This window comes from Antechinus flavipes, chromosome 4, assembly GCF_016432865.1.
Source record: "Antechinus flavipes isolate AdamAnt ecotype Samford, QLD, Australia chromosome 4, AdamAnt_v2, whole genome shotgun sequence".
NCBI lineage: Eukaryota > Metazoa > Chordata > Mammalia > Dasyuromorphia > Dasyuridae > Antechinus > Antechinus flavipes.
Genome location: NC_067401.1, coordinates 104,247,937 through 104,309,739, shown reverse-complemented (window position 1 = coordinate 104,309,739; position 61,803 = coordinate 104,247,937). Strand labels below are relative to the sequence as shown.

The 61,803-nt window shown below is 38.4% G+C and overlaps 2 protein-coding genes and 1 pseudogene across 6 annotated transcripts; 1 reads left to right on the top strand and 2 right to left on the bottom strand.

Moving 5' to 3' along the window:
- Positions 1 to 8,945: 8,945 nt before the first annotated feature.
- LOC127561289 (natural killer cell receptor 2B4-like) lies at positions 8,946 to 24,156 on the bottom strand. The gene is made up of 6 exons (XM_051996574.1): positions 23,865 to 24,156; positions 17,673 to 18,008; positions 17,249 to 17,580; positions 13,510 to 13,618; positions 12,425 to 12,513; positions 8,946 to 9,761 (listed from the first exon to the last, which is right to left on the bottom strand). The coding sequence occupies exons 1-6, from the start codon at positions 23,917 to 23,919 to the stop codon at positions 9,702 to 9,704; spliced, it is 981 nt and encodes a 326-aa protein (XP_051852534.1). The 5' UTR covers positions 23,920 to 24,156; the 3' UTR covers positions 8,946 to 9,701.
- Positions 24,157 to 25,566: 1,410 nt separating this feature from the next.
- Positions 25,567 to 37,348, bottom strand: LOC127559687 (intelectin-2-like). Of its 5 annotated transcripts, none has more exons than XM_051993644.1 (8): positions 37,252 to 37,348; positions 36,623 to 36,687; positions 36,113 to 36,214; positions 34,860 to 35,107; positions 33,518 to 33,676; positions 33,290 to 33,410; positions 32,799 to 32,902; positions 25,567 to 25,850 (listed from the first exon to the last, which is right to left on the bottom strand). In XM_051993644.1, exons 2-8 carry the CDS (start codon positions 36,675 to 36,677, stop codon positions 25,698 to 25,700), a joined length of 942 nt encoding a protein of 313 aa, XP_051849604.1. In that variant the 5' UTR covers positions 36,678 to 36,687; positions 37,252 to 37,348; the 3' UTR covers positions 25,567 to 25,697. The 5 variants fall into 5 exon arrangements, with proteins under 5 accessions (XP_051849604.1, XP_051849607.1, XP_051849605.1 ...); XM_051993647.1 differs by having other exon boundaries at positions 36,113 to 36,208; XM_051993645.1 differs by having other exon boundaries at positions 36,623 to 36,707; positions 37,252 to 37,332.
- Positions 37,349 to 61,564: 24,216 nt separating this feature from the next.
- Positions 61,565 to 61,803, top strand: part of LOC127561288 (intelectin-2-like) — a 4,494-nt pseudogene continuing 4,255 nt past the window's right edge.

The window sequence follows — 61,803 nt, the reverse complement described above, 5'->3', positions numbered from 1 at the left end:
AATTATGGGTTTGTCAGAGCTGTAAAACACGTTGAAATTCATCTAATCCAACTCTTTCATTTTGGATTTGAAAAGGGCAGTGACTTGTCCAATTACAGTGTAAGCCAATAAAGGAGACTGGGGTTGAATCAATTTAAATCTTTTTTTTTTTTCCGTGCTTTAGTGCTCTTTCCTCATTACCAAGAGACCAGAGAATGCTTCACAGAAGAGAAATGACTTGTCTGGAGACTTGAAACAGAAAAAGAATTTGTAAAGGGGAAGAAACTTAGGAAACAGAGAAGCAAAGTAGGAACCAAAACAGGACAAACAGAACTGGATCTTGATGTTGACCTGCCAGGGGTCATGATTCCTCTTTAAGAGAAGAAGAGGAACATTGTTTCCTATCTTCCACCCCCTTCTAGTCCAAGGAACATGACTTGCCTCTTCCCTTATCTAGCTCACGTGTTCAACCCAGGCTCCCATAGCCATCATATCATGTCTTTCTCCAAGGTAGAATGGTCTTTTCTCCCTGCTGCACGCTCAGCCCCAGTATCTGTTGACAAAATCAGCCAAATGCCCCACCCATGAGCTTCTACAGCAGACCTAGCCCTTTCCTAGTCACGATACCTATTTCTTTCCATTTCACCCTCTAAGAAGCCCTTTCTCTGTGTGATGAAAAGTTTGCTGGATTGAGTGCAATTTCCTGACTTCAAATCCAGTCTCTCAATGCATGAGTGCCTGAACAAAACACTTAACCTCTATGAATTTGTTGAGGTTCAGAAGGGACTCCAAAAGGTTGGGTGTTGCAAATTGGTGCCTCAAAAGGATTTGCCGGCTTGAAACCATCTCCAGGTCAAGGGAAAAAGTTTATTATAATTGTAACACCAGTTGAAGCAAGCTAAATTCCAAAAAATAAGCTTATTTTATAGCTTAGAAGTGGAACTGAGGAATAGTCTTAGAGGAGGAATTGAAGAGTGGTTTGGTATGCACCTCATTATTATCTCAGAGACTTTGTTATTACTGACCAACAGATTGTTATCTAACAGCCAGCACTGTTTGTAAAACTGGGCACTGCCATGGCCTGGTGGCCTCAGGGTCATTACCCCATCCTTCCCACCTCAAGCAGTACAAATCCAAATTCATCTGGAACGAAGGGACAGAGGTCTCATCCTCTGGAGCTGCTTCAGGGGGACAAGGAGCATAGAGCTGGTCCGGCCCAGTGGGGTCCAGACTGAGAGAAGAGACAAGTGACTTGTAGGGGCATCAGCAGAGTCTGCTGAGTGTCAGAATCAGTTCTCAGGTGATCTCAGGTAGACCAAGTAGTTGGAATTTCATGACTTGGAGCCTGGAAGAAACAATCACAAGTAGATTAGAAATGCAGTGGCCAAATATGAGCAAAAAAAAAAAAAAAAAAAGATTAAAGGTGAAATTAGTATGGGGATTACTAAGGACAGGAACCAAGAACTCCACCCAGAGGAAGACTTGGGGAGGGGTCAGACAAGGCTATCATGAATGTCTTTCATCCAGACAGTTTTTCCTAGGATAAATACCAAAGAACTTTTCCCCCAAACCCCTGCTTTTGTCTCCTCAAAGGAATAAGGATAATGGGTAGAACAGTGACATTATACACAATGAAAGGCATACTCAGGTGGCCTAGGCATTAAGGTAGAGAGAATGACATGAAGAATGAAAATTTTTTATTTATTTATTTACTTTTTGCTGAGGCAATTAGGATTAGGTCCCCTTCCAAAGGGACTGCAAAAGTTTTGGGGTCACAGACTAGTGTTGTAAGATATCTCAAAAGAATGGCAGGCTTAATTCTTTTGACACACCTCATGATACTGGTCTGGGACTTTTGAGGTCCCCCTCTCAACCTCAACATTTGGTGGCCCATATAGGGCCTCCCCTAGCTTGATTTCCTCTTTGTCAAGATAAGCCTCTCATTTTTTTCTCCCACAATCCTATAGTGAGACACCTCAAGCCACTGGGAGAAGGCTTGTCTGGATCATCATGAACTCCATACTCAACAAATTTTCCTGGACTTGGGATGCCCAGACTGGGAAATTCTTGCAGTCTTCAGCAAAGTTCCTCTGGGATGTCAGAGGAGAGGGAAATGCTATAGGATAGTTTTGGGCAACATTTTATGGCTTTTTGGCAAAGATGGGACAGTATTCTTTCATGTTATTCTGTGTGTGTCTTCATCTCTTGTAGAATCCCTGTGTCATGTTTGTTCTATAAGCCTAGATTTTGTTATTCTCAAAGGTTGTGAGAGCCAAACATCTTTAGCAAATTCTCAAAATTCTGAAAGCAATGATCACGAACTTTGGCAACTAGTCATTTTAAAATTGCAAAAAAAAAATCCTAAAACATCTCAGTTGTGGGGATTGCTAACAAGATCAATCTGCTTGCTCACTCTTCTCATCTCAGAACTATATGGAAATTCAAATTCTGCCACACCTGCAAAGAATGCAAAACCATGGGGACTTGACACAGCCTTGCCCAAAATAACCCCAATTTAGCTTAGAGGAATAGGGATGAAGTTGAGGGTCAGGCTCCATGGTCAACATTCCCTGAGCCCTGGCACCAATCATGCCAGCTTTCAGCAGATTCTGTCTAGCAACTGCCTGAGAAGACTTCAGGTACCCTCTGGCAGCACCCAGAAAGCCAGTCAGCCTCTGCATTTGGTAAGACTATCATTCTGTAGCTCAATTATGGATATATATTAGCTATGAAATTTATGGCAAACTATTTTATCTCTGCCTAATTTTCTAATTTGTCAAGAGAAATAATAAATTTTGTTGTGAAGTGCTTAACATAAAACATGGTATATGAATATTAACTGCTTTGTTGGATATAATTGCTTTAAAACATGCTATATGAATGTTAACTGCTTTATTGGATATAATTGTTCCATATTTAATAACTTTATGGGGTTTTTTTAATGTGACTGTGAAAAATGATGAAAAGTTGGGGTTCCACAGTTACTTTGAGGTAGTGTGGGATAGTGATCATCACTGACCACTCTACCTCTAAATATAAGGTGTGAACTCCTTTCCCCCTTCACAGAGTGGGGGAAGTATCAAACAGCACAGCCCACAAAAGCACTAAAAATAATCGGGCTAGGCACCTTATCAAGCTTAACCTCTTCCCTGGGGTCTCTGTTAACACTCCTTAATTTGTAAGCTTGCCAGCTTTTTTTGAAATCATCAGGGTAGGTATCATCAGCCCTGAGAAATAAGCTTGTTTAGGATTTATAGCTTCTAAACAAGGAATATGTTTACTAAGAACCTATAAGCCAACATGATCCTCTACACTAGGATATATTTAAGACATATTAAATAAACTGTCTTATGGGCTTAAATCCTGCTAAACTTTTAAAATCTATCTAGCCCTAAGCTTTGATTGGTAGAATTTGCTATTAGAGATAAAATCACTCAGGGCTATAACTGATTCTTTTGGATTTTGAATTTAATTAATCTGATCATTAAGTCAGTAGCCCACCCTTAGAGGGAAAAGGGAGCACCTTTTAACTTGCTCTAATTATGAAAGACTTAGGGAAGTTACCCAAGAAAGTGAGAAGAACCTACCCTCTTTCAGGGGCACCTTGTAGAGGCTCTAAAAAAATAACACTAATCTGGACCCCATTTCTCCAGAGGGGATCACTGTCCTCAGCATGCATTTTTATTAATCAATCTGCCCCAGATATTCAGATGAAGATGCAGAAGTTAGCCTTGGGACCTCAAACTTCCCAAACTCAGCTGTTAGAAACAGACTTTAAAGTTTAAAAATAGGGACCAAAACAACTGCAGAGTAGAAGACCACACACACAGAGTAAAAGCCAGAGCAAGAAACAAGGAACAGGTTCAATTTTTAGCTGCTGCCATAGCCGGAAACCATGAGGGTTTATGCTTTAGATTTCACAGCCAGGGCCACTAAGCTTGCAACTGGCCTTGTAGGAGACTCCCAGGCCTTTGCCCCAAGTGCAATCATGAGGGCACTGGAAGAGAGACTGCCCTCTGGCAGGGGTTTGAGGCTTGATCAGACTTCCCCTTACTCCATCATGGTAGTTGAACCCAGGATAACTTTGATATGACTTTTTTGATATGGGTCCTCTGGTCTCACCTGCCCCTCTCCCCAAAGAGTAACAGGGATTGAAGAGAAATTTAAGAACTGTTTTGAGACCTTCCCTCTGCCCAGATAGTTTGGTGGGCTGTTATTTAAACACTCCTTTCCTATTATTCCCTCCTGTCCTGCTCCCTTGTTGGGGTATGATTAAATAATGATGTTGAGGACCCAATTTTCCATCTCAGACCTATGGATGAACTTTTTGTGCTTCTCTCAGAGCCCTCCCATATTCCCTCTGAAATCTAGGAGGAAGGAAATCCCTCTGATTGGGACCCAGGAATCCCTGGGAGAGCCATTTAAGCCATCCCTTAGTATGACTATGGGATCCCAGTGTATTTATGCTATTGAGGATCACCACAGAATAACCTGCCTTTCTTTCCCCATTTTTAAGAAAACTCGACCCATTTATAAACCATTCACTATCTGGGTTGTTAAGAGGAATGCCCCTCAAGTCAGGTCAGCTGGAATAGACAGAATCTAAAGTTTCCTTGCAATTATGACTGGTGTCTCTGATTGAATGTTGTTAGGGAACAGAGTGACAGGGGTGTTCAGTAGGAAAGCCTGATATCTAGTAAGTGTCCCACTAGCAAGCCACCGATGCGCTTTGGTTTCTAAAATGCTCTAGTGCCCTAGAGTGAGTTGTGAGGCTTCTTCAGTTAGAAGGGCTGTAGCAGCCAGTGCTCTAGGGCTTGAGAGCCATTCTAAAGAAACAAAGTCCATTTTCTTTGAGAAACAGGCAACTGTGGGGCAGCTAGGTACCCCAGTGGATAGAGTACAAGCCCTGAAGTCAGGAGGACCTGAGTTCAAATTTGGTCTCAGACACTTAACACTTGCTGGCTGTGTGACCCTGGGCAAGTCACTTAACTCCAATTGCCTCAACAAAAAAGAGAGAGAGAAGTAGGCAACAGATCTGGGGTCAGGTCCCAGAGACTGAGTTATGCCCCGTAGGACCTGGCCCTGCCTTTCATCTATAAGCAGAGTGAAAGATTTGGGATATAGGGTTCAATTTTATTTAGCTTTGTAAGGCCAAGTTTCCAGGTCAATAACGGGAGGGGATTACTGCCTAGATCGAAATCTCCAAATGAATTGAAATTGGGGATTATTTTGGGAGTTTCCCGAGACCAAGTGAAAAGGTAGGAGGGATTGTTAGGAAACTCAGGGTTTTCTAATCCAGGCCCAACCCCGACAAAGATCAGGGAGCCACCGAGTCCTATTACATCATTATCTCCTTCCTCTTAGTCTTGCAATGACAATACTGCAGATGTAGAATTTTTGCTGTTCTAAATCCTGCCTCTTAACACTGGCTTCTTTCAAATGTTCAACTCAAATGCGGTCTTCTGCAGTTAACCTTTCCTATAATGCCCCACCCCAATGGCTCCAGGGTTCCCAACCTGGGGTCTGTGAATTTAGTTTTGTTTTTTTTTTAATTAAAAAATGTTGATAACATGAAACATAAGGAAATATATTGAAAAGAATTGCATATGTTTAACCTATATCATATTGCTTGCTGTCTTGGAGAGGGTGATAAGGTCTAGATATGGGGTACCTAAATGAAATTAGAGTTTAATTGAGGTCTATTGGCAGGTTTGGGGTACAGGGAGTCAAATAGAGCTCCCCTGCAACCCCTTTAGATTTGGCGCAAAGATACAGAGTTAAATGAGATCTAGTAGCAGCAGGAGAGTCCTCTATAAAGGAATTTATAGGCCTGAAAAGCTAGATAAGAGTTTTATTATGGGGTTTAGAAGTAAGGTTTAAGTATAGTTAAGGAAATAGGTGAAGGTAGAGATAAGAGGGCGCCAGAAACAGGATTCCAATGGACAGAGGGTCCTTAGGGTGTAGCGTGTTTTGACCCTCTGCAAAGAGAGGGCTCCAGTTTGATTCTTTTATAAGGAGAGATTTAGCTAAAGGGGCCTGTGGGTGGAATCCCAAGTTGGCTCCTCCCTGGGTTCCAGTGAGGGCTAGAGTTTGCTTGGGAAACCTGAGCAGATCAGAATGGGGGCTGGGAGAGCCCAAGTTGGCTCCTCCCTGGGTTCCAGTGAGGGCTAGAGTTTGCTTGGGAAACCTGAGCAGATCAGAATGGGGGCTGGGAGAGCCCAAGTTGGCTCCTCCCTGGGTTCCAGTGAGGGCTAGAGTTTGCTTGGGAAACCTGAGCAGATCAGAATGGGGGCTGGGAGAGCCATTTAAGCCATCCCTTAGTATGACTATGGGATCCCAGTGTATTTATGCTATTGAGGATCACCACAGAATAACCTGCCTTTCTTTCCCCATTTTTAAGAAAACTCGACCCATTTATAAACCATTCACTATCTGGGTTGTTAAGAGGAATGCCCCTCAAGTCAGGTCAGCTGGAATAGACAGAATCTAAAGTTTCCTTGCAATTATGACTGGTGTCTCTGATTGAATGTTGTTAGGGAACAGAGTGACAGGGGTGTTCAGTAGGAAAGCCTGATATCTAGTAAGTGTCCCACTAGCAAGCCACCGATGCGCTTTGGTTTCTAAAATGCTCTAGTGCCCTAGAGTGAGTTGTGAGGCTTCTTCAGTTAGAAGGGCTGTAGCAGCCAGTGCTCTAGGGCTTGAGAGCCATTCTAAAGAAACAAAGTCCATTTTCTTTGAGAAACAGGCAACTGTGGGGCAGCTAGGTACCCCAGTGGATAGAGTACAAGCCCTGAAGTCAGGAGGACCTGAGTTCAAATTTGGTCTCAGACACTTAACACTTGCTGGCTGTGTGACCCTGGGCAAGTCACTTAACTCCAATTGCCTCAACAAAAAAGAGAGAGAGAAGTAGGCAACAGATCTGGGGTCAGGTCCCAGAGACTGAGTTATGCCCCGTAGGACCTGGCCCTGCCTTTCATCTATAAGCAGAGTGAAAGATTTGGGATATAGGGTTCAATTTTATTTAGCTTTGTAAGGCCAAGTTTCCAGGTCAATAACGGGAGGGGATTACTGCCTAGATCGAAATCTCCAAATGAATTGAAATTGGGGATTATTTTGGGAGTTTCCCGAGACCAAGTGAAAAGGTAGGAGGGATTGTTAGGAAACTCAGGGTTTTCTAATCCAGGCCCAACCCCGACAAAGATCAGGGAGCCACCGAGTCCTATTACATCATTATCTCCTTCCTCTTAGTCTTGCAATGACAATACTGCAGATGTAGAATTTTTGCTGTTCTAAATCCTGCCTCTTAACACTGGCTTCTTTCAAATGTTCAACTCAAATGCGGTCTTCTGCAGTTAACCTTTCCTATAATGCCCCACCCCAATGGCTCCAGGGTTCCCAACCTGGGGTCTGTGAATTTAGTTTTGTTTTTTTTTTAATTAAAAAATGTTGATAACATGAAACATAAGGAAATATATTGAAAAGAATTGCATATGTTTAACCTATATCATATTGCTTGCTGTCTTGGAGAGGGTGATAAGGTCTAGATATGGGGTACCTAAATGAAATTAGAGTTTAATTGAGGTCTATTGGCAGGTTTGGGGTACAGGGAGTCAAATAGAGCTCCCCTGCAACCCCTTTAGATTTGGCGCAAAGATACAGAGTTAAATGAGATCTAGTAGCAGCAGGAGAGTCCTCTATAAAGGAATTTATAGGCCTGAAAAGCTAGATAAGAGTTTTATTATGGGGTTTAGAAGTAAGGTTTAAGTATAGTTAAGGAAATAGGTGAAGGTAGAGATAAGAGGGCGCCAGAAACAGGATTCCAATGGACAGAGGGTCCTTAGGGTGTAGCGTGTTTTGACCCTCTGCAAAGAGAGGGCTCCAGTTTGATTCTTTTATAAGGAGAGATTTAGCTAAAGGGGCCTGTGGGTGGAATCCCAAGTTGGCTCCTCCCTGGGTTCCAGTGAGGGCTAGAGTTTGCTTGGGAAACCTGAGCAGATCAGAATGGGGGCTGGGAGAGCCCAAGTTGGCTCAGATCCAAGTGGGGGCTGGGACAGGCCCAGATCTTCTATTGGAATTCAAAGGGGTACTATTGACCAGGATTGGTGAATGAAAAGGTCCTAGCTTCCTGGATTGATATTGGAAATCAGAAATAAATCAATTCTTAAAGGGACCACAACCTGCATCAAGAGGGGCAGGAGGAGAGGGAAGGAGAAAAAAATTGGACACGAAATTTTACAAAAATGAATCTTGGAAACTATCTTTACATGTATTTGAAAAAATAAAATATTATTGAGAAAATATATTGGTAACTGTATCTGAACACAATTGGTTTCCTTTGTAATATATTTTATATATTTAAAAACATGACAAAGCATTCATGGCTTCACCAGCCTGCCAAAGGAGTCCATGACATAAAAATGTTAAGAACTCTATTTTTCTGGAAAAAGACACATAATTCCATGTCTATCTTATCTAACTTTTTAAAAGAATTAAAGTTAAAAAATGTCAATGGGAAAAATGTACATCCCTATTTATTTATGTGGTTTTTCCCCACACATTAATAGGTAAGTTCCTTGAAGTCAGAAACTGCTTTTGTGTTTGTACCCAACATTTAGCACAATGCTTACTATGTACTAAATGCTTAATAAAGACTTATAAATTGATTAGAATCTCAGAAAATGAACATCTTTATATTTAGTGACTGGTTATGTGACTTTCAGTAAAATTGCTTCTCTATGCCTTGATATCTCTACCTGTGAGGCAGAAAACAGTGCCAGCCATCTTTGTCTCTTATGATGAATATTAGCAATAACCTTCTAGAACAATTATAAAATTTAAGTAACATAAGCCTTAAATATACTCCAGATATCCTCTCCAGAGCTATGCACTGGTAGGGGAACTATATCAAGGTCTTTGGTGAATTATCCAGCATTGTCAACTTTTTCAGCCTCCAAAGTAGACACAGGTGATTAAATTGTATTTTTATTCCAGACAATCGTAGCTAAAAACAAATATAGAACCGGAAGATTTAACGCTGACAGTAACTTGCTGTTTGACCATGAGCAAGTCACTTAGGGCTTCAAGAGTTCATTTCCTCATGTGTAAAGATTCACAAAAACAAAGTTTCATCTTTTTAAAAGCAACACTCTCACCAATGTTATTGCATGGCTAATAAGTCATAGAATGTTATAGCCCTTAAAGAATTAATACAGATGATTGACCAGAGAGCAGTGGATAAGTGCACAGTAGATTTGATCATCCTGCAGCATAGAATAAGAAACTTTATAAAAGAATTAGAGCAAAAAATGTCAACAACAAAGTTTATGTTTGAAAAGGAACATGAGTTGGGCCTGTGGACAAGGGGATAATAGGATGATAGCTTTGTATTCCATTTGTATTCCACATTTCTTGTGATGTGAGATCCAGGAAGTTTTCCAGCATGTGAGATGGACCCCCTGATATTAGATTAAAGTGTCACACAAAATAGGCAGGCAAAAATGAATGGTGATCCACATCACTAGAGAGACTGTCCACATTGATAAGGTTGTAAACTATTGGAATATTTGTGTAGTCTTCGCACTCTTTTCATCATGTGATTGATGTGAATAGAGAGCTTTGTAAACCTGCAAGACCTATAAAAATATGAGCTGTTTTTATTACCAAATCTCTTCGCTCTCAAAATGCTTCAACAATATGTTCATTTCAGATAGTAGCTGTCATTATTAAGAATAGAGCTGGAAAATCTCCAACTCCTTGCTAGACAGTCGATTGAATTTCTGGACCTGAGGAAGAAGCAATGACATTAATTCAGTACCTATCATTAGGCTTACAATCTGACCATATCCAAGCCACCACACTCCTGCACTCCTGACTGGTAATACAAAACACCATACAGGATATAAGACTTGAATTTCCATACCAAGTCTTCCAGTATCCAGACTCCAGTCCGTGGGAAAGTAAATCAATTCATCTTTGGACCTCTTAATCTCCCTCTTTCCCAGATACACTTTCTATCTCCCCAGAATACTCCCCCATCCCTCCCAGTCACCATTCCCTTTATGTGTTGTTTTTCCCATTAGAATTTAAGGTCTTTGAGGGCAGGGCTGACATACTCTCCATCTCTAGTCTCTTTTGTCTCTCTCTGTCTCTTTCATTCTTTCCTTTTCTTTATCTAAATACACACACAAAAAAAATACAAATATGCACATATATATTTTTGTGTATATATAGTCTATATATTTATATGTGTATATAATCTGTATATATACATTTTATATTTATATTTTATGGTATCATTTATATTATATGGTATCATAAATAGATATATTTATATTTATCTCTATACAGAGATATAGAGGCATTTTGCATATGTAGAAATATAGACTTCTACATATATAAACATATAGATATATAGATAAAAGTATATGCATATTTAGATACATTTATGCTTATATTTGCAAATCTTGTGTTGAACACAATGTCTGGCATTTCCTAAGTGCTACATGTTGGGATGGGGGTAGTAGTACGATGCATGAAGTGCTGGGCTTGAAGTCAAAAGGTCCAGAATTCAAATCCAGCCTCAGACACTTACTAGCTGTGTGACCTCAGGCAAGTCACTTAGCCCTGTTTGTCTCAGTTTCCTCAACTGTAAAATGATCTGGAGAAAGAAATGGCAAACCACTGCAGTATCTTTGCCAAGAAAATCCCAAATGGGGTCACAAAGAGTCAAAGACTAATAGGAAGCTTTGGGTGTCTCATACCCAGGAAGCTGCTGTTTGCTGCTTCTGTACTTTGGAGAGATAAGGGCTTCTTCATAATCACACTCTGGTATCAACTCCATTCTTGGGCAGAATTTCCCAATTCAACTAACAAACAATCTGAGTCAGTTTAGAGGTATAGACAAGGCAGAATTCCAAAAGTTACTTCTATATAAGAGAAGGGAAAGGAGAACCAGTGGAAATGTTGTTTCATAATTAAAAAGTGAATTAGGGGTGAGGGAGCAAGAAAACCAAAAACCAAAAGCATTTATTTGCCAAATACTGCTCTAGAGCAGGATTTTTTGGTTTGTTTTTTTTGATGGGGAGGAGATTATTTTGTTGTTTTTTGTGAGGCAATTGAGGTGAAGTGACTTGCCCAGAGTCACATGGCTAGTAAGTGTCTGAGGCTAGATTTGAACTCAGGTTCTCCTGACTCCAGGGCTGGTGCTCCCCATGTATCATGGGGGTACCATCTAGTTATCCCATAACACAGTTTTTGATTTGCAGTCCTGGTAGTACTAATGAACCCTAGAATATCCTACATGAGCCAGACAGTCTTGCCCAGCCTACCTTCAATGTATGGTATGATTTTATAAGAAAATAGCCTATGGTTAGGATTTGCAATCTTTAGCCATCAACAGGGTTTATCAACAAATCAGTGATCCAGACCTTGTTAGCATCATATTCTAATCCGCTGGCAAACCATTTGCTCTATTACACAAATACCTATGAAATCTGTTGGATGATTAACCAGAAAGGCAAAATTAGTTTATTAGGCACATTTGAACAGGGTCTTGCCCATCTGTGGCCCAGGAAGTTCTACTCTTTTGGAACTAAGCCATTAGGCTGCTATGGATTCAGGTGCTTTAGTCCAAAACGGGTAACTGACTGACCCTAAGGAAGCATTTATTTATGAACCACACATTTAGTGTGGTTCAATTTTGTTCTCTTTGAAATGGTGGGCAGGTTCCTAGGTTCTACAGACAGTTAATCAGTGATACATGAGAACTATGCACTCTCTCAAGATAAATGATACTGGTAGGTAGAATTTCTAGCAGTAATCCTGGGGTCCCCTGACCCTAGAGTATTATTATTCTAACAATCTGTCTGTCAATGATAACAAAGTCTTGTGGCCTTAGAAATATAATAATATAGTTATATATTTTTTTCTCTAGATTTTAGGGATGATATAGCAATGATCCTGAGGTCCTCTGACCTTAAGAGTGTTATTGTTCTAACCATCTGTCTATCAGTGATTCTAAAATCTTCTGGCTTTAGGATAGTCCTACCAATACTGCTGACTGATAGATAATCTGCTGGTTAGTGATAACCAAGTTCCTGAGACAACAGTGAATAGACCATCTCTCAATCCTACCTTTAAGACATAAAATTAGCAAATAAGTAACATGCAGCTTTTGTCTTTCTAACTTTGTCCTATAATTTTATTTTTTTTCTAGTTCTTTGCTAAATCATTTTGGAACTTAGCCCACTTTAAATTGGTATTACAATTACAATAAACTTTGCCCTTTGACTTGGAGATGGATTCAAGTCTGCAAATTCTTTTGCGATACCCTGTGACATCAGTCTGTGTCCCTTGGGGTCTCCTTCTGAACCTCAACATTATCCCTGAGAAGAGGTTTGATGGATGTGAGAAGCCAGTATATTCAGAAGGCAATTTTGTAACTTACCTCTTGATAGATAGTAACTGGATGGGATGAGTTGGAGTTTACTTGATTGGGAAAAGGTTGCTGAAAATTCAGAGAAAGAGAGAAGTCGGCTCAAAGTTGAGAGATGCAATTGTCATGGTCACATTAAATTTGGACCCAATCAGAGGGTGCAGATGGAGATTTTGAGAAGCATCAAGGGTCTCCTAGTCAGTCCCCCCTAGCATCTATTTCCCAAAATATAAACAATGCTGCTTTGTGACCTCTAGTGAAAGAGCAAAGAACACCTTATATGGCATTTTGTCTCTGGACATAGATCTGACTATAGATAATGGTGAGAAAGGAAGTGGGTATCTTTCTGTCACTGACTTAACCCCAGATTCTGGGGCTCCTAGTTGTGGCTGGCTGCAGTCTTAGTAACATAGATGGATTCCCATCCCTTATCTCCTTCTGACAGCAACACACATTTAGACTAGTCTTTTTTAATATATCCAGGACAATTGAATCACTGATGTCTGGAAGCTGATAATTAGCAGCATAGAGACCACCCAGCTTTGTCCAGCATTGACCAAAGCTATCCATGTCCAAGGTCTTTCCATTTGATTTTCTGAGGATTTGGGTTTGGGTCATTTATACTGATCTTGGTATCACCTTTGCCTACTCTGTTTTTCAAGTTGTCCCTAGATTCTACTCCCTATCTAGACAGACTGAATTACATTAAGTCCCCCTGGCTACTCACAGAGATCTCTTCTGGTTTCTTGCTTATGCCAGACTAAATACTCCCTCTCTCTCTCTTTGTATTTTCTTTCCCAATTGGATCTCAGTATTCTGAGATTCCTCACTCTCCTAGAAAAGAAAACCCATCTCTTGTTTACCCATCAATTCTAAGCTATAGGTATTTCATACTAGAGTTCCAATTATTTAACAGATATGCTTAAGACAGCAGAGGCCAGAGGCTACATCCTTAACCCTAAACCTGTGAAAGGCAGTTCTCCACATCACCCATACATTCAGGCCCTTAAACACACAAGCTTTTCACATCACAAAAAGGCAAGCATAGACATATATTCTGAATGTCCACTAATGGATATAGATATGCATGTTCATACAAATATAAACATATAAATACTCATCCTGAAGGAGGAGATTTACATGCTTGGAGAATTGTACTGATGAATGCACTGATTTATCTTGACCAGCAAGATTGGAAGCAGAAAGCTAGTGAAAGGAAAAAATTAAACTATTATAAAAGAAAGGGTGATGACAATGATGTGGAGAGATTATCTCTGCCATACTCCAACTTATCTTAAAAGATAAGAACCTTTTACCTTACATTGAATTATTATGTACCTGTCCTGTGCAAGGAAGTGCAAGGAATCGTTGGGAAGAGGGAAGGGAACAAGTATTCACTAACCATTTACTATGTCTCAGGCATTGTGCTAAGTGCTTTTGCAAATATTATCTCATTTGATTTTTAAATCAGGATAGTTTTAAAAGAAAAAGAAAGGAAAAACTATTGAAAGATATTAAGCAAAATGTCTAATGTAGGTAAGGCCTGATAAATTTTGTAATTTTGATGAGGCTAATTTAATTGGTTGCATAAAAGTCACTTTAAAGCTTTCATAATTGAACACATTTTATAATTTTTCATCTATTTGTTATGATCCTACATCCCATCTTGGATAATTGGTTATTGAGCATCTTAAACCAAAGTCATTTGTGTAATATTGTTTAAAATTAAGTTAAGTGTGAATTTTCTGTTATCAATCTCTTACTGTTACCAATATAACACTTATTATTTAAGATATGTGATCCTTGAGAGCTGAAGTCTCTGATGAAGGATAAGCCTCTAATGTTGGACTTCGCTATTTGAGAGAAAATGTCTTGGGATATTATATACTATTATTTTTTTTTGAGTCTGATTTCTGGTGTGAATGATGGACCATTTAATCAGTAAACCCACCATTCCACCCTGAAAGTAGGCTCCTACTAACTCTATTTCCCAATTGCATTGCTTTATACAATAATGTTCTCCACATATTCTTGAATCTGGCTATAGAGTAAAATTGTAACTGCATATTTGGTTATCACTTAACCAATGGTAATTATCATTTGTGATTCATACCTGGTCAAACAGAGTTAAGGATGATTTCTGTAATGATCATGTCCCTGCTTTTTTCTCTTACAGAAAATTTCTATATTCAGAGTAATTGGTCAATAGAAGCCACGAGCACATTGTAAGTATGTAAGATAAAAATGTATATTCATTAAATAAATGATTATTTTCTATCTGAAAATATGTAGTCATTCGACAAATGACTATTTGACCTAGTCATTTATTTGTTACTAGATGTATATATATATATGAAATAAGGTGCTTAAAGGTTTCAAAATGATGTAAAAACAATTAATACAACTATTTGTGGGAGTCAACAGTTCTTGTTTGTTGAAACATCTTCAGTGTAGTTTGGAGAAGAGAATTTCAGTACAATCAGTTTTCTTAGAGGCATGTAAAGCTATGAAATATTTTGTGTTATATCAATGGGAAATTCAATTTTATTTAAGTTTATTCCTAATATGGAAAAATATCTGTTGTACTATGTGTCCTGTGGTACAAACATGTAACTAATTTGATATGCACAGACTAAGCCATAGGAAATTGGCTTGTTGATGCAGCCACAAAAGAGTCTGCTGACCAACCTATACACTGGCTAAAATCTTACTCCCCCAAGTTCTCCAATTCTTATCTTCTATCCTATAATAGGTCCTTGCAAAAGAGAAGGGATATGCTCTTTCATCCTCTGGATGCTTTTAAATACTCTCAAAGTAGCTTCTAATCTCACAGACAAGCCAGTAGAAATTTCTCTTAGGTCTACACCAAGCTACAGAGATTGCCCTCCAGTCCCGTGAAATCTATTTTCACTGGTCAGAGCCTAGAAAACACTATTAGGCAGGATTAACAGACCTGTCCAAGATCTAATATTTTGTGCCCAAGTGAACCCTGAAAATGCTGTTAACCCCCTTCTTCTAAAACCTGTTCAGAAAAGGTATACTTGTCTGTTTAGGGAAAGAATATCAGATTGCCTGCTTGAAAAAGATGGGCAGACAGACTTTTCACATATGCCTCATATAGGGGTTTGGGCTAAACTCAACATCCTGCTTTTTGACAGAGGACTATTCTAAGATCCCTGTTAAGGAAAGGTTGAATGCTTCAGCTGACCTAGTAGTATCCCCCCTTTCTGAAGATTACTTTTAAGTTAAATATAATCTCAGCTCCCCGAAGCAATCTTCTTCCTGGGGATCGTGGCTTCTCTTTGCTGGGCTCTACGTTCATCCCAATGCTACATAGGCTATTTGTTCAATGGAATTTTGATTACAGTCCCATTCCATCCTTACTGTATGTCAGAAAGACAAGTTATGATGTCATTCCCCTGAGGTTATATTGCTCCAACTGGTGTCACACTTCCTGAATTAAGTCTATTTTTACTTTCATTGCAGAGAAAATTACTCAGGAGGAAGAGCCAGGGTAGCATAAGAACAGCAAAGTCTCTACTAAAAGAGATCATACCTCTTTTTGGCTACCAAGCTTTTTACAGAGTAACTATGGCCCAACCTTCACATCACAAATAAAACAAATTGTGACTGGGGCACTTAAAATATTATCTCCCCTTCACCTGCATCCTCAGTTCTTAGGAAAGATGAAAAAAAAAAAAAAACTAATCATAATTTGTCCACATCGATTGTTTTCTTCCACACTTCTTAAACCATGTTTTGTGTGCTTTCAATCATAATATCCCAAGAATGAAGGCCCATCTCTTAGTGCACTCTCCTGCCTTCTCTATCCCACCCTGTATGCTCTCTCTGCCACATCCTGCGGGCTCCTGTTAGTTGGGGGAGGAGGGAGAGGAAGAGGGGAGAACTAATTCTTTCATCAGACTAGGACAAGCCTGATTTCAGGCACCATCTATGCCCCTGAGGGAAACACTTTATATTTCTGAAGGCCCTATCAAAAGAAAAGCCTCCCACTGGAGACCCTTAACCAGTCCTCCTCTCTAACCAATGCCTAACTACTATTAAACACTTTGGCACATGTATTCTTTGCCAACCAACTTTTTTTTTACTGTTTAGAATGCCATATTCCATAATCCCCTACTTGCTAGATTTATTTCCTTTAGGCTCTGGTCATTTAACCTTTGAATGGTGGCCAACACTACAAGACCCACTGGATGCTGCTTCAACCAGCTTCTAACCCTGCTTCTGAGCTAATCACTCCTTTGAGTGAGACCTTCCCTGTAAGGAAGATTCAGCTCTACACTGCCTTCCAACTTGAAGCAGCCACAGCTCCTGTAGAAGAACAAGACCTTCAACTTTTCTTCCCAGAATTTCCTTTCCCCCAAAGACAAAAATGGGAGAGATTATAGAACAGACTCCAAGGTCTACTCAAAACTACTTATCGAGCTAAGGAATGTGGAATACTAAAACATCTTATCTGTTGCTCCTTATTTGTCCCCTGCAGAAACCCCATCCTGTCAAGTTTATAGTACCTTGATAAAAGACATCCTATATCCTTACTTGAATGAAAATCTCCTTCCTAGATGCTTTCTTATCTTTCTTTTTAATTTGTAACCTTATAGGCTGTTGACCTACTAGCTAAGCCCCAAATTTCCAACATATAAAGCTCTCCCCAAACTCTTTTTTAATCACTAGACTCACTTAGAGCTTAGTCCATCAGATATAGCAAAAATCAATGCTTTTGTGACTACAAGATAATCTCTTTGAATTCTTTCAAACTAACTAAGAACCATGGCTCTCACATACTTCAAAAAAATATTAGAAGGATTTTGTCACTATCAAAAAAGATGTGATATTTAGTAAAGATATATTCTTCTTACCTGGGCTTGTTCTATAATCTGGGCTAGCACATGCCTGGGCAAGGTTGGTGGTATGGCTTGCTGAGCTAACTGGGTTGCTGGCATTACAAGAATAAAAATTCTCTGTGTTGGCTTGGATATAGAGCTGTACATGGGCATGCTTTCCTGAGGTTTTAATTCGTTCTCTCCCTCTGTACCAAGTGTATACCAAATTACTGTTCCCAGGAACAAAGCAGGACAGGTTCACATGGCATAAGGTGTTATTCCATGATTTTCCAGTCACCTGGATCTGTGGAGCTTGGACAGGATCTAGATGCAAAAATTCTGTTAGAATTGGCCCAGGTGAAACAGGTACTGCAATGCTGATAAAGGGACTGGAAAATATCATCATAGATACTCACCAAACACGGAAACCTGGAATGAGGTAGACTTAAAAGTTTGTCCTGATTGACTGGTGATTTGCATGTAGTAGCAACCACTGTCATTCTTCTGAGCTGAGTTAATGAATAAAGTCAAGTTGTCAGGCTGGATATGAGCTCTGTCTTTAAATTGCTTAGCTTCACATTTCATCTTTTTATCTGTTTCCCAACTCAGTATTTTAATTGTCTGCTTACTTGAAGATAGTGTCACAAACCAAGTGAATTTTGAACTGGATGAATACTCCTGACTCCAAATTGGCTGTAACTGGATACGACCTCCCATGATGACATTTATGCTCATATCAGAACCTGGTGTTCCTAAGAGAGAAAAGTTCAGGAAATGAGAGGTCACTAGCTTTGAGAGTACAATATCTATAACCCTCCAAAATGAAGGTTAATATATATGTTCACAGAGCAGTCTCAGTGTAGCACTAAAGTAGAATTCTTTTCCTTGCGTTCCCTTTTGTCCTCTCCCAAATAAATCTTCTATGCTAAATATTACCTGTATGCAGAGCCATAATGAATGGCTCTGCCCCAGAATTTATGATCTAGGATAAAAGAACATAGAGTCAAAGGATAAACATGAGACAATTTCCCACTTTTCTTGTGGACAGGATAGCCAGTATTTCTAAGCCTATGTCAAATGATGATCTAGTCTGCCTAAATTTGTTCTTAGAGAAACTGCATAAAACTCTTCTTTATCTAGAACCAGAACATATGTCAATACAAACTAAAGAAAAGCCATCACTTTTTCAAACTTCTTTGTATAGCTAACGTGCCATTATGAGAAGAAAAATATCTAAGTATTTTTTTTTTTTTGTTCTCACATAAAATGAATGATTCTTCTCTCAAGTCTCTTGTCCCATTATCCTGTCATGGACTGTGTCCAGTAAAGCCTCAGTTTTGGATCACTACCAATATCCCCTGCTTTTGTTCACTCACATAGGCTGTTGAACCAAAGTGGAGAAAATAAGGCAACCATTCTGACTGATCTCAAGATCAAGATTAGAATCCTCACCAAGCCACATTCTCAGCAGGAGGAACTGAAGGCTTTCAGCTCACAACCTCATTTAAAAGTCCACTTTTCCATTTATTGTTCCCTAATCAGGGTTGATCTCTGCCTTCCAGGGACACCCAGATTTCCAAAGACATTTGAGTATTTGATGATCACCATTGTGGGGTCTTTGGTTGTTGAGAGACACCAAAAATCTCATGCTTTTCACACACACACACACACACACACACACACACACACACACAATCTTTTTTTTTATTTTTTTTTTTTGGTTGAAGCATTTGGGGTTAAGTAACTTGCCCAGGTCCCACAGCTAGGAGGTATTAAGTATCTGTTGCTAGATTTGAACTCTGGTGTTCTATCCACTCTGCCACTTAGCTACCCTCACACTCTCTCTTCTTCTACTTCCATCTAGTTATTTAAAATGGCTTTACAAAAACATGTTTCAGAACATATCACTCTCCTGCCCAATAAATTTGAGTATTTCGATATTAACCCAAAGATCAAATAAAAATTTATCACTTATCCAAGCTAATTTTCTAGCCTTACTATGCATTCAATCCATTAAATGCTATCCTGTTGCTTGCCATCTGGGGGAGGGGGTGGAGAGAGGGAGGGGAAAAATTGGAACAGAAGTGAATGCAAGGACATATTTAACATATATAGGACTGCTTGCCATCTGGGGGAGGGGGTGGAGGGAGGGAGGGGAAAAATTGGAACAGAAGTGAATGCAAGGATATATTTAACATATATAGGACTGCTTGCCATCTTGGGGGGGGGTGGAGAGAGGGAGGGGAAAAAACGAAACATAAGCGAGTGCAAGGGATAATGTTGTAAAAAATTACCCTGGCATGGATTCTGTCAATACAAAGTTATTATTAACTAAAATAAAATTTAAATTAAAAAAAAAAAAGAAGTGAATGCAAGGGATAATGCTGTAAAAAATTACCCTGGCATGAGTTCTATCAATAAAAAGTTATTTTAAAAAATGCTATCCTGAAAACATAAAAGAAAATTTAAACTGTTCTCCTTCCAGTTTCTCATGCTTCATACTTCCAACTCTTTGCTTGACTCATATGCCTGGAATGAGCTCCATCTTTACCTCTTTTTCAAAATCTCTAGTTAGCTTAGAAGGTCAGCTTTAATACCACCTTCTATAAGAAGTCTTTTCTAATTCCCTCACATTCTAGTATATTCACCCCATAAAACTACTTTTCATTTATTTTGCATAGGTAATAAACATTACAACAGATTCTTTTACAGGAAACATACTTAAAAAACAAAGCATTTATTGCTGTTATTGTTGCTGATCAGTTGTTTCAGTCACATCCACCTCAACAAGACCTCATTTAGGATTTTCTTGGCAAAACTACTGGAGTGGTTTGCCTTTTTCTTTTCCAGCTCATTTTACAAATGAGGAAACTGGCCGCCAACCATGCATGCATTTCTTAAGTGATTTCTATGGGTTAAACAGTGTGCAAAAGTTGGGAATCCAAAAAAAGGCAAAAATTTTAAGGACTTTATATTCTAATGGGAAAAGCAACATGCAAATGAATGTACAAGACACTTGCTGCTATTGTTTGTCCTTGGTTCAGGAAGACAACCATGATGTCAGGGAGGTGATGCCATGACATGCAAAAGACTTGGATTTATGTGAGGGAAGGCTATTCAAAGTCACCAGCCCCATTTTTTTCTTCCAGAGATGTGGATCCAGTGGCAATATATGAATCATGAATACTGGAACTGGTCCTGGATACAGTAGGAGACCTTGGCCTTTTAAAGATAATTTCTTTAACAGTTTTCAGTTTGACTTATTAAAGCTAGGTAAAATATGAGGCAAGTAATGGCCTCTTTTACCTGTCCCCCCCGCCATGTAAAATAGTCCAATCTGAGAGATAAAGACACTCAAGGATTCTTTCCAAAACAGAAACAATTGCTATTTATATTCATTGTGAACCAATCAGGACCCAAATATGGTCAACTGGGACTTGCTCTGGGACCTCTTGTCGGTCAAGCAATGAAAGCCAGAGTGACTTGGATTTAAATCGTGGTCCATAGAAAAGTATCTAGCCAGTAAACCCCAATATATCTTGGGAGGTTTCATTAATGAAAAAAAATACATTTCTTTGGGCAAAACACCCATAGGAAGGGTATAATTCATTATGAGGAAATAAAGAAAAAGAGAGAGAGAGAGAGAGAGAGAGAGAGAGAAGGAAGGAGTGAAGAAGGAAGGGAAGGGAAAGGGGGAGGGAAGGAGGAAAAAAGAGAAAAACAAAGAGTGAGAAAAGAAAGGAAGAGAGGAATGGAAAGAAGGGAGGCAGAAAGGAAGGAAGGGGCAAAGAAAGGAAGAATGAATGGATGGAAGAAAGGAGGGAGGAAAGAGGGAAGGAGTGAAGGATAGAAGAAGAGAAGGAAGGAGAGAGGAAAGGAGGAAGGGAAGTAATGAACAAAGGAAAAAAAGGAAAAGATATATTTCTAAATTGAACAGTTCAGCTAAGTCCCCAATGGACCAGCTCTACTCACAAAGGTTGTTGTTTGTTTGTCCTTCATTCTTAAAGAGGACCCTGATCCTAGGGACGTGATGCCATGACAGTTGGATTTAAATGATGATGGATTGTGCAAAGTCACCAGCCTCACTTTCTCGGTCAGTCATTTGGGTTCATTGGTAAGACATAGATCAGGATAATTGGAGAGGGTCACAAGACACTTATAAAGTATATTTAAAGTAATATTAGAAGAAAAAAACTGTTGGCTGGAGAAACCATGAAAGGTCTCATAACAAAGGTAGCATTTCACCTGTCTTGAAAGTAGTCAGGGTTTCTTGGATGCAGAGATGAGGAGAGAGAGCATTCTAGACCCTGGTCACAAAGTCAGGAAATGGAGTCTTGTATATGAGAAATGAGAAATAGGTCAATGTAGCTGAATTGTAAAATGTATAAAATGGAGCCAAGTGTAAGAAGATTTTAAAAGTGTGAAAGGTTAGACTGTCAGCTTTAAATATCAAGCAACAGTATTTCTATATCATCCTGAAGGGAAGAGGGAGCCACTGGAATTTATTTAGTATGGGGATGGGGATGACATGGGCAGACTGCACTTTAGAAAACTCACATTGACATATTAGGTGAGGATGTTTGAGACTAGAAGAAGATTACAGGCAGAGAGAATAATAAGGATATAGTTTTAATAGTTCAGAGGAGGTTAAATAAACACAATGGACTAGGGTGGTAGCTGTGTTATTTTGAGAATGGGACATGAATGACATGTTAAGGGAGAAATAATAAATTTGCAATATGCATGTTTAAGTACATATATACATACATATATTTGGAGAGAGAAAGAATGGAGAGGGAGAGAGATGGAGAGACAGAGACAGAGAGACAGAGAGGGAGGGAGAGACACAGAGAGAGTAACAGACAGAGACAGACAAAGAGAGAGATCAAAAATAAGGACAATGTTTCCAATTAACAACTGGAGTTGGTATAATGTGAATGATAATCCATAGTGTTACATTGTTATGTTCATATGTCAATCAATTAGTCCTTGGACAATGGTCATTTCTGAGTCCCCATATTCCTTAACCTCTCTGCTACTTTTGACAGTGTTCCATTCTCTTGGATCCTTACTCTCTTCTCCCTTGGCTTCTGTGACAGAGCTCTCTCCTAATTCTCTACAGCTAATCATTCCTTCTCAGTTTCCCTTGCTGAGTTTCATACACAGTTATACACAGCCTGTCCCTTTCATACAAGTGTAACCCTGGGCTCTGTCCTAGATACACTCCTCTTCTTTAAGTGTACTCATTCCTTTGATCTTATCAATTCCCATGTGTTCTAATTATTATCTCCATATAGGTGATTCCTACCCCTAAACTCTCTTTTGAACTTCCACCCCATACCCAACCGTGTCCCACTGACATCTCACAATCAACATGTCCAAAACAAAGCTTATTATCTTTCCCCTATCTGAACTTTCCTGTTCTTCAAATTTCCTCCTTCCCATTAAAGGTACCCCCATTCTTTCAGTGAAACAGGTTCACAATCTGGAGCTCTCATTATCTTTCAGCTCATATATACCATCACTTGCTAAATCTTACACTGTCTATCCCCACAGATACCTCCGATTCCATGTCCTTCTCTCTATTTATATAGCTTCTACTTTGCACATGGACTATTGAAAAAGCTTCCGAATTAGTCAGCTTGGCTCAAGTTTGCATTCCCTTTAATAGAACTCTCAACGAGTTTAGAAAATAATACATAGCACAGATATAGCCATGTTAACATCTTGCTCAAATATCTTCGTTGGCTCCCTGGAACTTCTAAGACAATAATAATGGCTAACATTATATATAACATTTATATATACTTAGGTGGCACAGGGGATAGAGCACTGAGTTTGAAGACTCATCTTCCTGATGAGTCTCAAATCCTGCCTCAAACACTTAGTAGCTGTGTGACTGAGCAAATCATGTAAGCCTGTTTGCCTCAGTTTCTAAACTGTTGTTTAAGAAATTAAGTATTATTATTATTTAAAAAAAGAAATAGCAAACCATTCTAGTATTTTTGCCAAGAAAACCCCAAATGGGGTCATGAAAAGTAGGACATGATTGAAACCACTCAAGAACAACAAACCATATGCCTGGCACTGGATTGAGTGCATTTCAATTCTTATTTTACTTAATCTTCACAACAATCCTGAGAGGTAGGTGCTATTATTATGTTCATTTTAGAGTTGAGGAAAATGAGGCAGACAGAAATTAAATAACTACTTCAGGATCACACAAGTAGTATGTGTCTAAAGCCAGATTTGAACTCAGGTTTTCAGACCTATCCAGTGCACACAGTCAGGAATGGTTCTTTTTATTTCACAGCCTGGAAAGATGAAGTTCAGGAACAAAAGCAGGAAGCAAGAAGACCTGCTTAGAGATTCTGTTTGGGACCATTAAGGGAGTTGGTAACAATCACTGAGTTCTCACCCACAATCTCATTCCCAAATTGGTGCCCCATCTATTTCATTAGATTTTAATTGCATCAGTGATATCTCAGAAGCTAAGACAGTTCAATTATTTTAGTAATGGAGGGGTGTTCCATTTGTTGTAGCTCTCTATTCCTCACAACACCTCTCTGGTCCTAATCATACTTAATCCCCCCTCTGGTACCCCTTACCTTGGTTCTGAAGCAAGACAAGGAAGAGAAGTGGAGTGAAAGTTTTCCAAAGCATCTCTACAGGATTCCTCAACCCCCCAGCTGACACTTGCTTCCCTCACCTAGCCCCCCTCAGTGTGGTTTACACTGCCTTGAAAATAATAAGAAGCAAAGGCATGCTGGTGGGGGAAAGCACAGGCCTTCGCTGAAGCACAGAACCCTCATAATTAGTCCGGCCACAGTTTCCTCCACGCTGTGGCTGATCTTGTGTGAGTTAATAAATTGTCAGAACTGAGTTGAGAAAACCTCAGCCTCTGAGCTCTCATCATATATGTTTACAGGCTTGAGCCCAGCAAGAGCACAGAGCTAGCTAGTGAGGTCAGCTTCTCTGTTCTGAGGGCTCCTCCCTCTGTTAGTTTTCAGCAGTGACAGTTTGACCAACAAGCATTTGTTAGACATTTATTTCCTCCGGACTCTGCTAAGACTTGGGGAGACAGAGAAAGGCAAAAACAGATGCTACCTTCAAGGAGTTTACATTCTAAAAGAAGATATAGCAAATAAAACAAAAATAGAAACATATAAGGTGATCTTAAAGGAGAAAGCTCTGATACATGCAGGGATGGTGTGGAGGGCACATCTGCAAGGCCTTCCACAGGAGAGGTTCTTTGCCCCTCATCTTAAAGGATAGTGACCAAAATCTCAAGGTCTAAAACAGGGATGTTAATCCTGAGTATGGTTGTTCAATGGTGTCTTATTCTCTGCTACCTTATTTTGGGGTTTTTCTTGACAAAGATATTGGAACAGTTTGCCATTTTATTCTCCAGCTTATTTTTACATGAGGAACTGAGCGAGGGAAGCAGTGTTCAGTGACATGCCCAACATCCCATAGCCAGTGTCTGAGGCTGGATTTAAACTCAAGTCTTCCTAACTGTACTCCAGTTCTCTATCCACTGTACTCCTTAGCTATTGAGTCATGATTGTAAGGAAAGAATTTAAGTCAATTGCTAGAGCCATAGAAGACGGTAGGAGGATGATTTCAAGATGAATAATGAATTCAGGACAGTATAATGAAATTAAACAAATCTGAAGGAATATTATTAAGGTGACAGATAAGGAAAAATACAATTAAATTCAATAAATGCTGTTTAATCATCAACTATGTGCAAAGCTTTGGGTTAAACTCTGGAGAAAACCAATCCCTTACCTCAAAGAATGAATTGTGAACAGCTCCATGAATGTAAGGAACTCAGAGATTTAGAGCTAGGAGGGACCTAAGGTTGCTATTTCTAAGTCAGGTTTACAATCTAAGCACCATCCTCATCCTCCCCACCCCCCCAACAAGGATCTTGAACTCTTCCTCTAAAGCCACTGTGAGCTCTCTTAAGTACATTTTCACCTTATCTTGCCTGGCATCAGTCCTCCATGTCATTTCCCAGAAAAATGATAGCCTCCTGCCTGGGTTGTTTTCCAGGACACTGCTCCGCCACTACCATAACAATCGATGGCAAGGATGTAGATGTTTTTAATCCTCGCCCTTCAACACGGTGCCTGGCATATAGTAAGTGCTTCAAAAATGCTTTAACTATCCAGCCATAGGCATAGGATCATGGTACCATAGTCCTGAGCTAGAGCATGTCTAATGTAATACTCTCATTGCACAGATAAAGAAAAGAAGGTACAGAGAATTTGAGAGCCTTGCCCAAGTTCACACAGAAAGCAAAAGTCATGCTTCAATAGAATTTATTATGCTACATATTATATGCCCAGATAAATCATCTCATGTTGGTTCTTGAAGAGAAGGGAGGTTACCCATCCATGAAAGTGACAATTTCTAGTTTCAGAATGACACAATGGTCATCTGTAGAAGAGGAGCACAGCAGCCTCTGTGATCTCCCGACTGCTGCTATAACCAGTATGAGTTCCATAACCATTCCAATCAAAGGCAGAGAAATCCCCACATTGCCTGGGAGATCCTTCTGGGAAGAATCCTCCTCCACCAATGCAGTGCTACAAAGGAAAAAGATGGCAATTAAAGAACCATGGCATCACTAGATTTTGTGAAAGAAGTTGTCCAGGCAACTCTGAGATACCACTACACACCTGTCAGATTGGCTAGAATGATGGGGAAAGATAATGCGGAATGTTGGAGGGGATGTGGGAAAACAGGGACACTGATACATTGGTGGTGGAATTGTGAACACATCCAGCCATTCTGGAGAGCAATTTGGAACTATGCTCAAAGTTATCAAACTGTGCATACCCTTTGATCTAGCAGTGTTACTACTGGGCTTATACCCCAAAGAGATACTGAAGAAGGGAAAGGGTCCTGTATGTGCCAAAATGTTTGTGGCAGCCCTGTTTGTAGTGGCTAGAAACTGGAAAATGAATGGATGCCCATCAATTGGAGAATGGTTGAGTAAATTGTGGTATATGAATGTTATGGAATATTATTGTTCTGTAAGGAATGACCAGCAGGATAAATACAGAGAGGACTGGAGAGACTTACATGAACTGATGCTAAGTGAAATGAGCAGAACCAGGAGATCATTATATACCTCAACAATGATACTGTTTGAGGATGTATTCTGATGGAAGTGGATCTCTTCGATAAAGAGAGCTAATTCAGTTTCAGTGGATCAAGGATGGACAGAAGCAGCTACACCCAAAGAAAAAACACTGTGAAATGAATATAAATTGCTTGCATTTTTGTTTTTCTTCCTGGGTTATTTATACCTTCTGAATCCAATTCTCCCTGTGCAACAAGAAAACTGTTCGGTTCTGCAATCATATATTGTATCTAGGATATACTGTAACCTATTCAACATGTAAAGGACTGCTTGCCATCTGGGGGAGGGGGTGGAGCGAGGGAGGGGAAAAATCGAAACAGAAGTGAGTGCAAGAGATAATGCTGTAAAAAATTACCCTGGCATGGGTTCTATCAATAAAAAGTTATTTTAAAAAAATTGTCCAGGGAAGGAAATGCATGGAATCCCTTGGTCTCCTCAATATGTGTGGAACTTATAAAATGATAATCAAATTCCCCAGAATGCTAGCTGTCCATGCCAGTAATGCTCACTCCTCTCCTCCTTCATTATATATAATGATTCCCCTCAAGACCTAGTTCAAATTCTATTCCTTATAGGAAGCCTTTCCCAATACCCCAAATCTTGGTGATCCTTTCAACTACTATGAGTTATATATCACTTAGTCCATGTCATGACTCTGGATTAATATTTCTTCTTGTCTGTGTGACCTTAGTTAAGACAATTTCCTATTGTATAGTATGATGTGCATTATTCATCCTATATTTAAGTTCAGAATAAAATGAAAATTTCATTAAATAAGCATATTGCACTAGGTGATGTCAAATCTGTAATTTAATCTGTAAATTAAAAATTACCACATTGCATTGTTACTATTTCCCCCTTTTTTCTTTCTATAGCCTAATATCTTGCACGAAGGCAACAACAACAGAGTGGACAAAAAGCTGGCCTTGGTAACCCCAAGGCTTCAAGTTCTGCTTCTGGCACATAATAGATGTGTTACAATGGTCAGATGGCTTATCCTTTCAGTATTCCTAGGCAATGATCTCAGATTATAAATTACAGACAAGTATCTGAATCAGGGGAAGGTAGTTTTATACCAGGAATTCGAACATAAATGAAATCATGATTTTGGACAACAAATTTAAAAGATTGATATTAAGTGGATTCCAGAAGCAAATGATTTTGAGATGTAATGTATAGAAAAAATTTTCCATGAATGTGTACTTCTACCATTTGTCAAACTATGAGGAAAACTTGTTCATAGAAGTATACAAACTTCATGTCTGATTTGAAAGGAAAATAATTCCTAAAAGCACTAGTTTCTTTAGTAGTTCTTATACTATTCCTGGCTACTTCAAATTCCACACACATATAGTTTTCTTCTGGGTTGCTTCCAAACCCAGAACTACAGATGCCCAGAAAATTACATTGTCAAAAAGGTCCATAGCAACAAAATCAGAAATTATGTTCTCATATGTGATTCAAGGTGATCAAAGTTTGTGCCCCAATGTTAGGCCCTCTCTGAGATATAGAATGGGATCTGGAATCACCAAGAAGTTCTTTCCTCCTTCCAAACTGAGGTGTGGGCAGCAATAAGCTGTCTCAGACTGAATCTTGAGATTTTGACATACTATTATCACTCAATAGAGTAAAGGAAAGTCAAAGAACTTATGTGAAGAGAAAGTTAAAAGATGTAACACTAGTTGGGTGAGTAGATCTGCCAGGAGATAAAGTTTACTTTCTTGGCATGAAAAGGTTAGGGGGAAGCCATGAGAAAATATAAAATATTGGTGTTGGAAGATAGCTTAAAATTTGCTTAATCCTAATTACCACTTCATGCAGAAAACACATTCATAATTCTCTTGAAAAGTAGTAGACCATCTGATATACCTGGAATGATGAGTATTCCTTAGTAAATGAGGCAGCCCACTGTAGTGTAAGGTACTGCTCCTTTCTTATATGGATATTTTATTTGTCTAAAAGTCCAGAAAATGAACATTCATGTGAAAAAAGCAAAACACAAGATGAAGTTAAGTCTTTATATAAATGAAGTGAAAGGAACTATTTGAACACAATTAAAAGTCAAAAACACTGATGAATAAAAATGGCTGCATTATTTCTCAGCAATTAATCTGATTATGGCTTATTTTAGAACTTTGCTTTCGATTGGTGGAAAATGACTACAAAGAACAATTTGAAGTGACTGAAATATAATTTTTTGTTTCATGCCAAATAGAAATGTGGATTTTGATTTATTTATTCATTAGGGAAAAAAAGAAAAGGAAAGGAAAAAAGGAAGAAAGGAAGGAAGAAAGAAGGAAGGATGGACAGAAGCAGCTACACCCAAAGAAAAAACACTGTGAAATGAATATAAATTGCTTGCATTTTTGTTTTTCTTCCTGGGTTATTTATACCTTCTGAATCCAATTCTCCCTGTGCAACAAGAAAACTGTTCGGTTCTGCAATCATATATTGTATCTAGGATATACTGTAACCTATTCAACATGTAAAGGACTGCTTGCCATCTGGGGGAGGGGGTGGAGCGAGGGAGGGGAAAAATCGAAACAGAAGTGAGTGCAAGAGATAATGCTGTAAAAAATTACCCTGGCATGGGTTCTATCAATAAAAAGTTATTTAAAAAAAAAGTTGTCCAGGGAAGAAAATGCATGGAATCCCTTGGTCTCCTCAATATGTGTGGAACTTATAAAATGATAATCAGATTCCCCAGAATGCTAGCTGTCCATGCCAGTAATGCTCACTCCTCTCCTCCTTCATTATATATAATGATTCCCCTCAAGACCTAGTTCAAATGCTATTCCTTATAGGAAACTTTTCCCAACACCCCAAATCTTGGTGATCCTTTCCACTATTATGAGTTATATATCACTTAGTCCATGTCATGACTCTGGATTCTGGAATTATAAAATCTTGTTTTGAACCCTGGCTCTATTTCTTCTTGTCTGTGTGACCTTAGTTAAGACAATTTCCTATTGTATAGTATGATGTGCATTATTCATCCTATATTTAAGTTCAGAATAAAATGAAAATTTCATTAAATAAGCATATTGCACTAGGTGATGTCAAATCTGTATATAAATGAAGTGAAAGGAACTATTTGAACACAATTAAAAGTCAAAAACACTGATGAATAAAAATGGCTGCATTATTTCTCAGCAATTAATCTGATTATGGCTTATTTTAGAACTTTGCTTTCGATTGGTGGAAAATGACTACAAAGAACAGTTTGAAGTGACTGAAATATAATTTTTTGTTTCATGCCAAATAGAAATGTGGATTTTGATTTATTTATTCATTAGGGAAAAAAAGAAAAGGAAAGGAAAAAGGGAAGAAAGGAAGGAAAGAAGGAAGGTGCTTTGCCTGGTCCTCAGTAGGATAACTCCCACTCAAAGAGGTTCTTCCCAAAGATGTCCATGCAGGTGAAATGGATTTAAGTGAGGGAGATTGTGTAAAGTCATCAGCCTCACTTTTCCCTTTAGAATCATTGGGATACATTGGCCGGATATGAATTAGGATGACTGGAGATGGCCCTCAATGGAAGTACAAGCACTATAATGGAGAGGAGAATGCATTTCCCCTGTACTACTTTACCCACAGAACTTCGATTGTGACTTGTCAACATGTTGGGCCTAAGTAACCCTTTCTCTGGGGAACCCCTTGAGACTTACATCCATGAAAGCAAGTTTTCCTGAATGATCTAGTTGAGATCTCTTCAGAGAGAGGAAGAAAAAGAGAGAAGATAGCAAACAGGAAACAGCAAACAGACAGAAAATGAGGAAGGAGGGAGGGAAGGAGGAAGAGAGGGAGGTAGGCAGGGAGGAATGCAGGTAGGGAGGGAGGAAGGAAGACAAAGGAAGGGAAGAAGGGAGAAGACAGAGAGAATGAGGGAGGGAGATATAGGGAGTAAGGCAGGGAGGGGGAGAGAGTGAAAGGATGGAAGGAAGGCAAAAAGGAAAGAAGGAAGGAAGGAAGGAAGGAAGGAAGGAAGGAAGGAAGGAAGGAAGAAAAGAAGGAAGGAAAGGAAAAAGGAAAGAAGGAAGGAAGGAAGGAAGGACCTACTGGTCCTCAGTAGGATAACTCCTACTCAGAGAGGTTCTTCTCAAAGATGTACATGCAAGTGAAATGGATTTAAGTGAGGGAGGACTGTGTAAAGTCATCAGCCTCACTTTTCCCATTGGGATCCACTGGCCACATATGAATTAGGATGACTGGAGATGGCCCTCAATGGAAGCACAAGTACCATAATGGAGAGTAGAATGCATTTCCCCTGTACTACTTTACCCACAGAACTTCGATTGTGACTTGTCAACATGTTGGGCCTAAGTAACCCTTTCTCTGGGGAACCCCTTGAGACTTACATCCATGAAAGCAAGTTTTCCTGAATGATCTAGTTGAGATCTCTTCAGAGAGAGGAAGAAAAAGAGAGAAGATAGCAAACAGGAAACAGCAAACAGACAGAAAATGAGGAAGGAGGGAGAAGGCAGGGATATGGGTGCCATGCCAGCATTACAGTTGGGCTATTTAAGCTAAAATACTTCCATATGATTTTTATCTACTGGAACTAGCTCAGCCTCCTGGGGCAACACAAAGTAACCCAGGCCCTCTTCCATAAGACAGTCAGGTATTTCAAAATGACTATCAGTTACTTCTGAGTCTATTTTCTGCCATTTCCTCAGTTGTTCTTTTTCTCAGTCTCTGTATCTATACAAAGAAGGTACCCAAATAGATGTCTCTAAGGGCCCTTCAACCTAGGAGTTTAGGCTTTCCTGATCCCAGAGCATCCTAATTTGCCCGTCCAGGACAGGTTTCCATTTGCCAATATCCTTCATAAAATGTAAATAGAACAGAATGCTCCAAATGTGGTCAGACGAGGGCATGTCTGCTCTGTATATTGCACTGAAATGATCTTGTAATCAATGATGTATGTACCATAACTCATACAGGACATTTTCACTCCACTGGATGCTCTCTAAGCAGTCTAAAAAGAGCAATAAGGAAGAAACACAAAGGGGGGGGGGGGAGGCATTTCTATATCATCTGCTGTGTAACAGGCACTGTCCTAAGTGTTTTACAGATTGTCTCATTAGAGATAACAGGATGGCCCACTAGAAGGAATCATGATGTAGAGAGGACCCGAGGTCAAATCCTGCCTTTGTCACTTGTGACTTGTAAAACTTGGTTTCTCAGACCCTCACTCTCAGACCATGCAAAACAAGAGGGTTGTATGAGATGACCTTTAAGTCCTATAATTCCAAAACCCTTCATAGTTTGCTGCCTCACTGAAGTGGGATAAAAAACAACTGGACTCCAGGAGAGGTCAGTTCCATCCTCCATATTTACTGAACCATGGGGATTACTACAAATGCCACATTTAAATCAATTGATTCAAACAAAAGATTAAAAAATGACTACCAAACCATCCCAAATTGCTATTACTAATAATAATTGTATTAGTTAAAGCACTTACAATGTGCCAGGCACTGGGTGAAGCATCTTATATTTGTTACCTCATTTGATTCTCATAGCAACCCTTAGAAGTTGGTGTTATCATTATGACCATTTAAGAGGTGAGAAAACTGAGGCAAACAGAAGTTAAGTGACCTGCCCAGAGTTACATAGCCCACGTCTGAGGCTACATTTGAACTTGGGTTTTCCATGGCTCTAAGTCAGGCACTCTATTCACTGAGACACTTAGGAGCCTGACTTCATGAGTGAAGTAGTTTGTCTGCCTCATGTTTCAAATATATCTTATAGTTCTTCCTCTGTCACTTCCAAGTGCTCCCTGCCCAGAACTAGGAGATTTATTTCCTCAGTGTTCTAAGTATCTATATACAGAAGGGGAAGACATGTATCTAAAGCAAGCTAGTGAGATTGATGTATATTGAAAGAAAAGAGCCAGCACTAATCCAGGGGAGGCTGCGAGGTACCATAGTACTTAGAGCTCGGGATATGGACTTAGGAAGTCCTGAGTGTGAGTTCTGCTTTGTTCACTTTTTAGATCCATGATTCTACACAAGTCACTGCAACTGCCTCAGTTTTAGCTTCCTCATCAGTAAAGTTGGACCGCCACCTACTATTTAGGATTGTCAAAAAGTACAAATGAGAAAATATTATAAAGCGCTTTGTATAAAGCACTACATAAATTATAGTGTTTATTACTGCTGCTGTCATTGTTACCATTAGCTCAGGCTTTTTTCTCTTTCTCTGACTCTCTATCCATCTCTCTGTGTGTCTGTTTCTATCTGATACTCTGTTGATCTCTTTGTAGCTCTCTCTATCTCTCTTCAATGGATTAGAAAGAATCAGAGTCGAGGCGAGGCTATATTTGACACCCCCAAGGCTCAGAGCTGCCTGATTTACCACTCTCCAAACCCTGGGTCCCAGGACTCACATGTTCAGTGTTACATCCAGTGACTCGAATTCCAGCACACAGGGCGTTGGCTGCTCTTTCATTATTATATACCCGGAACTGGACAAAGCCTCCAGCCAATTCATCTGGTGAAACACAAAAGCACTGGGGTGATTAGTGTGAAAGACAGAAATTCAGAAATCAGTCTCCTAAGGGCAGCCATGGAGTTCCTTAGTGTATCATCTTAGAATTCAGACTATGGCTTAACACTAATGGTTCAGAACAAGCCAAACAGGCAGCAGGGTCTCATGGTTGACAGATAAAGATAAAGCCAGAAAGGACTAACATCAGTCAAGGACATCACCAGAAATTTCAACTAAACAGTGGGCCTCAGTGGAGTCCCTTTTCTCGTCTGAGGATTGTAAGGAAATCATGGTACTCCTTTTATGGCAGGCACCATTATAGTATAAAGCTTAGTGTGATGAGGATAATAGGTAATATTATTGTTTGGGGATCAGATAATAATCACTCACTCTGGCCAAGTGGAGAATAATACTGGGCAGTTGTTTTTGCATCACCAAAGTCATAAATGACAGGTATAGCAGGGCCATTGTCAGTCCAACATTTGCCAGCCCCATATTTCACTGGATACATCTGCAAGAGACAAAAAGAGACACCACAAGGACAGGAGTTTGGGAGTCTGGTTGAACCCACTTCCCAGGGATGTTCCCCACCCACTTGAACCAAGGAACCCAATTCACCTTGTAGAGACCAAACAGGTTCCCTCCCATGAACTTGAGGAAACTGCTATAGGTGTGATATCTCAGCAGGGAGCTACTCTTCCATTGCTGCAGTGGAGACTTGTTGGGAACATGCCAGATGGCGAGGTCCTTGGCCTGAATGTCATAGTAACCTGGGTTCTAGAGGACAACAAGAGCCTTAGCCCAAGGGTATCATGAGTCAAATTCAATAAAGATACATTCTTTCTATCTTCTTTCTCACTGAACAAGATAACATTTTATTACAAAAAAAAGGATGCTACTTGCCAATAGAATAAGTAAGTGATTTTTCCTCATTTGGCCAAAGATGAAGACTTAACTCATTTTTAATATGGCTAGAGGAGAGAACAGGAAAAAGTAGGTAGCATGATGAGATTGAAGGAAACATGATTGGTCCCATAGCTGAGGAATGGGAGCAATGATTGATTAAGAAGTAGGGAGTATGAGGCTAGCAAAAACTCCTCCTCTCCTGGAGCTAAGAAATGTCTCTTTTTTGAGTTCAAAAGTTTAAGTGGACCAAAATTCTTTGAAAAGCAAGCCAGACATCCATGAAGAATAATTTGGTATAGAGATGCTAGACCAGACTTCTTGGTATCTACCCTCATCTACCCAAGCTAGAAGATTCCTTGAGGCAAGAAAAGAACAATGATTAGCAGGATAACTGTAAGTCTAAACATAATTCATGATAGACCAGATGAATTTCTGTACTAATGTCAAAGACATAACTTTAAGGAGTTACAGGACTATATCAATTAACTCTAAATAGTAGAATTTAAAATGATGAAAGAATCAATTTTATCTTCTCAATGGATTTCCAGAAGGTCACATTAAGACTTGGACTGAAACTAATGACCTTTAATTATCTGACTATGGACTTTAGAGTTCTACTGTTCATATGTATGGAAAAACTGACAAAACACAGAATCACAGAATTTAAAAGATAGAAGAGAACTCAACAACCATCTTGTCTTAGTCATACCAGAAGATTCTCTATGGTGACAAAGTATTCTAGCTTTATAGCCTTCAAATAAGGGACGTCTCAAAAAGCAGCCCATTCCACTGTTGAACAATTCTGTTAGGAAGTATGTCATGACAATCAAGCTTAAATTGACTGCTTTACATGTATCATTTACTCTTCTGTTTCCAGCTGCTGGGGTAAAATCAAACATATCTAAACTCTCCTTAATAAAAAATAACTAATTTGGTCCTAGCAGATGAAACTCATCCCACGAATAAAGGACTACAAACTCCAGGGAGTAATAATTCAGGACCCATCTGAAGGCAACTCATTCAACCAAGAATTTGGCATTCAAATAGAGCATACCTTGTAGTCATCACTGGTAGCAGCTTCTGCAGATCCAAAGGTGGCATAATTGGCCCAGTTCCCATCACCCTCGGGATAGTCTTGTCTGTTCCCCTGCTGGCTGGACCAGCGATCCCCCTCAGTGCACTTCCCTGCCAAGAAGTTCTCATGCACACTGGCCACCAGGGTCCAGCCACCTTTCCCAGACGTCATGTCACAAAAAGTCTCGTAAATCTTCCCATTCCCAGTCTGGAGGAAGTACAAGCCATCTGTAGAGAACAAAACCATACAGGCTCACTCACTGACAGCTCATGAGCAATTTTAGGGACATGAGAAACCTAAAAACCAGAATAATCACCTTCCAGGATTCACCCACATGACCTTTACTAGAGAAATTCTACTTTCCCTGCATATGGGAGATGCTAATTCTGAAGCAGAGCATGGAAACAAGAATTCCAACTGGAAATCCCTTCTCTGAGACTATTTTCTGCATCATCATCACTCCCATTTGTACAGCTTCTATCCCACTGACACTGAATTCTCTCCTCTCTAAGCTTCTTCATAGGACTCTAATGTAATAGGCTCTATCCTAGAATGATACTACTGAGTGGAATCCAGGACAAAGAAGCAGTGCTCCTGAATGGAATCCAGGACAAAGAAGCAGTGCTCCTGAATGGAGTCCAGGACAAAGAAGCAGTGCTCCTGAGTGGAGTCCAGGATAAAGAAACAGTGTTCCTGAGTGGAGTCCAGGACAAAGAAGCAGTGCTCCTCAGCTCTCTCCATTTTTATTGCTCTAGAACAGCCAAGGGGCAGCTAGGTAGCACTAAAGTACACAGAGCTGAGCTTGGAGTCAGCAAGCTTCATCTTTCTGAGTTCAGATTTCATATCAAACACTTCCTGGATGTGTGACTCTGGGCAAGTCATTTAATCTTGTTTGCTTCAGTTCCCTCAAGTATAAAATGAACTGGAGAAGGAAATGGCCAACTAGTCCAGTATCTTTGCCAAGAATAGCCCAAATGAGATCACAGAGCTGCATATGACTGAAACAACTCAACAATAACAATCACAACAGAGAGGACAAAAGGTAAGAGACGGTGAATGGAAATAAAGTGGAAGAAGCATGAGCATGAAGCAAGTTTATTATTGCCTTCTGGACTCTCTGGCTTCTGTCCAATGAAGCCCCACCAGGCTTCAGGCTCCAAGACAAACATTTAGTTGCCTCAGTTGGACAGAGATGGTTCAGATTGCACCATCCTGTCCCTATTTTCACTCACCATTTGCCTCTGGACATTTCTTTTTGATTTCCTTGCAGCTTCGAGGTATGGATTCAAAGGAAAAAGCACAGGTGTTTTGTTGGGTCAGAGGGAGATCTAAGTCTCAAAAAGATGCAAAGGATGCTTTTAGTTATTGGTTTGTGCAAGTTTCCACCACAGAGCAGAAGATACATACTGGTTTCATCCATCTTTATTGAGATCAGGGATCACATTCATTTCTTACTTGCTTATTAGGGCATCCAGTCCCAGGAAGCTTTAATAAATATAGGGTGGTGAGAAAACCCATAATTCCCCATTTTCATACTTTGGGGTTGGTACTTCAACATCCTCCCACTCCCTCTTCTTCCAGGACACTCAGAAATCAGCTGCCTAAAGTCTGAGTTACGCAATGGAGATTATACTGACAAGAAACCCCCACCATCACCTATAGGACAGTTCTAGTTCTTTGCCTCTCTAATGGTGTCCCTATAGGGTGAAGAGGACAATTTGGTAGCAGAAAATTTGACTTACCAGCTCTACCCTCTTTGGTCAGCAGCATCAGGAACAGCAATGTACAGTGCCACATCGTTATCTTTCTAAAGGCAAATATTTGTCACTGCTAAGAGAAGCCACAGGCCATTATTTCCCATTGCCCAAACTACTTCCTCAGACACTGAGCACAGGCTAGTTAAGTCCTTAGCAAGTAAGGACTTTAGCCTCCTATCCTGGTCTATACTGTTGTTGCTAAATATGTAACAACCACCTTTTGCAGAATATGTGGATGTTGTCTGTGTGTCCGTGTCTGTGTGGATATACATAGTTAAAATAATATCTAGCATATATAATATGATATTCATATTATATATGCTGGACATACTTTTAAGTTTAATATGCATTTACATTTTCTCTAATACTTTCTTAAGTCTAGAATACCAATAAAGTAATAAATCTACTTCTGCTTTATGGTATTTGTAGATTTCAAAGATGTAAATGGTGCGACTGAAGATTTGCCAACTAAAAGTTACTGTAAATGACCCCAGCATATATATCTATCTGAACCCTTCACTTTGGACTCTCTTTTACCCTGTCATTGAGTCAAACCTGTAACGTAGGACTTTACCATTCTTGTCTTTCCAATGCCTGAGCCCAGATACTTTTACCTTTCTTAGTTCCTTCTTCACAGCTTCAGAGAGAGAATTTTAGGTTTTCCTCTTTTCCCTCTTCCGAGTGAGGCTTATTCTTTGCTGGGGCTGGAAAAACTGAAACTTTTATGTAGCTCTGCCCCAAGGTGTGCTGTGGCTCCTCCCCTTGGAAACTTGTCAATGAAGAATTTTAACTCTGGTCTTCCCAAAAATGACTTCCCAATACATTCAGTGCCCGCTGACAGCCATCTGTCCCCAAAGTTGCACTCTATCAGAGAGTCTGTTATTGTGGGGAGGCCAAAAGCTATCTGCCCTCAGGTCTTCTTTGATGTTAAGTAGCATATGGTAGATAGAGAAGACAGTAGGTGAAGAGAGAAACTTCAAAGGATTTGCATAGAAACAAACCTATTAGAACTCAGGATGAAGCAGAATCTCTCTAGTGTTATCTTATAATCTATGATAATAGTGTGGATTAAGCCAGCACTTTCCCTATAACAATGCCAATGTATATAAATATTTCAATGAAAGAAAAATAACCTTTGTGGCTTACTCTTTTCTCTGGCATGAATTTGTAAATTTTTCACCCCATCTTCCACCCCATAACTTGTAAAGAATCTCTTAAAAACCAAGGTAGGACTACTTTGAATTGCTTCTGAGACTTTTGTGGGATGTCATCTCCCATCGGGCCATGGGAGCTCTAAGCAAATACTCACCCTAATCATTTGTTGTTTATTCTTTACTGATGTTCAATGAACAGGATTTCTGTGATAGAAGGACCCAGGAGATTCAGAGACTCCAACATAGTTTATACTGGGAACCAGAATCTATAGCCGAGCCCACAGAAGCCAGTAGTTGTAGACACAGGACTTGGGAAGCGACTGAGCAATTTCCTGCAGATGAACATACTTAACCAGCAATCTTGCAAGCAAATTCAGAAGAGATTTGAGGCAAGCAGTCAAGCAGTCAAGTACAATATTTAATTTCGTCTGCTGAAGAGTCAGTGAAGTGGCAAAACAAGTAGCACAGCAGCAGACTGTTAATTCTAATATACTGTGCTCTATAAAGTCCAATCTTAGTTGAAATGTTCTTTGAGGAGCCAGCTCAGTTAAGTTCATCCATTACTCATGCTATTCCCTACATCAAGTTTCTCAAATATTGGACAAAGGGAGAAAAAACTTCCATAGCTAGTGATTTAGTGATATTCTTTTCTCCCATGTTTACTGAATTACCATTTTAAAGACATATCTTTATTTATTTCATCAAATATTTCCCAATTACAATTTCAAATTTTTTACATTAACATTTTAATTTGAGTTTCAAATTCTCTCCCTCCTTCCTATCACTTATCCTTTGAGAAGTTAAGCAATATGATATTAATTATATATGTGAAGTCATGTAAAACATATTTCCATATTAGTCATGTTGCAAAAGAAAACACACAGAGAAATAAATAGGAAAAAAAGTTGTTTTGATCTGTACTCAATCATTATTTAGTCTCTCTCTGGAAGTGGGTAGCATTTTCATCAAGTATTCTCTAATGTAGTCTTGGATTATTGCCTTCATCAGAGTAGCTAATTCTTTCAGAGTTAATTCTTTTTACAATGTTGCTTTTATAGCATAGTCTTCTGATTCTGCTTACTTCATTTTGTATCATTTCACATAAGGTTTCCCAAGCTTTTCTGAATCCATTCTGCTTGTCATTGCTTACTGTATTCCATCCCATTCCATTCAAACAATATTCCATCACAATCAGATTCTATAATTGTTTAGCCATTCATTCATCAATAAATGGGCATCCCTGCAATTTCTAAGTCGTTACCCTCACAGAAAGAACTAAGTAGATTTTCCCTTTCCCTTTTTTTGATCTCTTTTAATAGTGGTATTTCTGGGTCAAAGGTATGCACAGTTTTGGTATAGTTCCAAATTATTCTCCAGAATGATTGTATCAGTTTAAAATTCCATCAACAATCCATTAGTGTACCTATTTTCCCACATCCCTTCTCACATTTATTTTCCTTTTTTTGTCATGTTTGTCAATTTGATAAATGTGATCTGGTATCACAGACATGTTTTGGTTTACACTTCTACAAACAATAGTGATTTAGAGTATTTAGATGTGACTAATGGTAATTTTTGTTTCTTTTTCAGAAAACTGCTTGTTCAAATTCCTTGACCCTTTATCATTTGGAAAATGACTCTTATTTTTATAAATTTTGTCAGTTCCCTATATATTTGAAAAATGATATTTTTATCAAAGAATATTGTAAATTTCCCCCAGGTCCTTGCCTTCTTTCTAATTTTTGCTACCTGATTTTCTTTGTGCAAAAACTTCAATTTCATATCATTAAAATTATCCATTTTATCGTCATGATTCACTCTTTCTTCTTTTGCTTGATCATAAACTCTTCCATTATTTATAGAACTGACAGACACATATTCTCATGCTCCTCTAATTTATTTATGATATCACCCATCATGTCTAAATCACTGATCCATTTTAACCTCATTTGCCATATCATGTGAGATGTCTAGTTTTTGCCAAAGCATTTCCAATTTTCACAGCAATTTTTGACAATAGTAAGTTTTTGCTCCCAAAATTGGATCTTTGAGTTTATCAAACACTGGACTATGCTACTATCAAAACAATTAGGAACACAATATAGTAATTACTATATTGTGTTCCTAATTGTTATGATGATTACCACTTAGTAATATAGTTTGAAGTCTAATACTACCAGGCTTCCTTCTCTCACATTTCCTCCCTCATAGATCCCTTTGAAAATCTTGAGCTTTTGTTTTTCCAGGTTGATTTTTTTCCTGGAACTACAAAACAATTCTTTGGTAGTTTGATTGAAATGGAATTGAATAAGTAAATTTACTTGGTTAGAATTTGTCATTTTGTTTGTATTTGCTCAATCTGACCATGAACAAAAACAATTGTTTTGTTTGAAAAGTTTTGGGGTTTATCTTAGCAGATAGAATTCCACATATTTTCTATGGTTTGCAGTTATTTTAAGCAGATTTTCTCTTTCTATCACTTCCTGTTGAATTTTCTTATACTTATAGAAATGCTAAAGATTTATATAGATGTATTTTATATCTTGCCACTTTGCTAAAATGATTCAATTGATTTGTTAATTGATTTTCTAGGAACTGATTCTCTATAATTGTCCAAACATACAATTATATCATTTGAGTATTGATAAGTTTGTTTTCTCATCACCTGCTTTTATTCCTACAATTTCTTTTTCTTATCTTATGGCTAGAATTCATAATACAATATTGAATAAGAATGTTGATATGAAACATGCTTGCATGACTCTTCAACTATTGGGAAAGTTTCTACTCCATTACAGATAATATTTATTCTTGGTTTTAAATAGATACAACTTATCACTTTAATAAAAGCACCTTTATTCCTATGCTTTCTGATGTTTTTAATAGGAATGGGTGTTGTGTTCTGTGAAAAACTTTTTCTGCATCTAATGAAGTAATCATATGATTTTGTGATTTGGGTTTTTGTTGTGGTCTCCTACAATGAAAATTTTCCCAAGATTGCACCAGCCCTGCATCCCTGGTATTAATCCCTCTTGGTCAAAGTATATGATTTTTTGTGATATATTACTATAGTTTCTTTGCCAGTGTTTTTTTTTTTTTTTCCATCAATGTTTATTAGAGAAACAGGTTTGGAGTTTTCTTTCTTTGTTTTTCCTTTCCTTGGTTTAGGTATCAAAATCAGAATTGTTTCACAAGAGAAATTTGGTAGAAATTTCTTTTCCTTAATTTAAAAATTAAATAGAAAATGGAAATAAATCAAGATAGAAAAAGAAAAAACAGGAAAAAAATGTCATATTTACAACAGAACATATGGCAGAATTCAAAATAGGTAACAATAAATTTCCATTTCAAGAAAGTATATATAATAATAAAACTTTGTATTCAAAACTCTCCATCTTTTTTTTGCTTCCTTGTAGATTTTCTTTCAATCTTTGCTATATATTTTATTCTGTTTTTATCCTTTCTTCCCCCCACCTCCTGCAAGCAGATATATATTTATCCCTACAAATATATAAACATGTACATATATACCTATACGTATAAAATAGATGCATACATGTTATGCATTATCTCTTGTCTTCTGTCCCTGACAACTCTCCTACTTAATTTCTACCCACTAATTTGCCTTGCTATTACTTAAACTTTCCCACTAAGAATCCCTCCCTCATATCATTTTCCATCCCTGCTAACTCATCTGCTTTGTTTCTACCTAGTAACTTGTCTTGCTATTACTTAATCTCCCACACCAAAAATCTCTCCTTGATATCATTACCTTCCTATCCTTTCCCTCTCTTTGTATTCCTTTTCCCCAATTTCTAATTTCCTTCTTATTCTCTCACTTTAGAACAATTTTCTTTGATTATTTTTTGTATTATATATATATATATATATATATATATAAAATCAAAGTTTGTTGGGGTTTTTTTGTTTTGTTCTGTTCTGTTTTCCTGGTCATAGCTTTCAGATAATCCAATTATTTTTTTTTCTTCTTGATCTATTCTCCTGATCTGTTGTTTTTCTTATGAAATGTCTCATATTCTCTTCCACATTTTCATTCTTTATATTTTGTTTTATTATTTTTTTGTCTCTTGTAATTTCACTGGCTTCCTCTTGCCCAGTTCTCAATTTTGCCCAATTTTGAAAGAGTCATTTTCTTCCTTAAGAATCTGAATCTCCTTTTCTAGTTGGTTTTCTTTTTTTCATAATTTTTTTTATTAAAAAAAATTTCCCTCAACCTTCTTCATTTGATTTTTAAAGTCTTTTTTGAATTCTAAAAATTCTTTTTTAAACAGGTAACAATTTAATGTTACTCTTTAGGGTAGGAGAGCTCTTTTGACTTCATTATCTTCTTCTGACAATGAACGTTGGTCTTCTCTATTCCCACAGTAACTTTCTGTAATTGGATTCTTTCTCCTTTACTTGCATATCTTAATTCTTTAAAATAAGAACTTATTAGTATATCACCTCTAAGGGGGAGAGAAGGAGGATGGTGACTCTGGCTTCAGGTCTTTCTTCACTTCTCCTGCCTAGTCTAGTGTTGGAATCTTTACAAACTGTTAAGTCATTGGAGTTGATAGAGACAATAATTACCTAATTTAGCATGGTTCAGTATCATTGATCTGATATTACAAGGAGATGTTTTGGGCCAGAACCTGAAACAAGGTACTAAGTAGAACTAATTGATACAATGCTTGTGTTCACACCAGTACTCATTGGAGTTCACAAGTATCGGAGATTCACAAAGTAAACTTTGTAACTTTGTGAATTCACACCTCCCTTAGGTGTGCCTCTAGAAGGAGGAGTCAACCATTGGGAGATCATATATAAAGAGGCTCTTAGCTTTGGGTTAGCTAGTTACTTCTGGTTAGAGAGAGTTACTTTGGAACATTGATTGGGATCAGAGAGGAGCACTCTGGGGGGAAGCTCTCAGAGAGATCTATTATATATTTTAAAGAAGAAAAACACCACATTCATTATGGCGCCCAATGTGGGGCCATAATGAATGTGGTGTTTTTCTTCTTTAAAATAATAGTTCTCTCTGGGAGAAAGCAGGTTTCTCAGGGAGGTTTTCTGGAGGCAGCCTTAGTTTCAGTTAAGAGTAATAATCACCCAAATGCAGCCAGCTGGTAAAAATGCAAACGTTTATTTTCTCCTTCCAAAATAGCCGGGTTAGTTGAGACCTATCTCTCTGCTTGGTTCTAAAAGCTCTTGGAAATTGTCCTTTGCCTCTGCCTCTGCTTTCTTCAGCCTCCAGCCAGCCAAGTGGAAAATGGAATGAATCTTTCTTGCCTTGGAGAGAGGGCTTATGGGCTCCCTCCCAGAGGGCTCTTCTCCAACCCCAGTCAATGTTCTGAAGTAACTCTCTCTAACCTGAAGTAATTAACTTCCAAGAGAGGGCTTCTGCCTGAACTCACTTGACACTCCCCTATCAATCTAATTCAGCTGAACTACCTGACTGGGCTCACTGAAGCTTTATTTATGCTCATTCTTCAAGAGAGGGATTGTGGGATTTCTCCCAGAGTGCTCTCTAGCCCTAAGAGCTTCAGAGGAGGTGTGAATTTGGATATCTCATACTAAACCCTAAAATCTCCCAAACATGTGAACTCCAATGAGTAAAGGTGTGAACATAAGCATTGTATCAATTAGTTCTACTTAGTACCTTGTTTCAGGTTCTGGCCCAAAACATCTCCTTGTAAGATCAGATCAATGATACTGAACCTTGCTAAATTAGATAATTGTTGTCTCTATCAACTCTAATGATTTAACAATTTGTAAGGATTCCAACAGTCTAGAACCCCAAACCAAGTACTCCACCTTCCTATTAGTACCTAGAGCCAGCAGCTTCTCTAACATACTATTTCTGCACTCACCAGATGTATACTGGTTCCTTCTCAGCAGAAGAGTTATAGATGGCATTCCTTATCAATGTTTCTGGACTCAAGACCCTGACTCCCTACACTTTCCAGGAGGTATAAATTCCTGTAGTTGGAACTGAGATTACTTTCAAGTTAGCCACAGGACTCTCTGCTATTTAAGTAGAGATAGCCTAGAGGTGTTTACATTTCACACAGATAAAACCTCCATTCTGGGGTCTTGGAGAGATTAGAATTTCCTGACCCATTCTACCATCCTCCCCAAATTCTCCAGGACTCCTCCTTTATCCATTTTTTTCAAATAGTTTATATATTACTAAGATTAATTATTTCTTAACTATTTGGTAGAATTCCGTTGTCAATGTATCTAGTCATAGGGACTTTTCCCGAGGGAACTCATTTTTGATTTGTTCAATTTCTCTCCCTGAAATAGTGATATTTCAGTATCCTATTTCCTATTCTACTAATCCTGGGAAATTTAAAAATATTCATGCATTTTACTTAGAGTGTCCCTTTTACTGGCAAATCATTAGGCAAAATAAGTCCTATTTGCTGTAATTTCATGTTTATTCATGACATGTTTACTGGTAATTTGGCTTTCTTTTTCATCAAATTGACTAATGGTTTATCTGTTTTATTAGTTGGGTTATAGAATCAAATCCTAGTTTTACTCATGAGTGCATTGATTTTTTTATTTTCAATTTTATTAATCTCTCCTTTGATTTTCAGAATTATCACATTAAAAATTTTCAATTTCTTCTTCCTACTTTAAGTTTTTCTTACTAGCATGCCCAATTCATTGATCAGTCACTGCTCTCTTTTGTTGATGTAAGCATTAAGAGATAGGACATTTCTTTTAAGTACTACTTTTGTTGAGATTCAGATAAGGAGACATCAAAAGGCTGGGGTCACAGACCCATGTCATGAGCTATCTCAAAAGAATTTGCAGGCTTGAACCCATCTCCAAGTCTAGGGACAAAGTTTATTGTAATTGTAATGACAATGGAAGCAAGTTCCAAGAGAATTTAGCAAAGAACTAGGAGCAAGAAGATACATTTAAGAATTATCAAATAAATAATTTATATTTTTATTTATAAAGATACAGAGATCAGGTGCTGCATGCCACTGATGTAATAATTTTATTGCCTAGAGGTAGAAATGAGGAGTGGTCTATTCACTGTTGTCTCAGGAATTTGGTTATCAATGACCAGCAGATTATCTATCATAGTCAGCAATTTTTATAGGACTATACTAAGGCCAGAAGACTTTAGAATCAGACAGATTGTTAGAACAAAAGCACCCTAAGGCCAGGGGATCTCATCACTGCTATGTTTCCCTCTACTGTATACCATCATATCCCCTCTCAGACAGTTTGAACCCCAAATTTATTTGGGACAAAAGGATAGAGATCTTATCTTCTGCAACTACTTCAAGCTGTTAAGGGGTATAAAACTGTCCCTGTCTAGTCGGGTCTAGACTAAGGAAGGAAGGCAACTGACTTGAAGATGACAGCAGCAGCAGCCAGGGGTGTCAGAATCAGTTAACTGATGGTATTCAGGTTGAATAAGAAGTTGGAAGTTCATAGCTTGGAATCTGCAGGAAATAAATGTCACAAATAGATTGAGCAAAAAAATAAAAAATAAACAAAAATGGAGTTAGTATGGGGATTACAACTTGAATAGAGGAAGGGGGCCGGGGGTTAGGGAAGATGAAGGTATCATGAATGTCTCTCTTCCAGACAGCTTTTTCCTAGGGTAAATACCAAAGAACATTTCACCAAACATTCCTGCTTTTAATTCCTGAAAGGAGTAGGGGAAATGTGTAGAATAGTGGCATTATACATGGTAAAGGTAGTACTTAGGTGACCTAGGATGCAAGGATCATAATGTTTAAAAGGCATTAAGCACTAGGTATAAAGGATGACATGCAGAGTGGAGATAGTAATTAATGCTAAATGGGTTTGATCTCCTTTAGCAAAAAACCTCTGAGCCTTTTCAGTCTTACAAGGGAAGGCTTTTACCCAATTAATAAAAGTGTCAATAAAAACCCAAAGCAGTTTGAACCCCTGAGAGGGGACATATGTGTAAAATCTTTCGGCCAGTTATTCTCTGGGTGGGTACCCTCCTCTGAAAAGAGTTAATTCATGGCCCAAATAGGTAACAGACTGATAGGCAAAGTGGGCCTTCAGACAAAGAAACTATTGGCCCAAAAAGCCAGAAAGTTAAGGATTTTTATGGCAGCAGCTAGAGAAGCCTCCAGGGTTGGGCTGCAGATCCAGATATCATCTACATACTTGTACTGTGCTTTTTTACTGAAGAACTTCTACTGACCACTTCCTCTGATTATAGAAATTTGGTATAAGAGGAAAAAGCAGGGACATGATTATAATAGCATCAAAACAGGTCCTCCAGGCTTCAGCATCAGTTAAAGCATCCTTAGCAATGTTTGACAATCAATCATAGCCAGACTCAAAAATAATCAGGTGAGAAACAAGAAACAGAATTGGGAAACTGAGTCAGGTGGATCTGACCTTGAATAGAGGCTAAGGTTGTCCTCCCAGCTCTTGCTGAGATAAGACATCCACCTATGACAGCTCAGGAAGGCAACCCTCTGGGTAACCTATGGCATTTCTCTCAAATGATGGATTACTGACTTAATGATTAAGCAATCAAATTCAAAACTCAAAAGAATATCAGTTACAGTCCCAAGATATTTTATCTCTAATAGCAAATTCTACTCATCAAAACTTAGGGCTAGATAACATTATTTTTAAAAGTTTACCAGGACTTTTCACATATAAGAGATTTTATTTAACATATAGATTCTTAGTAACCACATTCCTTGTTTAGAAACTATACATTTTAGCAGCAGCTAGGTGGTGCAATGGATAGAGCAACAGCCCTAAAGTCAGGAGGACCTGAGTTCAAGTCTAGATTCAGACATTTAATAACACTTCCTAGCTGTGTGATCCTGGACAAGTCACTTAATCCCAATTGCCTAAAGAAAGAATAAAGGATATCAATTTTTTTTTTTAAAGAAAGAAACTATACATTCTTAATAGGCTCATTAATCAGGGCTGATGATCTTAATTTTTTTCATGGGCTGTGTTGTTTGATATCTCTGCCCACTTTGTGAAGGGGGAAAAAGGTATTGCATACACTTATACTTGAAAGCTAACTGATAAGATCTTCACTTCATTCCTCTTGTTCCACACATAGTAATTACCAATTTTAAGTTTCACATGATGACAATAACTCCAAATAACTTAATTTTAGAAAAATTTTAGAATTTTCCTAAGTAATAGCCAAATACTCTTAGCTGTAATTTCCTCTTAATTTTCCAGCAAAAATGAAAATATCTAATTCCCTAAATTACATAAATAAAATATTATAAAATGAGATTAACAATGCTAAATAAACTTTCCACCTTCATTTAGTTGTTTAGATTATTTTGTCTCCAAGCAGTTGCAACTTTGGAAATTCTCAGGGAGTAGTTCTATTTCCTTAAATAAGTTTACCTTTTATTTTAGGGAGAAATAAAGACAATTCTTAAACCTGAGATAAAACAGATTTTAAAATTGATTTAACTTTACTTCATGAGATTCCCTAAATTCTAATGAAATGTTCCAGAAAAACTGAATTGCCATTTGATTATTTTTCAGTTCACACAAACCATTTCTCTTTTGTGAGCCAAGAAAGAATTAAGGTGCCAGCTTTTACTGACAGGGCTCTCAGAAATTTGACTCTATATAACTCAAAAGCAAGTTGTTTTTTGCCAGAGTTTTTCAAGTAGCATCAAACTGCTTTTCTGTTTTCTTAAAGTTCCCAAACTCAAATATACTATTAACAAAGTCAGTGCCTATGCTCAAAAAGTTATCAAACTGTGCATACCCTTTGATCCAGCAGTGTTTCTACTGGGCTTATACCCCAAAGAGATACTAAAGAAAGGAAAGGGACCTGTATGTGCCAAAATGTTTGTGGCAGCCCTGTTTGTCGTGGCTAGAAGCTGGAAAATGAAAGGATGTCCAACAATTGGAGAATGGTTGAGTAAATTGTGGTATATGAATGTTATGGAATATTATTGTTCTGTAAGGAATGACCAGCAGGATGAATACAGAGAGGACTGGCGAGACTTACATGAACTGATGCTGAGTGAAATGAGCAGAACCAGGAGATCATTATATACCTCAACGACGATACTGTTTGAGGATGTATTCTGAGGGAAGTGGACCTCTTCGATAAAGAGAGCCTTAATTGATCAAAGATGGACAGAAGCAGCTACACCCAGAGAAAGAACACTGGGAAATGAATATAAACTGCTTGCATTTTTGTTTTTCTTCCCGGGTTATTTATACCTTCTGAATTCAATTCTCCCTGTGCAACAAGAAAACTGTTCGGTTCTGCACACATATATTGTATCTAGGATATACTGCAACCCATTCAACATGTAAAGGACTCTTGCCATCTGGGGGAAGGGGTGGAGGGAGGGAGGGGAAAAATCAGAACAGAAGTGAATGCAAAGGATAATGCTGTAAAAAATTACCCTGGCATGCGTTCTATCAATAAAAAGTTATTAAAAAAAACAACAACAACAACAAAAAAAAACAAAGTCAGTGCAAAAAGATTACAATTCACACATTAGAGCTCTTTTAAAACTCCTTATCATATTTCAAATAGCAAATTTTGCTAAACTAAATATATTTTCTTTCTCTCTCTCTCACCCCTTAGTCCAGTTCATTTATCTCAACATTGGCATTGCAGGTTGGTCACATCTAAAAACCCATGTAAAGTTATCGAATATGAAGAAATTATATACAATATAACAGTTCCATATAGCATTTGTTTTGTGCTAAGCACTTTTGCAATCATGTGATCTTTACAACAACCATTACTATTTCTCTTTACAAAACAGAAAACTGGGCAGGGATAAAATAATTTGCCATAAATTACATAGCTAATACATATCCACAACTGAAACAGAAAATGGTGGGTTTACCAAATACAGAGGCTGACTAACTTTCTCACCTCACGTTGATGTGGTGGGTGGTGCGAGGGGCACCCGGATTCTTCCCAGGCAGTTGTTGGACAGAATCTACTGAAGGCTGCAGTGACATCACCCTTTAATGGTAGTAGTTTCAGGTGCCAGGGCTCAGGGAATGTTGACCATGGGGGCCTTACCCTGGCTCCATCCCCACTTCCCCAAACTGGGTTGGGAAGATCCTCCGACAAGGTTGTGTAGGGTCACCACAGCTGTTACTGTTGCCCCTATTTCCACAGGCGAGGCAGAATTTGAGTATCCCTGAAATTCTTTAGCATTCTCTTTTCTTAATCTGATCTGACATGAGAGGAGTTAGCAAACAGAGGGACTTGTTCTATATCAATCTTATTAGCAATACCCACAACTAAAATGCATTCAGGACTCTGGGGAGTGGAGCATGCTAAGTGATCAGTATTGTACAGTGGGTCCCTTAATACCTTCTGGGGTGCTTCCCAAAGAAAAAGAAGGGGACTCTTGACAAGATAGGAGTCAAGGAAGGTTGAACAAAAAGTTGCTATGGGGTAAATTCCTGGAATTATCCTAATGTTTCAGGAATTTTTTCTTGCCATTTTAAAATGACTGATTGTCAAACATCTTAATCATTGCTGTCAAAATCTTGAGAATCTGCTAAGAAGTTATTTTAATTTTAATTAGCTAACTTTATTTCTACAATCCCCAGCTTGGTCAGAATTGAGGTCCACAGGAAAAAGTTTGGCTTTTTCCCTTTTAATATGAGAGTCAAGAATATTAAGAAATTTTTCCCAGCATTCTAACTACAGCATAAAAGTTTTTTCTTGCTGATTGCATTTTAAATCTTTCCAGGTTTCAAAATCCAGCTCACAGAACAAACATGACAGACATTCTGCACAGAAATGCAACACAGACAAAAATGACATGAAAGAGAACTTTTTTCTTTGTCAAAAGCCATCCTATAGCACGTCATCTCTTCTGGCATCCCAGAGAAGGTGAAAAAGTGACAACTACAAACTTTACTGAAAATTGCAAGAATTTCCAAGTCTGAACTCTGAGATACCACTACACACCTGTCAGATTGGCTAGAATGACAGGGAAAGATAATGTGGAATGTTGGAGGGGATGTGAGAAAACTGGGACACTGACACATTGTTGGTGGAATTGTGAACACATCCAGCCATTCTGGAGAGCAATTTGGAACTATGCTCAAAAAGTTATCTAACTGTGCATACCCTTTGATCCAGCAGTGTTACTACGGGGCTTATATCCCAAAGAGATTTTAAAGAAGGGAAAGGGACCTGTATGTGCAAGAATGTTTGTGGCAGCCCTCTTTGTAGTGGCCAGAAACTGGAAACTGAGTGGATGCCCAACAATTTAAAAATGGCTGAATAAATTGTGGCATATGAATATTATGGAATATTATTGTTCTGAAAGAAAAGACCAGCAGGATGATTTCAGAAAGGCCTGGAGAGACTTACATGAACTGATGCTGAGTGAAATGAGCAGCACCAGGAGATCATTATATATTTCAATAACAATACTATATAATGATCAATTCTGTGGTCCTCTTCAACAATGAGATGAACCAAATCAGTTCCAATAGAGCAGTAATGAATTGAACCAGTTACATCCAGGGAAAGAACTCTAAGAAATGCATATGAACCACTACATAGAATTCCCAATACCTCTATTTTTGTCCGCCTCCAATTTTGATTTCTTTCACAGGCTAATTATACACTATTTCAAAGTCCGATTCTTTTTATACAGCAAAATAACTGTATGGACATGTATACATATATTGTATTTAACTTATACTTTAATGCCAGAGACCATGCTCTTGAGGATATGCCAAGAGGCCATGTCCTTGGACGCAGGAGACAAAGAGCTAAGAAGAGGGCAAACACCCTAAATTCCTGAGATTAGATAATGTGTGTCCCAAGAAATCGGTCATCTCCGCCCAAGATCTAGATAACAGTATAATCTAGGATTTCTGCCACACCTATGGTCCGACATTCTTCTCATTGTAACCCCCCACTCAGAAATCCTATTTAATTAAACTCTCTTCATTCATTAAACAGAGACATTCACCATCTTAAATCTTGAGTTGCCTCTCTGTCTCTCCGATCCTGTCCCCAAGCCGTAGGCTTTACAGACTGTTGTCTTACAGCGCCTTTGCTCCCCTTCGGCCCCGGCTCCACTCGATGACCCACTGTTGATGTCCTGCCGGATAGGACACTTTAACATATTTAACATGTATTGGTCAATCTGCCATCTGGGGGAGGGGGTGAAGGAGGGGGAAAATTGGACCAAATATTTTGCAATTGTCAGTGCTGAAAAATTACTGATGTATATATCTTGTAAATAAAAAGCAAAAAAAATACTAAAAAATAAAAATAAAGTCACCACTCAAAAAGATTATGCAATGACAGTATTAAACCTAAACCCATTAAAAAAAATAAATAATTTCCAAGTCTGGGCATCTCCAGTCAAGGAAAATTTGCCAAGTATGGAGGTCAAAATGACCCAGAAAAGCCTTCACCAATTGCTTGGGGTGTCACAGCTATAGAATTGAGGGAGAAAAAAATGGGAAGCTTACTGTGAGAAGGAAACCAAGCCAGGGGAGGCCAGACTCTTGCCATAAGGGTCACCAAATATTGAGGTTCAGAAAGGAGAACCCAAAAGGTTTGGTCACAGACTGATGTTAGTTGTCTCAAAAGAATTTGAAGGCTTGAACCCATCTCCAAGTCAAAAGGCAAAGTTTATTGTAATTGTATGCCAATTGAAGTGGTGTAAATTCCAAAAGAATTTAACAAAGAAGCAAGAGCAAGAAGATAAATTTATAGGAAAAAGATAGATCAGGTGCTTCATGACACTGATATGCTAATTTTATGCCTTAGAGGTAGAAGTGAAGAGTGGTCTATTCACTATTGTCTCAGAAATTTGGCTATCACTGACCAGCAGATTACTTATTTGACAGTCAGCAGTTTGTAAGGCTATCCTAAGGTCAGAAGACTTTAGAATCAGACAGATTGTTAGAACAAAAGCACCCTGAGTTCAGGGGACCCCAACACTGTTATTTTCTCCTATGGGCTGTAGGAGCTCATCACTTTGTGCCCCACACATATTGGTATATCTCATTGTTGTCATTATTTTTAGTGGAATTATTAATTATTTCTATATTTTGTTCTTTAACCTGTGCATTCTTTAGGATAAGATTATTAAATTCATAATTAATTTTTAATCTGTGTTTCCAAGGTTTTTATTTAGCATAATTTTTATTACATTCTGGCCTGAGAAAAGTATATTTAATATTTCTGCTTTTCTTCATTTATAAAATATTTATGCCCTAATATGTGGTCAATTTTTTGAATGTGTCATGTATAGCAAAGAAAAGGGATACTCCTTTCTATCTCCACTCAATTTTCATGGGTTTATCATATCTAGCTGTTCTAAAATATTGTTTGTCTTAATTTTTTATGGTTAGATTTATGTAGTTCTAAGAGGGGAAAGTTGACTGTTCATCTACTTTTGCAATTGTATGTAGCCCTTAAGTCATGATTTCTAATAAGAAAACTGCTAAAGCTGTAAGCTGACTTGAATTTAAAATCTGTAGGGAAATGTGGATGACTCTAGACAAGAGGAAGTCCCTGAAATAAAACAGAGAACTAGATTTCAATAAACTTATAGGAGTAGGCACTAAACCTCAGAATATCCTATGAAAGAAAGAAGTTCTGCTGAGATGGCTTTAAGACATTTCTATACTAGAATATTTGAATATTATGAGGTGCAATAATCCTAAATAAGAAGTTGCCTGTGTCACAAACTCCCCTGGGATTTTAGGGGGGGGGGGATTTTCAGCATAAGAAAAAAAGGAAATTAACTTGAATTCTGGTAACCTGAACCTTAAGACAAGTGTTGTTATGCCACAGTTTTCTTTAACTGTCCTGACTCAGTTTCCCTGTCTCAGTTACCTTAACTGTTCTGTCTCTGACCCAGTAAAACTAAGGATTATTCGCTCTCGGGTTATAAATTAGCAAGATAAAAGAGTAGATCTCCTGACTCTTTTAGGGATTTACAATATCCCTTAAAATATTCCAAGATAACCCATGATATCTTTACTTCTTTGTCTCTGGAATTTTTAGGTTTTATGGCTTCCCCTCCCTGATAAAAAAAACTTTCCCTCCCTTTCTCTTCTTTGTCTCCAAAAAGGTATTTAAGAAGTTGGGGTTCCTCCATTCATTGCTGGAGAATGGCATCTGGTAGCTGTATGCTGGACGCTGGATTCTTTGGGTCCTCCAGCCCTGGGACCAATATGGATTCCTTGGTCCCAGTATACTTATCTCTGTCTGACTGGATAATCTGAGATGAGAGTCCTGTCCAGTCAATCTTACTCTCCCATTAATAAAATATTAAAAACTCTCTAATCTCTCTCCTGCCTCAGTTTCTCCGGCATTACAGTGTGGGGAAAGGAAGAAGGAAAAGGTGGCAGCATTGAGAAAGTAGCTAACATCTGGCATATCTGCACCATGAGAAGTCATTTTTAACTGAATTGCACAAACTAAGAGGTGGGTGTTTAAGGGAATTTCTTGTGAGCACTAGTCCAGAAGCAGGAATGTGGGAAGAAAACTACTGAGAGGAGCAGTGCTGTCTTCCCTTTCCCCCCGCCCCAGCTTTACTTTTCTTTGTGTTTGTCTTGACTTTCCCCAGGTAAAAATTATACTTTCCAGATTTGATATTATTTCTAATAAATATCTCCGTTTGACCCTATCCTTCTGCCATTATGTCCTTCTTTATTTGAGGCAATGAGAGTGAAATGGGAACTATGAAGGAGAGCAGAAATTTTCTTAGCATTGGACTGGAGTTCAAATGCCAGCCTATTGTCAGAGAGTTTTGTTTTCTTTCTAGAGACATAATCCTAAATCATTCTATCATTCTTCTCCTAAGTGTAGTTGATGCAGGAAAGATTCCTTTCTAGATTGCCATCCTCTCCTAGTTAATAATGTAAATTGCCCTTTAACTCACAAATCCTGGTCCCTTTGAATTCCAATAGAAGGGGGGGGGAGGAGGGAGGGAGGGGAAAAAACGAAACATAAGTGATTGCAAGGGATAATGTCGTGTAAAAATTATCCTGGCATGGATTCTGTCAATACAAAGTTATTATTAAATAAAATAAAATTTAAAAAAAAAATAAAAAAAAAAATAAAATATAGTAAGCACTTAAAAAAAAAAAAAAAAAAAAAAGAATTCCAATAGAAGATCTGACCTGTTCCCAGCCACACCCGGATATGAGCCAACTTTGGGGCTACACCCAAAAGCCCCTCGAGCTAAGTCTCCTATTATAAAAAGGCCACGCTGGGAATCCCTCTTTGCAGAGATTCCAAACATGGCTACCATGTGAGGACCCTCTGTCCACTGGACCCTCTGTCCAGTGCCCTCCTTATCTCTACCTTCGCCTATACTTTAACTTTGCTTATCTAATAATAAACCTCTTTTACCAATCTAGCTCTCCGGGCCAATAAATGCTTTTATTGGGAACTCGCACCGCTACTTTACCCCCTTGTGCCGAATCTGTACCCCAAACCTGCCACTAGACCTTAACCCTAATTTCATTTAGGTACCCCAAAGCTAGACCTCAACATAGTCACTATGAATCTGGACTTTGTTGTATAAATTTGCCTCATAGATGTGAGTCAAGGTTGCAAGTAGGATGTTTCATAGGACTTATAGATGGAAGCAACCTTTAATAACATCTAAAATAAACCCACTTAATTTTACAGGTCAGGAAATTGGGGCTAAGAGTAGAGAAATGCACACCTAAGGTTTCACAAGTTAAAAAATAGCACAGCTGGGATTTTTCTGACTCCAAATTCAGTAAGATTATTGTACTTTATTTATTGAGGCACTAAAATCTATCCTTAATGTAACAGAGTTTGGGCATGTGAAATTCCTTATTACATCCTGCCTGATAAATATTCTACTTGACTCATTTTATATCTCTCTACTGACACCTTTCCTCCTGTTTCTCTTAGATTACCCATCATAATCAAAAGCTAAACATTTTAATTAATAAAAAAACTTATGATAATATCATCAGTTGTAGCCTCAGTAACAGAAATCACATTTTTTTTTGTTTTTTTCTACCATCAAAAGTGGATGTGATGAACTTTTGCTAAGTGAAGTGAGCAGAACCAAAAGAACATTATAGACAGTCAGTCATAACAAAATTAGTGATCAACTGTGATAGATTTGGTTCTTCTCAATAATGAAGTGATTCAAGGAAATTCCAATAGACTTGTGATGGAAAGTTCTATCTGCATCCAGAGAGAGAATTATGGAGACTGAATGTAGTTCAAAGCATAGTATTTTCACATTTTGTTGTTGTTTGCTTGATTTTTGTTTCTTGTGATTTTGACCTGATTTTTCTTGCACATCATGATGCATATAGAAATATATTTAGAAGAAGTTCATGTTTTTGACATAGAATTGGAGGTTGGGAAGTTGCAATTAGTTTTGATTGACAGGATGCAAGAATTTTTAGGGGAGAGCAACAGAAAATTTTGAAACACAAGGTTTTGCAAAGGTGAATGTGGAAAACTATCTTTGCATGTATTTGAAAAAATAAAACACTATTAAAAAGTTGGGTTGTAAAGACTATGCCCAGAAGGTGCTAAAACACTCAGCTCAAAACACACTGAGGCCATGTATCTTCAAATTCATCTAGGTCATTTTCCATGCTGAGCTTTTCCATGAAATCATCAAGTGTTTTTTGTTAGATGTTGTTTATAGTTGCTTCTATCTACAGGTCTTATGAAATATCCTACATAATATCTCAATTTCCCAGTGCGCATGTTTCTGAAAGTCAGCATGATAGGATAGAGCAAGAATAAAAGGGGGCCCAAGGCAGAGGCTTAGGGCTACCTATTATTCTCTCTCCAGCCCCTCTGCTTCAGGTTCCTCAGCCTCCCACCTCCCCTCCACCTCCAAAGACACTTTCCAAGTGGCAACAGAAGAAGTGAGGGGCAGAGAGACCAATGCTTCCAGATAAGAACTTGGCTTGAAAAAGACCTTTGCCCAACTTCACCCACTCGCCCCTAGCCCCACTCAGTGTTCTTGCCTTCTTGTAGTCTTCATTACAGTATTGTATGTTTGTCCATACTCCCTGTCACCTGTTGTCTCCTTCTTGTTTGCCCCACCCTCCCATTCCCCAACCCTGCCCTGGTCCTCTCATGCCCTGGTCCCAACTCCATGTGGCTGCCCTTGTCTCTCCTGTTCCTCCCATTACTCTGTGTCCCAGGTCCCCATGTGTCCTTGAACAATGTGTGGCTTCACTTCGCATCCATGAGTATGAAGGGCTTCTTTCCTTTCTGTCAGCCAAGGAAGTATGGTATTTATCTGCCTGCATTGACAAGTTTCAGAGGAGGTTAAGAAAGAGTAGGACAAAGATAGGAATGAAGCACCATAAAAGTATCAGCATCTCTTCCCTAATGAAAGAATTTCTGTAGAGAAACTTTGTCCAGGAAGCAGTAGAAGTCAGGATTCTCCTTTGGTGAAGGAGCAGTGAATGTTCCTTCTACTGAAGTTGAAAGGAGGGAATTCTGGTTTTTACAATACAGCTCTCTGGGCTTCAACTGTTGTAAGAATTAGGAAACGGAGAATGAGGGTTTGAGATGATCTTTGGGTCAGGGAAAGTCCAGGGTTACTATACAATCTTCCATAGCAGTGGGGATTAATTGAAGAGGTCCAGGATGTTAGCTACTCCCTTTTAGAGACACTATCCTTGGGATATCCCCAAGTTGCTGTGTGAGGGATGGAATGGGGATGAGAAGAAAGGCAGTGAAGTGAAAAGTGCATTTAGATAAGACGATGACCAGGCTCGGTTTCTTGCTGTTCCTATCAATGGCCACGAGAGGGACACATGCTGATAAATGATGTTCCCTGGTGACAAACCTTCCCAAACCATGGGACATACTTGGGAATCAATAGAGAGACAGGGTGTTATGACTGTCTGGAGTGATGGTGTCTCAGATTCATGTATCTCCACATATGCTGCATATTAGAAATACAGTGAAACAGATGTTTTCTAAGGCTCAGAGGCAGGCAAGGCATTGTAATAGAGCCTGTCCTGGGTCCCTATCCTTTGATTGGCTTTTGAGGGAATGAAGAGGAGATTCTCCTTACAGAGATACTCCAATAACTCAAATCTCATGTCATCCAACTTCTTTCTGCCACTGAACTGTGTGATCTTAGGTTCTTTTTGATCTCTTAACTTTACTTAATTCACCTATGGGATGAGACAAGATCAAAGAATCATAGAGTAGGATGATCTCTACTGGGCTTCAGCTTCCTCCTCTTTAAGGGAGAGAGTTGGTTTGAATAGGTGATCTTTTAAGATCAGGTCCAACTCTAAATCCATGATCCTTTGAAGTGCCTCTCTTTTCCAAGATCTTAGAATTTGTGATCTCACTTCTATGATTTTTGATAAGACTCCTAGATATAATCTCCTAGAAATGTATGCTTTCTTCTACCCCTATTTACCTTCGGAAAAAATATTTATATCATAAGATGTGTGCTGCACTAAATAATTTAAACGGATGTGACTACTGACTTTCTAATCTCATTTTCAGGTAATGTACCAAGAATATAGCTGCTACTCTTCATCCTTAGGTCCTAGAAATAATCCTGAGGGGCTGTGGTTTTTGAGACACCAAGTATGCTCTTCAGCAACAATCACCCAAATAGATTTCATTAGATTTTAAAAACAGATTTACTGAGAAAGTATTCTAAGAACAACTGGTACAAAACACCACCAAGCAAGTGATACACTTTCCTATTTCACATACAAAGGCCCTGAAGAGAGTGAATTCATATTTTAGCTATGAGATTATGAAGAGATTTCCCAGACAGAGTCAAGATGGCAGGGTAGAAGTGCTATAGCTCCCAACATTCCCCTCCAAAAAACTTTAACATAATTCCTCAAATCAAATTCTAGATCCAACAAAAGAGACTTTTTTCAGCTCAAAACAATTTGGAAGGTCAAAAGGAGTGATCTATTACACAGGGGTAGAGGTTGACATGGATTCCATATGGATGCAATACTAATAGTGCGACTTGGTGGTGGTGAAAGCAGAAGCATCAGTTTCAGGAACCTGAGTCAGAAATAGTAAGGGTATTAGGCAAGTGGGAAGAAAGAGAGTACAGAAGACCCCTGTGCTAAAAGGGGGAATAGGACAATGAGTTCTTTGGCAGCTCCATGGCCTATAGATACTTCAGGCTCACAGTTCAAGGGTAGAGAGGAGCACTTTCAGTCACAAGGAAGTATGGCTCTGAGGAGCATAATCATTTTCCATTCAAAGGGATCAGGGGCCTGAAGGAGCAGTATCTATTACAATTCCAAGGGATTAGGGACTTTCCTGGGAAAAGCCTTTTCGAAACTGGAGGTGTTGCAGTTAATGAATGGCTAAAGAATATAAACAGACAATTTTCAGATAAAAAAAATTAAAGGCATTTCTGATCATATGAAAAAATGTTCTAAATCACTATTGAGTAGAGAAATGCAAATTAAGACAACTGTGAGGTACCACTTCACATGTCTCAGCTAAGATGATAGGAAGATAATAAATGTTGGGGGGATATAGGAAAACTGGGACACTAATGCATTGTTGGTGTAGGCCAACCATTCTAGAGAGCAATTTGGAACTATTCCTAAAGGACTGTCAAACTGTGCATACCCTTTGACCCAGCAGTGCCATTGCTAGGTTTGTATCACAAGGATAAAAAAGGGGGAAAGGACCCACTTGTGCAAAAATGTCTGTAGCAACACAAAAATGTTTGTGGTAGCAAAAAATTAAAAAATGAGTAGATGCCCATCAATTGGGGAATGACTGAACAAGTTGTAATACATAAAGATAATGGAATATTATGGTTCTATTTTTTTAAAATGATGAACAAGCTGATTTTAGAAAGGCCTAGAAAGATTTACATGAACTGATGCTGAGCAAAATAAGCAGAATCGAGAATATATTGTACACAATAATAGCAAGAATGTGCCATGATCAATTAGGAAATACTTGCTTCTTCTCTGTGGTTCAGGGATCCAAAGCAATCCCAATAGACTTTGGATGGAAAATGCCATCTGCATCCAGAAAAAGAAAACTATGGAGATTGAATGTAAATCAATACATGCTATGTTCACTTTTATTTTTCTGTTTTTTATCTGTCCCATGTTTTTTCCCTTTTGCTCTGATTTTTCTCTCGCCACATAATTATTTAAAGTAATGTGTACTAAAAATAAATAAATTTACTAGAAAAAATAAATAATAAAAATGAATTTGGGAAATATCTAATAAAACAAATAAAAACATATTTTTTTAAAAAAATGATAGTGCATAAAGTGTATAACTAAGCAACTGGCCATGAAATTCTTTTTCTCCCTTTGTTCAAACTTCATGAAGCTTGATAGAAGCAGTGTAATGTTCCAGCTGGCTTTTTGGAGGTCCTCTAAAAGGGCCTTGAGCTCAGCAAGATAGACACCATGAGAATGAACAAGAGTAGAGTCCAAAATCTTTATTGTCTCTTACACAGTCTGTGTCTGTCATAGTCTGACCCAGTCTCAGTCTCAGTCTGAACCAGTCTCCTCCAGCAGTCTTCCAGTCTGTCAGTCTCAACCAGTCTCTCCCCCTCCCCCCAATCTGACTTTGTCCCCAGTTTTAATACCCTATTACAATTATATCATTACAGTAAACTGAGTATGTGTGAACTAGAGAAACATTACATCACTATGCTAAGTACTAAGTATATGTATACTAGAGAACCATTATCTCATCAATTCCACTAAGTTAACACCTTGTTTCAAGTATATTTCTCCAGAGTTCAGGCTCTCTACAAGTGAGGACATGAATAATGAATAATTTCTCTGGAAATATTTCAATGAGGAAGGGGGCTTTATCTCTGTATATAGCATGTCAACATAACTGGTCCATCTGCTACTGTGTTGTTTGCTTTGTCTTTTTACTGACTCATCACTTCAAAATATGAAATTGGGAAATATCTAATAAAACAAATAAAAACATATTTTTACCCTGGAAAAGTCAGTTAACTCTAATTGCCTCTAAAAAAAAAAAAGAGTTGGTTGGATCATTTAACAACTCCACCAACAAGGCATTAATGTCCCAGTTTTCCCACATCCCCTCCAACACAGTTATTAAGAATTAAGTGTCTGAGTCTGGATTTGAACTCAAGACTTTCTTACTCCTGGGCCAGTATTTATCCACTGCACCATTCAGCTGCCCTTTCTAAAATTTCTTCTAACTTTCTTTGCAAGATTGCTTCTTAATTATACTCATTTCAAGGGCAATGCTCAGTCCCTTCCCAAGTCCTGTGTCTACAGCTACTGGCTTCTGTAGACTTTGCTATAGAGTCTGGTCACCAGTATAAACTATGTTGGGACCTCTGAATTTCCTTAAGTCACAAGGTTACCTGGGTTCTCTTATCACAGAAAACTTGTTCAACAAACATCAGTAAAGAATAAACAACAAAAGACTAGGGTGAGCTTTTGCTCAGAGCCCCCATGGCCAGATGGGAGATAGCTTCTTACAAAAGTCTGCAACTCAAAGTAGTCCTATCTTGGCTAATGAGTGATTCCATACAAGATATGAGGCAAAAGATAAAAGCCTTTACAAATTCATGCCAAAGTCAAAAGTAAACCACAAACAGCTTCTCTTTCATTGAAGTATTTGTTTACATTGGCATTCCCATAAAGTACTAGAACAACAAACATTATTATCATAGATTATAAGACAACATTGGAGAGAGTTAATTTTGCTGCATCCTGAGTTCCAATAGGTTTGGTTCTATGAAAATCCTTTGAAGTTTCTCTCTTCATTTATTACCTTCTCTACATGCCATATGCTACTTGACATAAAAGAAGATTTAGAGGGCAGACAATTTTTGGCTTCTTTACAATAACATATTTTCTGCTAGAGTGGAGCTTTGAGGATAAGTGGCTGTCAGAGGGGAATCAACATTTTGGACAGTCATTTCTGGGAAGACCAAGTCTCTTCATTGATAAGTTTCCAAGGGGAGAGACAGCAGCACACATTGGAGCAGAGCTCCATAAAGGGCTCTGTTTCTGAATCCCCAGCAAAGGATAAACCTTACTCAGAAGAAAGAAATGCAGAAAACATAGAAATTCTCTCTCTGACGCTGTGAGGAGGGAACTAGCTAAAAAACACAAAGGTATCTGGGTTCAGGTACTGAAAAGACAGGGATGATGAAGTCCTAGGTTTCAGGCCTGGCTCAACCACAGAGTAAAATTGAGTGTAAGGTGGAGGGTCCAGACAGGGATATGCTGGGGCTGTTGACACTAGCTTCCAGTTGGCAAATCTTCAGTTGGAGAATTTACTCCTTGGAAATCTACCAACACTATCGATCAGGGGTTGATTTATTATTCTGTTAATTGGACTTATGAAAGTATTGGAGAAAATATGTATAATGCAGATTAAACTTAAAAGTATGTTTGACAAAAATAATATCAACATTGTATTATATATGCCAGGAATAATTTTAAATATGTGTACTCATATACACATACACTCCATGAAAGCTAGTTGTGAAACATTTACCAGCAAAGGAGATTAAGATATTGCTAGTCTGGGATCACTATCTGAGGAAGTAGTTTGGGAAATGAGAAGAATTTTGCAGCAACAAATATTTCTCTTTAGAAAGATAATGATCTGACTTTGTACATTGCTGCTCCTGATATTGGTGACCAAAGAAGGAAGAACTGGTAAGTCAAATTATCTGCTACCCAATTTTCTTTTTCACCTCATAGTGAAATTATCAGAGAGATAAGGAACTTGAACTGTCCTGAAGGTGATAGGAGTTTCTTGTCTATGTCGGACTTTAAACAGCTGATGTCTGAGTCTTTGAATAAGTTGGAATGGGAAGAAGTTGAGGTACCAACCCCAAAGTATGGAAATGGTTGCATTTGACCTATGTCATAGGAGAGGATCGATGGTTTTTTGTTTTTTTTTTCACTACCCCATATTTATGAGGCTTCCTAGGATATCATAATAGGTGAATAAGAAATGGGTATGATCCCTGATTTCTTCTGCTCTGTGGTGGAAATTTG

Excerpts from the sequence above, each read along its gene's own strand:
- LOC127561289 (XM_051996574.1), bottom strand. The coding sequence starts at position 23,919 with ATGCTTTGGAAAACTTTCACTCCACTTCTCTTCCTTGTCTTGCTTCAG. Across the intron at positions 18,009-23,864 it reads TGTCTTGCTTCAGAACCAAG|GAACACCAGGTTCTGATATG; the intron begins GTAAGGGGTACC and ends TTTCTCTCTTAG. Across the intron at positions 13,619-17,248 it reads ATATCACATCTTTTTTGATA|CTTTCTGCTTCCAATCTTGC; the intron begins GTGACAAAATCC and ends TCCTTTCACTAG.
- LOC127559687 (XM_051993644.1), bottom strand. The coding sequence starts at position 36,677 with ATGTGGCACTGTACATTGCTGTTCCTGATGCTGCTGACCAAAGAGGGT. Across the intron at positions 32,903-33,289 it reads TTATTCTCCACTTGGCCAGA|ATGAATTGGCTGGAGGCTTT; the intron begins GTGAGTGATTAT and ends GTGTTTCACCAG. Across the intron at positions 25,851-32,798 it reads CTGGATGTAACACTGAACAT|CACTGCATTGGTGGAGGAGG; the intron begins GTGAGTCCTGGG and ends TTTCCTTTGTAG.